The sequence below is a fragment of the Saimiri boliviensis genome, chromosome 11, assembly GCF_048565385.1.
Source record: "Saimiri boliviensis isolate mSaiBol1 chromosome 11, mSaiBol1.pri, whole genome shotgun sequence".
NCBI lineage: Eukaryota > Metazoa > Chordata > Mammalia > Primates > Cebidae > Saimiri > Saimiri boliviensis.
Window position 1 is genome coordinate 37,100,408 of NC_133459.1, and position 72,089 is coordinate 37,172,496.

General features: G+C 40.2%; 1 non-coding gene and 1 pseudogene across 1 annotated transcript; one reads left to right on the forward strand and one right to left on the reverse strand.

Annotated features, from left to right (window-relative positions):
• Positions 1 to 28,085: 28,085 nt before the first annotated feature.
• LOC141580393 (interferon-induced transmembrane protein 3 pseudogene) lies at positions 28,086 to 28,485 on the reverse strand (annotated as a pseudogene).
• A 14,989-nt stretch (positions 28,486 to 43,474) lies between these two features.
• LOC120366179 (U6 spliceosomal RNA) lies at positions 43,475 to 43,577 on the forward strand. Its single transcript, XR_005580924.1, has one exon. It is a non-coding gene; the product is annotated as a U6 spliceosomal RNA (small nuclear RNA).
• The last annotated feature ends 28,512 nt before the right edge of the window (positions 43,578 to 72,089 follow it).

Sequence of the window (72,089 nt, forward strand, 5' to 3'; positions counted from 1 at the left end):
GAGGCATGGCCCGACTGCACTCCAGATGCTCACGGTCCCCCTGGTCGTGCCCTCTATTAGAGCACCCCTTGGCCTTTCTCCTGGAATTGGAAGGGATCAGGATGAAGGCTGAAGCTTAGATTTTTGAGCAGAGGTAATTTCAGAAGGTGGAATCATAGCTTAAGAAACTCTCCGGGGATGTTTTCCTGATGCAAAGCTAACAAGACATTGTGATAATTTCTCTGGAGCTGGCCTCATTCCAAGTTGGATTTTAAACGCAGATTATAAAGCAAACACCATCCCCCACAAGTATTAAAGGAGGGCAAAATAACAGAACGGGGGCTGCAAAAAGGGTCTCTATTGTGGGACCAAAAGCCGTCAATCATGCAGGCTGACAGGCGTCAGAGATTGACAGACAGGCCCTCGCTCCTGACTTCAGTTATCAAGGGGAATGGGAAAAGTGTCTGCAAGAACATGTTAAATTGCCAAAGTCATTACCAGTCACCAATTACCAAAGAAAAGATAACAAGGTGTATTTTAGAAAAATCGATGCAACAACATGCATTTCAATACAGTGAGTTTTTTAGAACTTTCAAAAACAAAACGAACTATTTAGGGAATACACAATGGTTTTCAGTGAATACCAAACACTGGGCTTTGTAAAGTCATCAATATTCACTTTAGATTTGGCTCCGCTTTAGGAGAGCAGAGATCAAGCAGTAAACTAATATACTGGATTTTTTCCCCTGCAGTTATACACAAAGGACAAAATGATAGCGGGAGGGCCAGCTGGCTTTCCTGTAAACTTCTTCAAGGAAAGACCAGGCTGGTCACTGTGGGTACCTCCTGGGGCCCTGGGCATGGAAAGGGCACAGGTCAAAAAGGTGATGGTAGGCCAGGCACGGTGGCTTAACCCTGTAATCCCAGTACTTTGGGAGGCCGAGGCGGGTGGATCACGAGGTCAAGAGATCAAGACCATCCTGGCCAACATGGTGAAACCCCGTCTGTACTAAAAGTGCAAAAAATTAGCCGGGCGTGGTGGTGCGTGCCTGTTGTCCCAACTACTCGGGAGGCTGAGGCAGGAGAATTGCTTGAAATCAGAAAACAGAAGTTGCAGTGAGCCCGGATCGCACCACTGCACTCTAGCCTGGTGATAGAGCAAGACTCTGTCTGAAAAAAAAAACAACAAAAAACAAGGTGATGGTGTGATGAGAGGAGAGCATTTGTCCCAGGAGGTCCTTCCACACGACCAGCACAACTTCCTAATCACCTCCTCTGAGCCCTCCCCTGGGCTGGCCCCTGGGGATGGAGACATTGAAGGACACAGTGCCTGCCCTATTGGGTCTGAAGTCTGGGGTGGCAAAAGGAGGCATGTGAAGCCAATAGATTATAGGACAGTGTAGACTCATGAGAGTTATTAGACAAGAATGAATGATGTACAACTGGAAAGGGAGAGCCTGCTGCAGCCTGGAAGAGTCAGAGGAGGCCAGAGAGCAGGGAACATGGCAGCCCATGCTTCAGAAATGAGGACATCTTTCACTGGAGATGCAAACTCCTGTAAAGGAGGATGGTGCAGCTTCCAAGTGGGAGAGTGCAGGGAGATGACAGTGACAGGACAGGAGTGAGCTTTACTGTGGTCAGCCTTAAATGACAGACTGGGATGTTGGCCATCCTGTGGGCCATGGAAGACATTGAAAGTTCTTGAGCAGGATTGCGAAACAGCCAGAGTTAGGCAGTGGGAAGCCAGCTGTGGCAACCGTGCAGCCCATGGGCAGGAGGATGAGGCTTTGGAGGGCTGTCGGAGCACATCCTGTGGAAGGGGCTGAAGGCCTGCACTTGGTTGGGGCCTGGGGAAGTCCCACTGGGCTGCCATCATACTGCATGCACGAGGCTCTCCCTGGTCTTTGCCTTCTAACCTTCTGCTCACATATCATGTCTTCATGCTGCCCCTCCCATCCACTGTTAGAACGGCTCCCTCCTTCTCGGAGTCTCCAAGGCTCTCTATGGAACGACCCATGGGATATGAGCTACACACAGCTGCCCCAGTAGTCCAGGTTAGAAGTTCTGCAAGGACAGAAACCCTGCCACATGCCTCTCTGGGCTCCTTCAGCACATAGTGCAGCCCCCTCCCGACAGAGAGAAAAGGACTGACATGGTTTGGCTCTGTGTCCCCACCCAAATCTCATCTTGCAGCTCCCATAGTTCCCACATGTTGTGGGAAGGACCCAGTGAGAGATGACTGAATTATGCGGGCATATCTTCCTCATGCCATTCTTGTGATAGTGAATGTGTGACGGCGGGTCTTCCCCATGCCGTTCTCGTGATAGTGAATGGGTCTCACAAGATCTGACGGTTTTAAAAACAGGAGTCGCCCTGCACATGCTCTCTGCTTGCCTGCTGCCATCCACGAAAGATGGGGCTTCCTCCTCCTCGCCTTCTGCCATGATTGTGAGGCCTCCTCGGCCATGTGGAACTGTGAGTCCACTAAACCTCTTTCTTTTGTGAATTGCTCAGTCTCAGGTATGTCTTTATCAGCAATGTGAAAACGGATTAATACAAGGATAAACAGCAAAACCCTGAGTGGGACAAGCATTTTGTGGCAGTGCTCAAGAAACAGCAGAACTGCCATGCATTTCCCCAGTGGACCACTCGTTTTCAGCTTGGATCCAAGTTGCCAGAAGCATCTACTGTGATTGGATAAAAGAAGCCTTAGAAACCCTTCCCAGTCCTGCGCCATGAACAGGCTCTTGGAGGCTCAGAGTGCTTAGAAAGAGAGAGAGGGTTGCTGGGCCTCAAAAGGGAAAGTAATAGGCATGCGGTGAAGACATTTGTCAACAGCATTAGAGGAAAGCAAGCCCTTTTCCATATGATTGGTAGGTGGCACGACCAGATCATCAATTGTTCAAACAGGGACACGTTTGAGGGTGAAAGGGGCATCATCTATAGTTTCTACATGATGGCGGGCTTTAATTGGGATGGTCCCTGAGAAAGCGTAATGTGTGGTCACCGTAATAATAGGCACTACTGCTGACTCACCTCCCCGCTCCCCGCTCCCCGCCATGATTCCTTATCTTTTGTAGGTGGCGTGAATATCCACTCTTGACCTTTCCTGATCCCTCATATGCTCCTCCCTCTCCCCAGGACTTAACTGGCAGGCAAATTTGGAATGAGAATGGAGTATGGCTCGGCCTCTTTTATGTTCTCTCTGTCTTTTGGGGCAGCTGTCCTCAGCATCCAGGCATTCTCTCTTCCTCCACATAGTCTACTTCAGGGGAATGTCCGTCCTTGTGGAAAAGGCCAAGGTTGTCTAGTTGACTAGTGCTTGCGTGGAGGGAGAACTATTAGGGAGTCTGGCTTGATCACTGACCTAAACTTTAATCAGCTTCAGACGGACCTGACAGCTTCCGTTCTGTCCGATTCCAGTATCTCCTTCTCAGTTGATTCTGTAACTCAGAGCAGAGTGTGGCTATCATTCCCCCAAACCCAAAACCTGTTCTAAGCATAGGTTGGCAGTTTTCAGAGTTAAAAAGTCTATTTACAAGGGAGTGGTGCTCCAGCGTTCAGTCCTGGCCTTATGCTGGTCTGTGCTGGAACACAAGAAAAGAAAAAACTGGGCTGATTTGTCCATGTGTGCATTATCTGGATGTGAGTTTTCATCCGTTTGTTTGGGGAAGGATATGGAAATTAATGATCAGAACTCCACCATATGTATATATTTTAAAAATAAATTTCATTTCATTGAGGTAATAAATGACATGCAATAAAATGAACCAATCTGAGTTTTGATGGATGTATACACCTTTGTAACGACCACACCAATCAACATATAAGAGCATTTCCATCTCTCCAGAAAGTGTCCTGTGCCCCTTCTCAGTCAATCCTTCCCCCAGATTTCCCTCTCCAGGGAACCACTGATGTGATTTCCATCATTATTGATTAACTTAGTCTGTTCTAAAATTTCATGCACGTGGATTTACACAGTATGTTTTCTCTTGTGTCTGACTCATCTGTATTGTAGCATGTATTGGTGGTTCTTTTCTCGCTGCTGAATGGTGTTCCACTGCATGAGTATATCACAATTTATCCATTCACTGGTTGATGGACATTTGAGTGGTTTCCAGTTTTAAGCTATTTTGAACAAAGCTGCTATAAACATTTGTGTATAAGCCTTTCTGTAGCCATGTGATTTTCTTGGGTAAATACCTAGGCCTTGCTAGGTCATACAATAATTGTATGTTTTTGTGTGCATGGTGGTACATGCCTGTAATCCCAGCTATTTGGGAGGGTGCAGCAAGGAGGATTGCATGAGCCCAGGAATTTGAGGCTGCAGTGAGCTATGATCAAGCCATGGCATTCTAGCCCGGGCAACGGAGCAAGACCCTGTCACTAAAAATTTTTTAAAGCATATGTTTAAATTTATTTTTAAGTACTGCACAACTATTTTCTTTTTCTTTTTCTTTATTGAGATGGAGTCTTGCTCTGTCACCCAGGCTGGAGTGCAATGGCGCAATCTCAGCTCACTGCAACCTCCACCTCCTGTGTTCAAGCAATTCTCCTGCCTCAGCCTCCTGAGTAGCTGGGATTACAGGCACTCACCACCATACCTGGCTAATTTTTGTATTTTTAGTAAAGATGGGTTTCACCAACTTGGCCAGGCTAGTCTTACACTCCTGACCTCATCATCTACCTGCCTAGGCCTCCCAAAGTGCTTGGATTACAGGCATGAGCCACTGCCCTGGCCTGCAAAACTATTTTCTAAAGTGGGTGTATGGTATTGTACCCTCCACTAGAAATTGTGTGACAGCTCCAATTGCTCGATGTACTAACATCTGATATTGTCAATTTAAAAAAATGTAAGTCATTGTAGTGGGTATGAGCATTACCTCATTGAGGTTTTAATTAGCATTACCTCACTGAGGTTTTAATTTGCATTTCCTTGGTGACTAATGATGTTGAACATCTTTTTATGGTCTTATTGGCCATTTTATCTTCTTTTGTGAAATGTCTGATCAAACATTTCACCCATTTTTAAATTGGTTTGTTTGTCTTAGGTTGTAAAAGCTCTTTAAATATTCTGGATCCAAGTCCTTTGTACTTTCGTGTTTTGTTTTGTAGTTTATAGTTTTAGGTTATATGTTTAGGTCTGTGGCCCATTCAAGTTAACTTTCCATATGGTGTGAGGTAGGTATCAAGGTTTATATTTTTCCTGTAAGGATACCCAGTTGTTCCATCACCATTTGTTGAAAAGGCTATCCTTTTCCTACTGAATCATTCTGCACATTCATCAAATATCAACTGAACATATATATACAGGTCTATTTCTTGACTCTGTTCTGTTCCATTGACTTATTTGTATATCCTTACATGAATACCACATTGTCTGAATACCACCATTAGCTTTACAATAAATCCTAAAATCAGCTAGAGTAAGTCCTCCAACTTGAGAATACCATACTATATATCATTTGTGATTGTTGGAAACAAATGTGCTTGAATTAAATGTATAATAAATTGTATATATTATCCTTTCTTGGTGTGGGTTGTTCAATCACTCTCAATCAATACATTTGTGGTCTTCAGAGAATCCTGAGTTAAAGTACTCATTTGGGTTTTGCAATAAATAAAGATCTGGACTGGAGGAGTCCCTGCCATAGCGGTCATGATTCTGGTTACAAACCAGACAACTAACCTCCCTTACAGGACATTGCCCTTTAATAAAATGAGTTCCTGTCTGGGTTTGCTCCTCCTAACACCGCCACGTACAAGGCATCAACACATCTGCTGTCTGGTTTCTCCAGCTGTGGCGTGATGGAAAGAAATCTAGACTAGCTAGTTGCAGACTGCCCTTCTCTGGCCTTCACCGTAGAGCTTCTTGAGGGTTTTACAAATGGCTTGAAAAGACCTAAATTAAAGAGCCACGTTCAGGGCTCACAGGCCCAACTGCTGGGTGGGTCTAACCCTCAGTGCAGGTTCTCAGCTAAGGGCCCCTCTCAGGTAGGGTCTGCCACCCACCCAGAAATGGGACACATCCTAAATCCTCATCAGAGCCTCAGCCTGAGCCAGGCACTAGCTAGAAACCCAAACAATATCCTCCCATTCTAAGGGGACTCTTTTCCCAAACTGCAGTTTGACTTCAACCCTTCCGTAATTCTTGTTCCCCTGCAGCCAGTGTGTTTAGCTCAGCCTTCAACTTGGTCTGCAGTGTAGATTGGGAATCAAAAGATCTGGGTTCATGTTCTGGCTCTGACACCTACTAATAGAGTGACCTTGGGTGAAACAGTTTAAATTTCTGAGTCTAGTTTTTCCCCTATGGAATAAAGATTCTAACATCTTCCTTACAGAGCTACTGTATGTGTCTGGAAGTGTTTTATCAATATAAATCGCAGTGCAAGAATTCATATAAAGGATGATGGTTATTATTTTTCCTTTTAGACCAAATATAGCTAACAGAAAAGCATGAGGAACATCAGTGGTTCCTACAGGAGAAAAAGCGTGTGTTTTATTAGTTGGCTACGGCTGCTGTAACAAGCCACCACAAACTTGGCTTGTAACAATGAAAGTATATGCTCTCACAGTTCTGTAAGCAAGAAGTCTGAAATCAGTTTCACTGGGTGGAAGTCAAGGTCTGGGCAGGATCATGCTTCCTTCTGAGGTTCCAGGGTAGAATCTACTCCTGTTCTCTTCCAGGTGCTGGTGGCTGCCTGCCTTCCTTGAGTTTGTGGTCTTATCTCATCTCTGCCTCTATCCGCACGTCACCTTCCCTTCTTCTGTGTCTACTTTTCCTCTGCCTCTTTCCCAAAAGGACATTCGTGATAGCATGTAGAACCCATCTGGATAATCCATCATAATTGCTTCATCTCAAGATCCTTCACGTAATCACATCTGCAAAAACACACAGGTTTATCATAGAGGTGGCATTCGCAGGTTCTGGGATGAGGCTATTTTTGGAGGTCATCATTTAGCCTGCTGTTGTGTGTGTGCACACGCACACACACAGACTTGTTGGTGGGTGTGATAAAGAACGGGAAAGAAAAGCACATCCCCTGTCATTCAGTCTAAATGTGCCTCGTGAAGTTTGCCTCCGAAGTCTTCCCTACACTTCCTGTGGAAGAATAGCTCTTTTATAGATTCATAGAACGCCAGAATTGCCAGGGCTTTTACGATTCCCCTAACCCAGGGATTAGCTAACTAAAGTCCCACGGGCCAAATCTGGTTTCTGCCTGTTTTGTCAACTTGTACAGTTTTGACAGAGACCGTTCAACTAACAAAGCCTAAAATAGTTATGATCTGGCCTTTCAGAAAAAGTGTGCTGGCTGTAGGCCTAGACAATGCCTCTACCATACAGATGGGGAAACTGAGGCCGGGGGGGGGGGCAGGTGACCTGCTCAAGCTCTCACAGTGACTTGGGAATGGATTCTAGATCTGTGAGTCCAATGCTTTTGCCCAACACGGTCCTCTCCCAGGGTTCTCCTCTGCCAGAACTTGCCCATCTTTGGGAATGTGGATGGCTGGAGCCCAGTCCCTGCCAGATTCCAGCAGTCTCAGCCTTCTGTCTGGAAGACCTGTTAGCAGGGGCTGCAAGCAGACACTGGAGGTTCAAGCAGATGCTGGATCTCGTCTCAGTGAGTATCTGCTGTGCCCAACATGGTGCCTGCTGAGTAAGTGAATGGATAATAGGGCAAATAAATGATGTGGTCTAGACGGTTTGAGGGACCTGAGCTGACACGGGCTACCCAGCCTTTAGGGAACACAGGAAGTCTCAAGCTGGTGCTGTGGAAAGGATTGCAGAGACAGTCCCAGCATTCAAATCTCTGGGCCTGAGGCTATTATGGGGCATAATCCCTAACTCACCACCTCCCAGAAGGCCACAGGAAAACTTGGAGTTTGCAGAAGCAGCTGAGCTGGTGAAGTCCACTGGCAACTCTCAGAGTGGGGGGGAGGCACTGTGGGGCCTTTAATGATGACTAATCTGCAGCTTATTAATGCGGCGGTAATTAAGAATATTCATTTTATTAAAAGCCATTTATTGTAATAGTGCATGCAAATCTGGAGAGTGGCATTGTGCTCACGTACCAATCAACATCGGTCTATTGTGGCTCTGTGGATGGCAGGTCGCTGCGTCACTAATTGTTAAGAGTTTAGGGTCTAATTTTAAACCCTTTTAATTCCATTTGAAATAATTGCCCTAATGAAATTCAAAGTACTCAGAGGCAGCCATGGAAAAAGTGGATGGTGCCCCCGCCTCGAGCCCCCAGGGAGCTGGGCTTTGAGAGCTGTGGCGGGGGCTGAGCTTGTCCTGAGGCGATGCTGGCTGCTTTCTTCCCATAAGAGGAAGCCAGCCTCAGTGAAGGGTGGGAAGGCTCCTGGAGCGCCAGGTCCCCAACTGCAGTGCTAACAGCAACTGAGGCTGAGGAGGAGCCAGTCTGGGTGGAGCGGGCCCACAGGACGAAGATGCTAAGTCATTTCTGTAAGCCCCCCAGGAATAGGATCTGCAGACAGGAGAGGGGAGCCCTGTACAAAGACCAGCGTTTTTAGCTCCAATGGCATTGTGTACTCAACGGGCAGACCAGCTGAACTCAGGAATCATCAATATGTCAAAACTCTTTCTGATGGCTTCCTGCATGCCAGGTGCTCTCCAAGCACTTCATTTTACTTAATCCTCACAGCTACCTTATGGGGCGGATTGCATGATTTCTCCATTTTACCAACGAGGGAACTGAGGCTGAGAGAGAATCAGTATCTTTTCGAAAGTCAAATAGGTTAAGTGGCAGAGCCAGATGGAAGCCAAAGCTTTTCCGTCTGTATCTGAGAGGTTATCTGTCTGGTCTACAACATTCTGTAGAGATGGGTCTGAGGCTGGCATTGAGCAACTTGGGTGCAATGCTCATTCCTTGATGGCAGTGGTTCTGAGGCTGAGTGGGGACCACAGTCACCTGGGGATATTTCTCAGCACAGATTCCTGAGCCCCACTCCAGGTTCATGGAATCAGGATCTTTAGGAACTAGGGCCAGAAAAATCATTATCTATGACGTGCTGCCCATGTGATTCTGATGGGGCCAGTCCATGGATTGGCTGTGGAACACTTTCCATGGGCTGCTCTCTTCCTATTTTTTTGTCCCCAGTGCCATATTAGTTCATTCTCACCCTGCTAATAAAGACATACCTGAGACGAGGTAATTTATAAAGGAAGACTAGGTAATTTATAAAAGTCAATTAAACCTCTTTCCTTTACTCATCTGTCTATAATGAGTCAATTAAACCTCTTTCCTTTACTCATTATAGACAGATGAGTGAAGGAAAGAGGTTTAATTGACTCACAGTTCCACGTGGCTGGGGAAGCCTCACAATCATGGCAGAAAGTGAAGGAGGAGCAAAGGCACGTCTTACATGGAGGCAGGCAGAAGAGCATGGGCAGGGAAACTGCTCTTAATAAAACTATCAAACCTCCTGAGATTCATTCACTATCACAAGAAAAGCACAGGAAAAACCTGTCCCGATGATTCAATTACCTCCCACGGGGTCCCTCTCATGATGCTTGGAGATTATGAAAGCTACAACTCAGGAAGAGACTTGGATGGGGACAGAGCCAAAGCATATCATTAGTCCATGGCACAGAAAAGGTGCTAAGAGCCTGTTGAATGCAGCTCATCATCAGAGGTCAACATCTTCTGCTGAGTGCTAGTGTAGCTTAATGAACAAAGTGTTCTGGAAGCACAGCCATGAGAAACTATCTTGATTGAAAGCAGAGGTGAGTCCACTGAAGCCATCAGAGAAATCACTTTTGCTCAAAGCGTAAGTAGGATCTTGACAGGCGGGAGAGCAGGGAAGAGCATAGCAGAGAAAGGAAACAGTAGCATGAGCAAAGACTCAGAAGCTTGAAAGCCTGGCTTCTGGCTGACAGACCCTAAGATGATCCCTGTGATCCCTGCCTTCTAGTGTTCATACCTAAGTGTGCATGGGACCTGTGACTTGTTGCTGACCAATATATTATGGCAAAGATGATATATCACTTCAGTGATTATATTACTTTCCAAAGACTCCATCTTGCTAGCAGTCTTGCTCTCATTTGCTCCTGCTGGGTTTGAAAAAGCAAGCATCTGTGTTGTGCACTGTCTGTGAAGAGACCCACATGGCAAAGAACTGTAGGTGGTTTGTAGGAGTTGAGAGCCCCAGTCCTTCAGCTTTAAGGAACTGAAGTCTGCCAACAGACTGAGTAAGCCTTAGAGTGGACCCTTCCCCACTCAAATCTCAAGTTGAGAATGTGGCACAGCCAACACGTTGGTTGCAGCCTGGTGAGACCCTGAGGCAGACCCTGACCCAGCTAAGCCAGGCCTGGACTCTTGACCTACAGAAACTGAGATAATAAACATATGCTTTTTTTGTTTGTTTTCTGTTTTTGTAGAGACAGGGTCTCACTATGTTACCCCGGCTGATCTTAAACTCCTAGGCTCAAGCAACCCTCCTACCTCTGTCTCTCAAAGTGCTGGGATTACAGATGTGAGCCACTGTGCCCAGCTGTATGTGTTTTAAGTTGCTAAATTTGTGGCCATTTGTTACTCAGCAACAAAAAATGAATACAGGCCAGATGCAGTGGCTCACATCTGTAATTCCAGTACTTTGGGAGGCCAAGGCGGGTGGATCACCTGAGGTCCAGAGTTCGAGACCAGCCTGACCAAAATGAAGAAACCCTGCCTCTACTAAAAATGCAAAATTAGCTGGGCGTGGTGGTGCATGCCTGTAATCGCAGCTACTCAGGAGGCTGAGTCAGGAGAATCACTTGAACCTGGGAGGCAGAGGTTACGGTGAGCCAAGATCCCACCATTGCCCTCCAGCCTGGGCAACAAAGAGTGAATCTCCAGCTCAGAAAAAAAAAAAAAAAAAAAAAAAATGAATACAACATTTGGGCTCAGAAAATGACACCCCAGATGTGGTGCTTTGACATGCATGCTAAAAGGAAGTAGCAATCTCAAGGTTTCTCTTTGACCTTGCCCCACTTACCTGTCTCTCCGATTCTCTTTTTTCCCCCAGAGCACTAAGGGAGGGCTTTCTCTGGAAGTTCCCTTATCTAACTAAGAAAACTTCCTCCAAAATAAATGTAATTATCTTAAAACTCTCTTCCTAGGACTTTCATTAAATAACCAGGAAAGGTTAATCAACCCAGAAGAGAAGAGACTGGGAGTTGTCACCATGCTTTGGCAGGCTTTTCATTTATTCTTCTGAGGACAGCGCTGAGAGATTACCTGGGAGACTGTATCCGCATAATAAGACAACCTTTGTTCACAATGCAGTTCTTCCCTCACCTTTCTGTAACTAGTCCACAAGCTATTGTTTGTCCTTTGGTCTCATTCAGCTTTCAAAGAGAATCATTTCCAAACCATTGTCTGATTTTCGGTTTCATTCCTTCCATCTCCTTCCCCTCAATGAAGAGGGTATTTACACATCAACCATCTGGCCCTTTTCTAGAGTGTTCATATTTTGTATGACTTTTGTGCATATGTATGTATGTAATACATTTGTTATACCTTTCTCTTGTTAACTTGTCTTTTGTTATAGGGGTAAAAGTCATGATCCTTTACGATAAAAAGGCAAAAAATCACCCCCTTTCTGTCCCTACAAGCATCTACAAAGAATGGCAAGAAAAGTAGTGTAGCTAGGATGGTTTTCAATCTTTTTGTCCATCTAACACATCTCTCATCAGAAACTGTGGCTGTTGATAGCAATATAAAAAGTTAGGCTGCAAAGGAGATAGGGCCTTCAATTTGAGGGGTCTTATGGATCATAGAAACAAGCATGGGCTTTCTCCCACAAGATATAAGAGGGATGGATTTTTAGAATGAGGTGACATAGTTAGATCTGTATTAAAGAAAGATTACTTTGTTGCCCAGAGCCTAGGATGGGTTGGAGGCAGGGAGACCTGGTAGGCCTTTGTGATCGTTCAGGCAAGAGATAGTAAGAGCTTGAACCATGGGAGAAGCACTGAAGATAAAGAGAAAGGTAACTTGCATTTTGGAGGAAAAGGGGGACCGTTTAATAAGATCATGTTTCTTCCACTCTCAAAGATTTTCAGGAAAAAAAATATTCTTGCTCATGCCCTCCTGTGTCCAATACGCTAACAAGGCTGACTTCATTATCTTGGTTTCAAAGATCACCTTATTAGTGATATTGTTGTGAAGTTTTTTGGGGTTTCCTTCTTCCCCCAAGCACATTGCATGGTATTCCTGCTTTCTTAGAGGGCAGCTGTGACTGTTTTCATTTTGCAGAGCCTCAGACAATGAGGTAAAATCACTCCTATAACAACTTTGTGATCAAATGCCACTTCTTATATCACCTGCCACCTCCCAAAGGATTTAGCATTTCTCCTCTTCTGTGGAGAAGTTATTTAGACCTTAATAAGATCTTGGAGAATGAGTGGTGAATGCAGAGACGGAAGTCTTGACTCTTCACTATCCGTCCATTCTTTCAACATTTTTGACACTAAGTATAAGGAATACCAGAGTTAAGTAAGAAATACCCTTACCTTCAAGGGATTCACAATCTACTGAGAATGACAGATGAGTAAAGGAAATATTGCAGCAAAGATTCCTATACTAGAGGCTTACATTGAATGGCCTGAGATTCCCAAAGAAGGGATTGATATATTATGGCTCAAGTTGAGAGACTGTCCAAGCAGAGGGTTCAGCTAGTGCAAACGCACAGGGGCATGAAAAGGCACAACACCTCTGAAAATAAATAAATGTAGCGAAGGATTCAAAGGAGGGCGGGAAAGAGAGCAGTGGGCCTGAGATAGAAGTCAGCATGGTCCAGATCATAGAGGGTGTTGTGTGTCTAAGAAGCTTGCACCATATTTTGTAGGCAGGAAGACCCACTAAAGGAGAGTAAGCAGAGGAGAATATGGTTGGAGTTTCATCCCAGCAAGTTTACTTTTGTGTGTTGTGATCTTACCTTACAAACTGGATACTGCTTTGAATGTACTCGTCTCAGTGAATGAGGCCAAAACTCTGGGAGTAACCCAAAATATACTTCTTTCTCCAATCACCAATCCCTGTCTATGTCACCTCCTTAATCTCTCTTAACATCGTTCACTTCTCTTGGATTCCACTGCCACCACCATATTCCGATCAACATCTCATTTGGGCTAGTGAATAGCATCCTGACTGTTCTCCTAGAATCCACTCTAGGTGTTCTCAAATCTATTCTCCACTCTGCAACAGTCATCTTTTTTTTTTTTTTTTTTTTTTTTTTTAAGGTAAAATCTACTTATGATGGACTGCACAGATCCTAATTATATAATTTGATGAGGTTTGTCAAATGCGTATACTCATGTAACCACCACCCCAATTAAGACATTTTGGCCAGGTAGGGTGGCTCATGTCTGTAATCTCAGCACTTTGGGAGGCTGAGGTGAACAGATCACCTGAGCCCAGGAGTTCAAGACCAGCTTGGGCAACATGGGGAAACCCCGTCTCTACTAAAAACACAAAAAATTAGCCTGGTGTGGTGGTACACAACTGTAGCTCCAGCTATCTGGGATGATGAGATGGGAGGATCACCTGAGCCTGGGATATTGAGGCTGCAGTGAGCTGTAATTCCACCACTGCACTCTAGCCTGGATGACAGAGTGACACTCTGTCTCAAAAAAAAAAAAGACATTTTTATCCTTCTAAAAATTTCTTTTTCCTATCTAGTCAATCTCTACCCACCATAGGAAACCACTGTTCTGATTTCTATTACCAGAAATTAATTTTGCAGCAGAGTTCTTTTGCTCAATATGTTTTTGAGATTTATTCAAGCTGTAATACGCATCAGAAGTTCAATCTTGTTGATTGTTGGATAGTATCCCATTAATGGATATTGGGGTTGTTTCCAGTGTGGGACTGTTATAAATAATACTGCTAAGAACATTCATGTATGGGTCTTTTAGAATATACCTGTTTTCATTTCTCTTGGGTAACCACCTAGAAATGAAATATCTGGATTGTATGGTAAGTGTATACTAAACTACTACCGAACAGTTCACCGTTTTATGCTCCCACCAGCAATGTGGGGAATTTCAGTGTCTCCACATCCTTGTCAACACTTAGTAATTAATGTCTTTTTAATTTTAACCACTGAGTGAGTGTAAAGTGGCATCACGTGTGGCTTTAATGCATTTCCCTAATGGCAGATGATATCGATAAACTTTTTAAGTGCTTACACTCACTCATGCATATTCTTCTGTGAGGTGTCTGTTCATGTATTTTGCCCATTTGTTGGGATGGTTTATCTTTTTATTATTGATTTCCAGGATTTTATATATCTGCACAGACATATGTACTATGAATGTTTTCTCCCAGTCTGTGGCTTATTTTTTTTATTTTAGTAATGGCATAGCTGAAGTTTGAAATTCCAGTGAAGTCTAGTTTGTTAATTTTTTTTTTATGATTAGTGCTCCCCCACCCCACTTTATTGAGGTATAGTTGACAAGTAAAATGATTCGTGATTTTTTATATGCTAAAAATTATTTGCTTACTCCAATGTTACAAAGATTCTCTCCTGTTTTCTTCTAGATGCTTTAGAATTTTATCTATTACATTTAGATCTGTTGTTCATTCAAATTAATATTTGTGCATGGTGTTAGGTAGGAGTTGAAGTTCATCTTTTATCATGTTTATTCTAGCACCATTTGTTGAGAAGACTTTCATTTCCGTATTGAATTGCCTTGGTGCTTTTGTTAAAATTCAAATAACTGTATATGTATAGGTCTACCTTTGAACTCTATTCTGCTCCATTGACCTAATTGTCTATCCTTGTCTCCACCATACACTATCTTGATTACTCTAGTTTTACAAGCTTTTTATAAGTCTTAAGATAAGGTAATGTCCTCCAACTGTGTTCGTTATTTTGATATTATTTGGGTTATTCTAATAAATCCTTTGCAATGTCATACATATATATTAGAAACAACTTGTAAGTTTCATTTAAAAAATCAACCTATTTAACTTATTATTGTGATTGCATAATATCTATAGATATTTGGGGGAAAATGGATATTGGAACATTGTAACATTGAGACTTCTAATCCATAAACATGCATATTTTAAAATTTATTTAGGTCTTCTTTTGTTTCTTTAATATTTTGATTTTCAGTGTAAAGGTCTTGTACCTATTTTATTAAATTTATTCCTGAATATTTTATATTTTTATGCTATTATGAATGAAATTTTCTAATTGTTTGCCACAAGTACATACAAATAAAATTGCTTCATGTATATTGACCTCACATACTAGTGATCTTGCTAAATTAATGTATTAGTTTGCAACAGTCTTAAAATTTTATTTCTTAAAAGGTTTCTACATAGTCACACCGTTGCTGAATAAAGGCAGTTTTATTCTTTTCCAGCATTTATTTCTTTTTCTTTCTTATTGTACAGGCTACAGTCTCCAGTGCAGTGTTGCACAGAAGAGGTGAGAGCAGACATCTTTGTCTTATTCTCAGTATGAAGTGTAAAATGTTCAGTATTTCACCCACTACATAAGATGTTGACTGTAGGTTGAAGTGATTGCTGTTGTCATTACTGTTGTTGGTGTTGTTTATGCACCAACAGGACCAGTCTGCTCTTCATCAGTCTGAGCAAATTTTCTGTGAGCTGAATATATACTGAGTTTCTCAAACGATTTTTCTCCCTTACTTTTGCAATGTAGTAAATTACATTGATTTTCAAATGTTAAATCAACCTTGCATTCCTGGGATAAACCCCACTTGGTTATGATGCAGTATCTTTTTTATGTATTTCCAGATTTGATTTATTACTATTTCATTAAGTATTTTTGAACCCATGTCCAGGAATATATTAGTATATGACTGTTTTTCATTGTCTGGTTTAGGTATTGAGTTGTGCTGGCTTTATAAAAATTAGTTTTTTTTTTTTTTTTTTTTTTTTTTTTTTTAAATCTCTCACTATTTTCTGAAAGAATTTGTGTGGGATTGATGTTATTTAAGTGTTTAATAGCATTTACCAGTGAAAGTTTTTTATGGGAAAGTTTTTTTATTACAAATTCAAATTTGTAATCCAGTATTCTAATCCCATATTCTATATAATCTAGGCCTAATTTGATATTCTATTTTTTCTTGTGTTGATTTTGGAAAGTTGTGTTTGCATGCAGGTGTTTTTAAGGAATTTGTCAATTTCATCTGTGCTGTCAAATTTATTGGCAAAATATTGTCTTATTTTTATTTTAATATCTGTAATATCTGTGATTTCTCCTTTATCCTTAATAGTGTGTATTCTCTCCCTCTCTCATCAGTCTTGCCAGGGGTTTTTCAATATTTTCAAGGAATGAAGTTCAGCTTTGTTAATATTCTCTCGTCTTTTCTTTTTTCTTTCATTTATTTTTGTACTTATGTTTATTATTTCATTTCTTTTACTCAATTTGCTTTACTTTTCTCTTCTATTTCTAGCATATTAAAGCAGAACCTTAGATAATTTATTTAAAAATCTTTCTTCTTTTCCAACATGAACATTTAAACATACACACACATACACACATAAATTTTCCTCTCAACACTGCTTTGACTATATCCCACAGGTGTTTTATATGTTGTATATTTATTATCATACATTTCAAGATACTTTACATTTTTCTTTGTGATTTCTTCTTTGATGCATTGGTTATTTAGATGTGCATTCTTCCATTTCTAATTATGTGGAGTATTTCCAGATATTTTTGTGTTAATTGGTTTTTTAATTTAAATCCACTGTTGTCAGAGACATACTCTGTAAGTTTCCAATCTTTTGAAATATTCTGGAATTTAAGGTTCAAAATGTGGCCTGTCTTGGTGAACATTCCATATGCACTTGAAAAGAATGTATATCCTGCAGGCATTGAGGTATAGTGTTCTATAAATGTAAATTAGTAAAGCTGGCCTACAGTGTTGTTCAAATTTTCTATATCTTTACTGGTTCATTTTGCCTAGCTGTTCCATTAATTGCTGAGAGGGTGATGTTGAAATGTCCAACTATGATAGCCAATGTTGGTTTCATTTCTTTTGAGGATCCATTAATAGACATATACACATTATGACATGTCTTTCTGATGAATTAACCCTCTTATCATTATGAAATAACTCTATCTCTGATAAAATCTCTTATCTTGAAGTCTAATTTGTCTGACATTAATATAGGCACAACAGCTTTCATATGTTCACTGTTTGCATAAGAAAAAGCACGGTATATCTTTTCTCCTCAACATATCTGTGCCTTTACTTGTTCAGTGTATTTTTTGTGGACAGCAAATAGTTGCCTCTTGCACTTTTATCAAATCTGAGAATCACTGGACTTCAGTGTTTTCAAATTTGTACAGTGAGGGGCTTAGCCAGCTGAATGAAGAATTGCCTTCCAGCTCTGTCTTTATGACTCTGATCGATGGCAGAAGAGTCTCGGAGTCCCTTAGCAAAGGGACCTGCTTGTCACTTGGCATGCCATGACTTGGAGCCAGGACCCAGGGTAGAACCATCCAAGGAGAATGAACTGGGGCAGGAGGCAGCGTGGTGTTGTTTGGTGCCAGTGTGTAAAGAGTATCAATCTTCGACTATCTTCACCACATGTTTTATGGTCTTGCTTTCATAATCCTTCTTTTTATCATAGTGATATTCCCTCAATTCTATCTTTGGCAATACTTGCCCTTAATTATTATTTTCTTGTGGTTGAAAAGGTGCTACTTTGGAGAATACACTCAGGGAAATTTCTCCTGTCAGTTCCTCCTCCTTTGTCCTTCCAAAATGCAGAGTTGCTTTGAATAACTTGCTAGAGGATTTCTTTCAAGGAAAGAGAAAAAAAGCAGGAGGAAGAAACTAGAGCACATGGAAGGCCCAGCGTGCTTTAGATCTGTGTTATGAAACTCTCATACCCCCTTAGGAGGTGGTGCTTTTATTGTCCTTGTTATACAGACGAGGAAACAGAGCTTAATGGAAATAAGTAACTTGCCCAAGGTAGTTATTGCTACATGTCTAGCATGCAGCATGTCTGCACTGTGTACTGTACCTATTCTCTGCCTCCCGGATTCAAGCGATTCTCCTACCTTAGCCTCCTGAGTAGCTGGGATTTCAGGAGCCACCATCACACCCAGCTATCTTTTGTATTTTTAGGAGAGACAGGGTTTCACCATGTTGGCCAGGCTGGTCTCAAACTCCTGACCTCAGGTAATCCACCCACCTTGGCTTCCCAAAGTGCTGGGATTACAGGCATGAGCCACAGCACCCAGCCTTTACTTCTTCCTTTCTAATAGAATTCCTCCCCTACATGATTCACAGGGAAGCAGACCCCATCCCAGCTCTATGGATGTAGATTCTGATTAGTCTAACAATCCATGTGTGGCCTTCTCCTGGAATCAATCATTGCGCCAAGGGTGGACTGGGAAAATAATTGGCTCAGTCAGACTCAAGGGAAGAATTTGTATCCCACGTTAGTGGGAGATGCTCACTCCCTCTTCTGCTAGATGTGAACCAGGAAGATCCTATTCCTTTCTTGCCAGGGGAGGGGAGGGCCTACTTTAGGATAAAGCCAGTGTTGAGTGGCAGAGTGAAGAGAGAAAGTAGACCTATATCTTTGATGATATTAACCCATCCATTAATTGTACCACCCCTGCAGCCTGCACTAGCCCTAGTGTTCTCATGGGAAACAATACATTTTTGGATTGCTTAAGCCAGTGGAAATACCATTTCATGTTTCTTGAAATCAAAGGCACCCTAATTGGAAAAGTCAGAGAGCATGTCATCGATGGACTCCGGATCTGAAGGTAGAAACTTCCAGATCCTCAGCCAATGCTTTCAACTGCTCAGCCTCGTGCTCCCTCCCTTCCAGTTAGAGTTTGTGACCTCTCCCTTACAAAGGAGAAAGCTGAAGTTTAAAAGGGAGAAGTGATTTGTCCGGGGTCACAGAGCTAGCGAGTGGCTCACCCTGGCTCAGAATTCATGTTTATCCGACTGAAAAGCCCTCGTTCCGCACGCCTCTAGTGGCTTCCCACACTTGAGGCTGCCACCGTGCCTGTACCTTTGACTCCAAACAGAGGCCTCTCCGTCACCAAATAATGTGATCAAATCAAACCTTCTTTCCATACAATTAGAAAACATAACAGGTTACAGCAAAAAATGCAAAAACCTCCGAAGCCGAAGCCGCTCAAAGCTAATTAATTTCTATTACTAGTGAGAGAAGAACCACTTAACATGTCTTTTCTTATTCAAATTACCATTGACGGCACCTGCTTTTTTATTCTTGGGAAATCCTGCTACAATGCGGGTAAATTATGTAAGACTGTAGAATTTATGAAGATAAGGCAATTAGCATTACAAAACCGAGTCCGGGTTACAATTTCTGGGGAACAGAAAGAGTTATGATGCTCCCTTAAATGGCCCAGTGAAGTCTCACAGATTGAGTTACTCTCGTGGTAGTCAGGAAAATTGAAGGCAAAACGGCGCCATGATGGTGGATAATTAATTGTCTGGGCCCTTGGTGATGGGGCTGTCTGTGCTGTGGAGGAGGCGGCCAGGGCTCTGCCTGTTCCCTCAAGAAGGAAAAGAAACTGAAACTGAACAGGAGTTCTGGGTTTGAGAGGAAGAGAGGGGAAGAGGAAGTTCCTCCTGAAGTCCCTGGGCCATTCGGGTCAAGGAGGGTCCTGCTCTGGGGACTGCCCCCTTAGGTGGTTTTCAAAAATCTCCTTCATGCCCAGCAGCCCCAACTCAGCACAGCTGCCGCTGAGTAGGTGGTTCCCTGAAGTGTTTAGATGCTGCTTAGATTTTGCATCTGAGCTACGAGGACTTCTTTTCTTTTTTTTTCTTTCTTTCTTTTTTTTTTTTTTTTTTTTTTTTTTTTTTTTGAGACAGGGTCTTGCTCCGTTGCCAAGGCTGGAGTGCAGTGGCGTGATCATGGCTCACTGCAGGCTTGACTTCCTGCCCAAACAAGCCTCCCACTTCAGCCTCTGGGACCACAGGCGTGTGCCACCACACCCAGCTAAATTTTTTTCATTTTTGTAGAGACAGGATCTCCCTATTTTGCCCAAGGTGGTCTCAAACTCCTGGGCTCAAACAATCCTTTCACCTCAGCCTTCCAAAGTGCTGGGATTACAGGTGTGAGCCACCACATCCTCTTTAGGAGGACTCTTAATAGACACTCTGGGTTACCAGGTGTATTTGACTTAATAGCCACAGATAGAGGGTAGGTAAGTGAGTGGTATGGGTCCCTAGAATTGTGTGCATAATTTAGAATATGTATATGTTCTTTTCTGCAGGAGATTCTGCAGTTTTTATTAAATTCTGAGCAAGTTTTAGGCTGCTTCTATCCCTGGCCTAGTTGGAATTCATATTACATAGTTGGAAGGGCAGAGAGAGACAGGGGCTTTCCCACTACCCAGGTAGCTGCCTAGCATCTGCCTGATGCTGGTTTCCCATTGGTAGGCCCATCCAGTACCCACCGTTTCCAGGATCAGAACCAAGGCGGCAGCACCTGCCTTTGGTGCTCCTCACTTGAAAGTCAACTGCTTACCATCCAGCTAGCCCCTAGAGCCAGGTCAGCTTCCTGAGCAAGTTTGCTGGTGGCTCATACAGTACCTTTGTGTGAATTAGAAGATGGCACATTTCCTCTGGGAGGATGCAACCCTGCACAGTGCCCTTGGCAAGTGTGGCAAGCAGCGCTCCGGCTGGATTCCAGCCCCCCTTGGCCACCTTGACTTGTTCCCTCGTGTAGTGTACAACCTGCACAACCCTACATACCTTGTTCTCAAATTCCTTACTCCAGGGGGCCGAGTCACTGACTGTTACTGGTTATTTTTTCCTGGTAAGGAACTGGGCAAGCTCTAGGCAGGCCTGGCCAGCAGAATAACCGATTTACTTTCCAGGAGACCAGTTGGTGGAAAACATAAATTTCCTTATGGCAAAGCAGAAACACCAAGTATAACACTCATCTCTCGCTGACCTCAAAGTCAGTCAAGGCCCATCTAGAAATGGCCAGGCAGGAGGGAGAGCAAGTGCAGAAGCCCCACGATGAGAAACACCAGTGTATCTGAGGAATAGTGACCAGACTACAGCAGACCAGAGTAGAAGGAAAGCAGTGAAGGAGGGGAAAATCAGCCAGCAGGAGAGTGGGAGCCAGGTTGTGTGGGGCTCCGCAGGCCACTGCAAAGACTTTTTTGACTCTGAGTGAGATGGGAGTGGGAAGTTTTGGAGGATTCTGAGCAGAGAAGGGGTATAATTTGACTGGACTTTTAAAAAGAATACGATGGGTTCTGTATGGGGAGTCGATGTCAGGAGCTAGTGTAGAAGCAGGGATATAGGAGCTTGTGGATGAAAAGGCCAAACTCTAAAATCTTTGTAGAGATTTATTCTGAGCCAAATGTGAGGACCATGACCAACGACAGCCTCAGGAGGTCCTGAGAACATGTACCTAAGGTGATTGGGTCATAGCTTGGTTTTATACACTTAGGGAGTCATAAAACATCAATCGATATGTGTAAGGTATATGGTGGGCCGTTCCAGAAAAGTAGAGGGGAGGATTGTGGTCATAGGTAGATTCAAAGATTTTCTTATTGGCAATTGGTTGAAAGAGTTATTATCTAAAAATCTGTGGTCAATAGAAAGGAGTGTCTATTATTTTAAACACTCTATTATTAAAGATAAGGGGTTGTGGAGACCAAGGTTCCCTCGGGTGGCCATTCTTAGAGACAATGGATGGCAAATGATTCCTATTTTGAAAGGTGCTAGACTCCCAGTTAATCCCTTCAGGACTGGGAGGGGAAAGATCTCATTATGCTAGTAAAGATCCTTTACAGATACAGATTTTCCCCCACAAAAGATAACTTTGCAGGATCAGTTCAAAATACAGCAAAAAAATGTATTTTGGGGTAAAATATTTTGATTTCTTTCTTTATCTGTCATGTGAGGTTATGCCAGACTCAGGGTGGAAAGTAAGCCATGTTATGTAGAGTTAATAAAACCAATCTGATGAGATTTTACGGTTTGTAGGGCAAGACTCCCCAGGCCCTTTAGATATGAATTTGGGCAAGAGAGAAAAAAGATTTGGAGTTTAGTCCTCAAGCTGTTAAAACTATCTATGTAGACAAGAGGTCTAATAACTTTAATCAAGAAAGAAATTGTATAGACAGTGAGAAGTAACTGCATTCAGGATATATGTTTAAGATCCAGCCAATAGGATTTAATGATACATTAGATGTAGGATATGAGAGGAAAAAGGAGTCAACAATGCACCAAGGTTTTTGATCTTGTAATGTAAAATGGAAGAGAATAGAGGGTGTGTCTAGATGTTATCTGAGAGCTTGGCAACACAGACATACTCTGTCTCTGTTTTGTGGCTCTGATTCTAGGCCAAAATCTCTTCGCCTATTATCTTCCCCTCCAGGCTGGCACAAGGTGACCCAAATGGTCTGCTCACCCTTGTCCCATACTTGCTGCTCTTTACTTTCTTCAACAATGTCATTCTGACATTTTCTGCTACACTGTTGCCTTGTAACTGAATGTCAGATGTCATCCATCCAATCATCCATCTACCCACTCATGACTAAATGAGTCATTACTTTCAGTGGCAAAACCACAATTACTTTTGCACCAACCTAATACTTACCGAGGACCTACCATGGGCAAGACACTGATCTTGGCACAAGGAAGGCAACAATGACCAAGACAGTCATGGGCACTGTGTCTCAGAGTTTAAACTTCCTCTGGACACTTGTGCTGAGAAAGCACCCTATTTGCTTAGGTCCTACCATCTAGCCTGCCTATGTACCTGGTTCCACACTATTTATTTGTATTTTAACCTTGCTAACTATTCAGGGAGTCCCTTGGGCTCTATTTATCCTGTTCCCTGTAATTTCTTCAGCAACCAGATGCTCAGTTACTGCAGTAATAGGAATTTGAAGCCCTCTGAGACATGCATGTAAGGCACAGACGTTTTTTCAATCACTATTCTCAAGCCACACATTCCATGGGTTTCTAGAGAAGGCTTAGGAAGACATTTGAGGACAACAGTTCTTGGAACTCTTTCTACTTGCTCACCTGTGTTTTTTTTGGGACCCCAACTACCATGGCCCAGGCCAATGGGCTGACAAAGGGTGTTGGGACCTAGAACTTGACCCATCCCCAAGATAGGGGATGTGACTTACCCGGAAAGAACTGGTGTAGGTTCTGAAAGGAAGTCCAAGAGGGCAACATATCATAGCAGAGGTAAGAGGAGCTACATTCAGGTAGGGAGAGGGTGTCACACTTCTTTCTGTGTGGTGGGAAAGAAGAATCAATTCAAGCTTTTCTTTCCTGCCACACAGGAAAAAGCCAATAAATTGAAACAGCAGGTGTTGCAGCAGAGAAAGAGTTTAATAATCACAAAGTGGCTGAGCAAGAAGGATGTGAGCTATTTCTCAAATTCCCCTCCTGAGAATTTGGAGACTCGGGCTTTTAAGGATTGCTTGGTGGTCAGAGGGCTAGGGAATAGGTTCTACTGATTGGTTGGGCTGGGGATGGAATCGTAGGAGTATCAAAACTGTATTTGTGCACTGAGTCAGTTCCTGGGTGGGAGTCACTTGTCTGGATGGCATCAGTTGGTTCACTGGAATGCAAAGTCTGAAAGATATTTGAAGATCAGTCTGAGGTTTCACAGTGCTATTTATAGGGGCAGTTGGGGAAGTTACAAATCTTATGACCACTGGGCAGTGACTCCTGAGTAGTAAGCAATTACAGATAAGCAAGTTAGAAAACAATGACTAGTTATTATTTAACTAGGCCTACATAGTAGCAAAATTCAGGCCCCTATCATAATTCTAACCTTGTGGCTTTTCATTAGTTTTATAAAGGTGATTTTTGGTCCCTGAATAAAGAGGTAGTTATTTTTGGAAAGGAACTATTCATTCTTTCTTTAAAGTTAAATTACAAACTACATTTCTCCTATAGGTAGCCTGATCTATGTGCAGGGATGAGCAAAGGCAAGTTAGCTTGTAAGGTTAGAAGCAAAGCGGAGTCAGTTGTATTAGATTTCGCTCACTTTTATAATTTTGCAAAGATGGTTTGAAGGGCAGTGCCTGGGACCACCTGTATGGAAGGCTGAGGAATATCATCCTCGCCATCAGGATAGGATCGGATTGTCCAGTACCTCCATGAGGCACACACAGTTTGGGAGATACCCAAGGGCTGATGAGAACATGCACATCGGTCTTGGACTACTCACAGATTTGGGACATCAAAAGTTCCTTGGAACCATTAACCCATCACTTTATATACTGAGGTTTTGAGCACAATTATCCCTCATTTTATAGATAACAAAGCTGGCATTTTAGAGACAGAATCACTGAGTGGCACAGGGCTGAGCTGTAAGGATTTCTTGGTCTTCAGTTACATCACTAAAGTTGCTACTTCTGCCAAATGAAATCTTCTAGCCTTCACTGTCTTGCCATGGGCCCTAGATGGCCTTTGACCTATCAAACATAGAAAGTGAAAGAGAGCCTAAACACCATCCTCATGTACCAGGCTCTGGAGTGACTACAGCATCACTTTTAATCTTGTACAGCTGGTGTCATTGTGATCAGCTCCCATTTCATGCAGGAAATAGAGGCTTAGAGAGGTCACATCACAGAGTTGCATTCACTCCCTCCCTTAATCCATACACATGGATTAAAATCTTGGTCCTACCACTTATGGGGGAGCAAATTTGAGAAAGTTAGGAAAATTTTCTGGTGCTCAATTTCCTCATTTGTGAAATGGGCTAAGAATACATACTTCAGAGGGTGTGGTGAAGATTAAAATAAGTTAGAATATGTAAAGTACCCAGCCTGGCAAGTAGAAGGCCTCAATCTATATTTATGCCCCTCTAATCCCCACAAATTCTGGGGCCCCCAAAGCATGGGAAGTCCAGAGGAGAAAAGACATTCTTACCCAAGGGATCATTCACAACTGAAGGACAAGAGGCTGGCTCGTGGGAAAGGATTTAGCAAGTTAAAATGTAGAATGCACAGTGAAACTTTAATTTAACTTTCAGATAAATGACATGTAATTTTTTAGTTAAATGTGTCCCATCTGGCACACCTGGCAAAAAAAAAAAAAAATGTGGGCTTCAGATCAGCTTGGGACCCATTGCTGGTCCCTCTGGGAGCCCAGCAGCTTGGTTTCCAGTTCCTAATGTGAGATGCTGGAGGAGCTGGCCGGCAGAGTTGGGCCTGCAGGCACCACCCTCTCAAGGTGCTCTGCTGGGCCCAAAGGCTTCACAAAAGAATAATTGACTAGTAATTCATCAGTTAGAAGCTCTGAGCACAAGTCTTTTTAGCACAGATGTGGATCCTAGTTCTTAAAAGGATTTGCAGACTTGAACAAATGCCTTTCTTAATCAGTACAAATTGTTCCTTTAAATAGGCAAGAGCATGGGTCTACCTCTTTCAGTTAATGAGCAGTCAGCGTCATTCCTGGGAGTCTGGACTCTCATTTGTGCTTCTGAGGTGCAGGTGATGGCAGTGGAGGTGGGGCTGGCACTGCAGGTGGCATGAGGGTCTCCTGTAGTCCTGACTGGCCAGGAGGCGCAAGACTGGAGCCAGCTCACTTAAGTGAGAGGCCCAGCCTCTCATAAATGGTATCTCAAATGATGAGTCCTTAATCACTTTGGATGCAGTTTTCTCCCGTTACCGAAAATAACGATCAATTCTATCCTACTACATAGGACTGTCCTAGCTATCAAATAGGAGAATGTAAGTTTTTAGGCTTCCCTGTGGAGAGACCCCAGCCCTCTCTATAATTCTGCCCACCCCCCACCAGTATCTTCATTTCCAGAACCTGAAGCAGACCTGCATCCAAGCCAGCAAGAGATGGAAATAAATGCACATGCACACACACCCCAAAACCCAAACTCAGCTGATTCTGTATTGACATGGCTTCTCTCCCAAGTGTCCACGGCCCAGCTGTTTGTCCCTTAGGTCACCATCTCTGTTTAGGTGCAGAGGTAGATTTATCTGCTGATGCAGTGTTGGAGTTGTTCCAACTTTCTCCATTTTCCAGCCTTGTCACCGGAACCTTTCTCTGCTCCTGCCTACGGCTGAGCTCTGCCAGGTGCACTCCCAGCAGCCCCTCACCCCTTTCTAGCCCCAGCCATGCCTCTTTGGTCTGTGTCCCTTCACTTAGGCAAAAGGCAAAAGGGAAGAGAAGCTGAAATGTCCTTGCCCTGAACCAAGGGGACCCCTGCTGATCAGGCAAAGAAACTGGAATGCCCACAGCATCGACACCTCCTTTGTCAACTGGGCTGACCAGAGTTACAGATGGTGTCATTATCGCAACCCTGATGAGACTCCTGGATGGCCCAGAGTGCACACTGGTTTGTGGGCTCTGGGTCTGCAGAAAGGAGAAAATGGAAAGTCGATGGGGAAAGAGGGATTAGAATGGGTATCCATTGGGATGTCTTCTCTCACCCTCCAAAAAGAGAGGACATATGATGGAAGAATCAGACTGAAGTCATTTTAAATCTGATAAACTGTATATAGGTCAGGCGTGGTGGCTCACGCCTGTGATCCCAGCACTTTGGGAAGCCGAGGTGGATCATTTGAGGCCAGGAGTTCGAGACCAGCCTGGCCACCATGGTGAAACCCCATCTCTACTAAAAATACAAAATTAGCTGGCTGTGCTGGTGCATGCCTGTAATCTCAGCTACTTGGAAGGCTGAGGCATGAGAATCGCTTGAACCCGGGAGGCAGAGGTTGTGATGAGGTGAGATTACATCTCTGCACTCCAGCTCTGTCTGAAAAAAAAAAAAAAAAAGAGTATATAGTAGTCCCTTCTTACCTGTGGTTTCACTCTGTTATTTCAGTTACCTGTGGTCACAAGTCTGAAAATAGGTAAGTAGGGTACAATAAGATATTTTGAGAGAGAAGAGAGATATAACTTTTATTACAGTATATTTCTATAATCATTCTACTTTATTAGTAGAATGATTGTTATTGTTATTGTTGTTAATCTCTTACTGTGCCTGATTCATAAATTCAACTTTATCATAGGCATATGTGTATAGGAAAACACATAGTCTTGGAATGTGCCCCTGTGGATACGGGGGAACTACTGTAAATTGCAGAGCATCCAAAGAAAATTTATTTAAGTGAATATTTCATTCCAGTGTAGAACAAGACCAGGGTCAAGCTTAAAGTGTCGCCTGCTTCCTCCCTCAACTCTTAGTGTTGCCTCGAGACTTTTTCAAGGGTTTTAGAAGTTTGACCTCTCTGGATAGAGAGGGAGGCATTAGCAAAAGGAGCTTGTGAGGCTAACATTTCATCTGTGCAAAAAGCCCTCATGGTTACACACATTATTTTGTTTGAAACCCTCATAACTCTTGAGGTAAACCAGGGCCAGAATCATGATGATGATTCCGTTTTTCAGATTTGGAAACGGAGGCCAGGTTTCCTGAGATCATTAGTGATCAGGCTTAGTGATCAGTAGAGCTAGGACCAGAACTGAGTGCCTGCCCCCCTGCACCAAGACTGCCTGCCCAGGGTTTGTTAATATCTTCAGAATTTTCTTGATGGATGATCACTGGCCTAACCTCAATTTCAACAATGATCTTTTACTAAAAAAAAAAAGGCTTCCCCAGAGCATAAGCAGGCCCATGGGGTCATTCAGAGGAAGATTCTGCTGATAATGATCAAGCGCCCACAGAGGGTCAGCACCAGGCGGAGTTTGTTCACAGATATTTAACCCTCACCACTATTCTGTGAGGTGCTTGTTGTCACGCCGAATTTACAGATGGGGTTGGAGACGCTGGGGAACCTTACCCGAAGTTATGCAAAAGTGAAGAGGCCAAGCCAGGAGTCAGGGCCAGTTCACATTTTCCCTCACACCCATCCAAGTTTCTTTGCACTCTGGAAAGAAAGCTAGACATTCTCTTAAGGAATGTTTACTTACATATTAAAACAATAGATTTTGCACCTACAGTAAAATCTTTTTTTATTTTCAGGAACATGTGCACTTTATTGAATACCATTGTAGAAAGTGCGTGAGGATAAAGGGCTGATACAGGACTCAGCTGGGGGCAGGGTGAGGAATGGAGGGTGGAGTACGTGGGAAACAGTCACAGGCAGAGCCCCTGGCCTAGATGATTCCCCTTGATCTATCGATAGACTTGTAAGATCAATAGTGGGATGATGATGGGCAGAATGGTCATGACGATGCCCCAAATCAGGGCCCAGATGTTCAGGCACCTGGCGGTAGACGCATAGGCCTGGGCCCGGGTCAGGTCGCCAACCATCTTCCTGTCCCTAGACTTCAAGGAGTAGGCCAATGCTGAAGCCCAGGCAGCAGGAGTTCATGAAGAGGGTGTTGAACAGGGACCAGATGACATGGTTGGTCACGGAGGTCTCACTGCGGTTGCAGATCACAGTGGATGTCGGGGGAGCCAGATTGTGGGGTGCCCCCAGCACGTCCACCTCATGCTCCTCCTCCAGCATCTCGTAGGTGGGGGGAGGGTCGGTGTTGGAGAGGGTGAAGAAAGTTTGGACAGTGTGGTTCATGGTGTCCAGTGAAGACCCGCTGTTGTCGGGTTCCTGGGATGGTTCTCAGTGTGCCCTCCCTTTCCCCACTAGTTTCGATTTCGCCTGCGGTAAAATCTAAACCCTTTCCACGGCGCAGACAGGACCCCCTGCCTATCTTTCTAAGTGCGTCTTATATCCCTTTCTTCACACAGGACACTCTCGTGTCACAAAACTTCTTCCCTTAAGCACTGGGCATGGCTATACCCTCTTCCCGTGGGTTAGTCTGTTTATGTTGACATGAAGGAATACCTGAGGATGGGTCATTTTTAAAGAAAAGCTGTTTATTTGGCTCACGGTTCTGCAGGCTGCGTGAGAACCATGGCACCGCCATCCGCTTCTGGTGAGGGCCCAGGCTGCTTCCACTCATGGCGGTGGGTAGAGGGGAGTCGGTGTGTGCAGATCATGTGGCGAGAGAGGAAGCAAGAGAGAGGAGGAGGTGCCAGGCTCTTTTCAACAACCCGTTTCTCAGGAACTAATAGAGTAAGAGAGAACCCACTGACTTCCCCACCTCCCTGCAGGGAGGGCACTGAGCCATTCATGAGGGATTCTCCCGCATGACCCAAGTACCGCCTATTGGGCCCTACCGCCAACATTAGGGATCAAATGTCAACATAGGGTTTGCGGGGACAAACATCTAAACGACAGCATCCTGGAACTCCCTTTCCTTGACATATTCATATGGTGGGCTCCTTCTCATTCATTAGTTGTCAACTCACCTCTGGCCCTCTCAAAGCGTCCCCCCAACCCCATCTACACTGGTGCCCCCATCCCAACTAATCACCTAGCCTATTATCCAATCTTTTATTTTCTTATCATCTTCTTATCATTACCTGAAATTATCTAATTTTTTTGTTTGTTCCCTGGGTGTTTCCCTTACTGGATTGCAAATTTCTTCTCTATCTTGATACCTGCTATATTTAAGGGCCTAGGGTAGTACCTAACACACAGCAGGTACCCTGAAAAGATCTGTTGGATAAAACCTGAATGGATGAGATTTTATGCCTTGGGACGACATTACCCTGATCGCCATCTTGACCAGGGCTATTCTTTAGAAATAAGAGAATATTTTTTTCCTTTCTTAACAAAACTTATTAAAAGCAGTCTTGGCTTCAAAGCAGGTGTTGCTTTAAACGGGGTAGTTTAATCAAAGCAATGGTGTGAAGGTGCCTTACTCTGGTCTGGAAGGAGAGGGAGTCTGTAAATAGGTGTGTGGCCCTCAGAAAGATCTGTCCCACTTTCTGCAATAATGTAAAAAGAAAACTTTCAAATACCACAATTTGCAAATGAAGACCTTTAAAATAACGGGACGGCAGCTCTGGAATGGGATTATTAGGATAATGCGATGTTTAAGTGGACGCTTTTCCTCTAAAGGACCTGCCTGAATTCTGCTGAGCTCATTCCACGAGAGACCTCAGAGAGATCAGTTATGACTTTTATTAAAGTCAAACCAATACCTGTATTCGCAGCTGCCTGGAGGAAATTTCTTTCTGTAACTCTGATTGAAGTTTAATGGGAACTACACAAAGAAAATTTACTTAACCTCCTCACCCATCTCTTCCACGGTGGAAGTCTGTTCATCACGTGCTCTGCTCCCGGGAGACACTATCAAAGATAGCACTTCTCAATTTCATAATATTTTTCAGAGTAAAAGAGGGAAGACAGCTGCAGACCTCAACTACTCCAGAATGCCATGTAGTCAATGTCTGATTTCACTTACAGGAACAATGCACAGACATTTTTCTCAAGGGTGTGCACATTAGTATCTTGCAGATTACAAAATAAAAAGCCTATGAACTACTAAGCAATTATGTTACATGTGTGTGAAAGGACATGAATACAAAGCACTGGCTAATATGCTTCTGATTTGTTCATATTGCTGGTCAACCTCAGCTCCCAGCCATAGGGCAAGACAGACACCTGCTCTTACACAGAAAATAAAAACTGCGAGTGGCACCTTTCATTCCCGGGAGAACCAGACATTATACATTAACACCTGTCATGTGTAGCACTTTATAGATGGAAAGTCAGTTTTAAACAGAACCCCACATTTTTCTATAAAATTTACACACCTACAAAAAACTGGATTAAAAACCTAGGTGTATGATTTCTGTAAAATATAAAATAGTGAATATCTACATAACCATTACCTAAGTTGAGGAATAAGACATTGCCAGCACCCAAAGCCTTCTATGAAGCCATTCATGGTCACCATTGTTTCTCGCCTTCTGGCTTTCATTGTAACTCCTTGTTTGCTTTATTTGACAGTTTTTTCACCTAACATGCATTCCTAGACAATATTGTTTAGTTTTTACAAAATCAAGTGTCATAAAGAATGAACTCCTTTGGGTCTGGCTACTTTTGCTCAACATTTTAAGAGTCACGCAATGACTCTTAAAAGAATGTGTAATATGTACTATAAGAATCATTTGATTTGCCATTTGATATTCAGTGGATATATATACTGTGGTTTATTTATGGAGTGTCAACATAGGGTTGGTGGGGACAAACATCTAAATGACAGCATCCTGGAACTCCTTTTCCTTGAAATACTTGCATGGATGGCTCCTTCTCATCAATTAGTTGTCAAATTACCCATTACCCTCTCAAAGGGGCTCCTCCCAACTCCATCTACATTGGTGCCCCCATCCCAAATCATCACCTAGCCTATTATCCAATCTTTTATTATCATTTTCTTATCATTATCTGAAATTATCTTACTAATGTTTGTACATTTGCATTTAGGTTGTTTTTAGTTTGGGTCTTCTAGAAACGATCCTGCAGTAATATTCTTGTACCCATATTTCGGCATACATCAGCATGAGTTTCTCTAGAAGCAATTGACTAAATCTGGCCCACCACTTGTATTTGTAAGTAAACTTCATTAGAATATAGTCATTCAAATTTGTTTACATATTGTCTGTGGCTGTTTTTGCGCTATTTATGCAGAATTGAGTAGTTGCAATGGAAAAATTAGGACCTGCAAAGCTGGCAGTATTTACTCTCTGGCCCTTTTCAGAAGTTTGTCATCTCCTGCTCTAGGATTTATGCTTATGAGGAAATTGTCGGGTTACAGGGTTTGCCTGTGTTCAACCTTACTAGATACTGCCAAATTTATTTCAACAAACTTCTTTTTACATGTTTTAGCATTTTATTATGAAAAGATTGTTTCAATGTTTACTATTGCATATTCAAGACATGTTATTACTGTAAAACTTTAGAAATTCATCAGAAAGGATGGAAAACTACTGATTATTCTAACTACCCTTCATTTCAGACCGTGGCTGAACACATAGTGAAAAACAAGGCTTATGGCACATCATACAGTTTTCAACTGTAGTAGAAAATTCTCATCTTCTGATCTGTTTGGTGGGATTGCCAATCCCTTGCTATTTTAATGTACTTTATTCCAGATGGCTTCTGTTACAATTTTATCTTATCTCTGAGAGTCCTATATACCGTGTTGAGACCTGTGTGAGCCATTATACCCAGCAGCCATTAAGTGGGAGGATGGGCAAGTCTTTAGTCACAAAGGGTTAAACAAACATTATGGGGGCTGGGTGCCTTGGCTCACACCTGTAATCCCAGCACTTTGGGAGGCCAAGGCGGGCAGATCCCCTGAGGTCAGGAGTTCAAGTCCAGCCTGGACGACATGGTGAAACCCTGCCTCTACTAAAAATACAAAATTAGGTGTGGTGGCAGGCGCCTGTAATCCTAGCTACTCAGGAGACTGAGGCAGGAGAATCGCTTGAACCCAGGAGGCAGAAATTGCAATGACTCAAGATTGTGCCATTGCACTCCAGCCTGGGCAAAAAACTCTGTCTCAAAAAAAGAAAAAAAAAACAACAACAGGCATTATGGGTTTTTAGGATGTGAAGCAGAGAGGCTTCCTTGTCTCCTGAGGTTTTTCTCACCATCTTCTAAAGTTTCTCCTCCATGATTGATTGTAGCTTCTTCACATTGCTGGGATTCTAACATCAGGTCACTCATGCTACTTTCAGCTTCTGTGCATTTCACCTCCCCATCCCCTTTCCTGAAAACCAGTGAAAGAAGGCCTGCTGGCAACTCTGGCACAAAACTATTCTCAGATGCATTTAAAACACCTGTGCATAGTAGTGCTCTTATCAATAAGCACAAATACCACCTTGAGGCCCCCGGAAGAGGCACCTCATATAATCACCTGGAGTGCTGGAGGAGGGGCACCCGACAGGGCCACCTTGATACCCTTGATAACCACTCCACAAAATACTCTGCTCTGTTCTAAGTGGTCAGTATCTGCTCTTCCACCTTTTTTTGTGGACATGGGACCCTGGAAGGCACTGAGCACAGTGAGGGAGGGCTTGTGTCTTGGCTCATGGGCTGCAAATGCATGCTTAGCACGGAACATTTGCTGAATGTGTTCTGGCTCTGTGAGGGCACTGAACCACCAACTGCCTCTGGCTCTCGAGGAGGCAAAGTTGATGTGAGGAGTTTGTTTTCTCTCTCATTATAAGAAATTGGGAGGTTTATAGTCTTGGGTTTGTATGGTGGTTTGACTATCATCAGGAATTCAGACCACCTTCCATCTTTCTCCACTGCCATCCTTAACCAAGGAATCCACCTTTAAATTGGAGCTTTAGCCATTAACTCTGCCCTCCAGGTGGCAATTAGAGGGAGGGGAGAGAGGGTCCAAAAGTGTATTCAGCTTCCTTCCCCCTCTTTAAGAGCCTTCCAGGAAGTTCCACCCAACAACTTCCATTTACTTCTCTTTGGCCAGAACTTAGGCTGTGGCTCTTCCTAGCTATAAAGGAAGGAGGGAGATGTAGTCTTTTTGTTATGTATATTATCACATTGAGTAAAACCAAAAAAGGAAGAATGGGTATCGGATAGGAAAATCAGTCTCTACTACAAGGAGCAATGTCCTGGCATCCAGGGCAAGACAGCAGCTGGGCCTACAAATAGAGTCAGTGATGTTAGCAAGAGAGGCTGCTTCTCTCTCCCCATCTCCTTTATGGGGGACACATGGTCTTGGCTCATGGGCTGCAAACATATGCTTAGCACGGTCTCTTGCTTTGTGCTCCTCTCCTATAAACCTGCTTTTTCTGCAGCCTGCGGTTTCTGCTCCCTATAACTTCAGCATGAGTGATATATTGCACATAAAACCTACTCCATCCTTGACTGTACATTTCAACTCAAATTCCTATCATTGCCCAGAAGTGCTGACTCTAAATTCTGGAGTCAGGTGGTTTGATTGGTCCATGGCTGGCCTTTGAATAAGTGTCCAGATCTGGTCTAGACATATGTTGGGGAAAGGGAAAGCCAAGAACAAGCAGAATATAGAGTGGACTCTTCGAGTTTGGACAGGCTTTCCCAAAGGGACTGTGGGCAAAGCAAGTAATTACACATTCAAGTCGTATACCTTTTGGTGGCAATGATTGTTCAAGGTTTTATAGTATTCTTCTCAAACTCTGACATGGTGAAAGAGGCACAGTTATTTTAAGGTTGCCAGCCAAAAGTTTACCTGCAGATCATTCTGGATTTTAAAGCTGATGAAACTGAGAAACTTCCATTTAGAGAATAATGAAAAGTTTCTGCTTCTCTGGGGAAGTCGGAATTTGGGGTGGGGAGAAGATCTTTCATTTTCTGAGAAGGTCCATTAAGAGAGGCCTCTCAGTCTATGCTCTGAACCACAATACTGTATTGCAGATGTCAGGTCAGAATGTATGCCTCACTGTTCGTGGATAAACATTGAACCAGCAATATCATTCAAATATAGACTGAAATGTTGAGTGTTTTGAATAGTACTGTAGATCAGCCATATGATGAGCCAGTTCAGGCCCTTGTAGATTGCTTTTCTAAACATAGACTTTAAAAGGACAATCTATCAAAGTCTTCATTTCTTAGGATATGTCTGTGTATTTTTTTTTTTCAAGTATATGCTATGGAGATCATAAGCCTATATTTGACAGAAAGGAAAGTACATGCCTGATCTTTTTTTAATCTCACACTGGAAGTGAAATACTGTGAAAGAGAACTAGAGGAGATTTGATACAGTATTTGGGAAATATACTGTTGACCATGTGACTGCCAGCCAGGTCATAGGGCCCAGACTTACCCTGGGAATGAAGGTGGGATATTTACCTACTTTGTAGGAGATAGAGGATCTTACTCTCAATCTCTTGGGAAGAAAATGAGGTGAGCCTCAGATTGAGAGAAAGGAGAATCTCACAGTCTTTCCAGGGCCTGTAGTTTATGGAGAAGGACATGGTCAAAGGAACTTACCATCTGTGGAGGTGAGCTGGCCCAGAAATATGCTATTAGTTCTAGAGTTAGAAAGAAAAATGGCCAGGGATGACTTCTACGGAGGGCATGATTGGATGAACCCTATGAATAGGTGTATCTGAAATTCAGTTTTAACTTTTTCTTTTCTTTTGCTAGCCTCAGACTCGCACATTTGAACATGTTTCTACCCATTTCCCCTGTCCTCCAACACTCGTACTGTGCTGAGTATTCTTTGGGAGAATTCATGGAAGGTTCTGTATCCAGGCTTGGGGCAAAGCAGCAAAGAACAACTAGGAGCAGCATGAAGAAGCACTTACAGAATAATGAAAGATGACCTGAGAGAAGCCCCCAGTAAGAGGTGACAGTCAATGACCATTATCATTTAATATCTTTGAAATATAATTGCCTGTTTAAAACAAAGATAATAATAATGCATTGTGAAGTGTGATGTAGAAATCATGTATGACAAGAGTAGCATGAAAGCTGGGAGAGAAGAAATGGAATTATATTTGTAAGGTTTATATGTTATATATGTAGTATACCTTTGAAAGGTAGAATGTGGTAAGTTAAAAATGTATGCTGGAAACTCTAAAGCAAGTAGTAATATAACATAACAAAGAGTTACAGTTAACTAAGCCAACAAAGAAAAAATGAAATAATAAAAGCAAACTCAATTCATTCAAAAGAAGGAAGGCAAAAAAGAAAAAGAGAACAAAGATTATCTGGGATAAATAGAAAAGAAAATAGATGGCAGACTTAAACCCGGTCTATTAATCCATTTTCATGCTGCTGATAAAGACGTACCTGAGACTGGGGAATTTACAAAGGAAAGAGGTATAATGGAGAGCTCACAGTTCCATGTGGCTGGGGAAGCCTCACAATCATGGCAGAAGTCAAGGAGGAGCAAGCCACACCTTGCTAGGATGGTGGCAGGCAAAGAGAGCATGTACCAGGGCAACTCCCATTTTTAAAACCACCAGATATTCTGAGACTCAGTCACTATCATGAGAACAGCTCAAGAAAGACCCATCCCCATAATACAGTCTTCTCCCACCAGGTCTCTCCCACAACATGTGGGAATTATTGGAGCTACAGGATGAGATTTGGGTGGGGACACAGAGCCAAACTATATTACCTAGTAATGTAAATAAAAATACTACATTTATAAGTGGTTTAAACACCCCCAATTAAAAGGCAGAGATTATCTGATTCAATTAAAAAAAAAAAAAACAAGACTCAGCTATATGCTACCTATAAGAAACCCACTTTAGATATAAAGATGCAAATAGGTTAAAAATAAAAGGCTAGAAAAACACACATCATGCTAACCCACATAAAAAGAAAGTTCGAAAGCCTATGTTAATATCAAAGTAGATTTCAGAGCAGAAAAAATTATTAGGAATAAACAGCATTATTTCCTAATGTTAAAAGGTACAATTTATCAATAATATATAATAATTGTAAATGTTTATGCACCTAATAGAAGAACAACAAAACACACAAAGCAGCTAGTAGAACTTCAAGGAGAAATAGCCATATCTACAATAATAATCAAAAATTTCAATAATCCTCTCTCAAAAATTGTTAGAACAACAGAAAGGAACACATAAGGATATAGAAGATTTGAACAGCACTATCAACTACTGACATAGAGAGAACATTCCACCCAATAACAGAAAAATATACATTTTGTTAAGTCTACAAGGAACATTCACCATGATAAACCATATTATGAACCACAAAACAAATCTCATACAGTTAAAAGGAGTCAAGTCATCAAATTATGTTCTCATTTCACAATGAAGTGAAAGATCAATAAGTTGTTAAGAAATTAGTAACAGATATATGAAAAGTCCCCAAATATTTGTAAGTTAAATACATGCTTTTAAATAACCCATAGTTTAAAGAAGCAACAAAAAAGAAAATTAGGAAGAATTTGACCTTAATATAAACAAAAATGTACCATATCAAAATTGTGAGATTCAACTGAGGCAGTACATAAAGAGAAATTCATAACATTAAAATTCTATATTAAAAGAAAAGAATGGTCTCAATCAATGGCCTCAGCTTCCACTTTAAAAAACTAGAAAGCAAAGAGCAAATGAGACCCGAAGTAAGCAGAAGAAGATAAATAATAAAAATCAGCATGGAAATCAATGAAATAGAAAACAGAAAGCAATAAGAAAATCAATTAAATCAAGAGCTGGTTCTGAGACAATTATAAAATGGACAAATCTCTAGCAAGAGACTGCTCAAGAAAAAAAAGAAGATACAACTTTATTATTTATTTTAAAAATGCAATTTAAGTCACAATGAAAAACCTCTACACATCTAAAGTCTAAAATTAGAAAGACTAACCATACCAAGTACTGACAAAGACTTGGAACAACTGTTTTTATATACTGCTGATGGGGATACAAAATGTAAAACCACTTTAAAAAGAGTCAACAGTTCCTGAAAAGATTATTTACCTACCATATAACCTAGCCTCTACTTGTAGTTACTTTGGGAAAATAAAGGCATATATGTTCATGCAAAAACTTGTGCATAAATGTTCACAGTACTTTTATTTGTTATAGTAAAAAACTGGAAACATTTCAAATGTCTATAAAAAGGTGACAGAATAAACACATTTTTGCATATTAGGCCATTCTTATATCACTATAAAGATACACCTGAGACTGGGTAATTTATAAAGAACAGGGGCTTAATTTGCTCATGTTTCTGAAGCTGTACAAACATGGCACCAACACCTGCTCAGCTTCTGGTGAGGACCTCAGGAAGCTTACAATCATGGTAGAAGGCAAAGCAGGAGCAAGTGCCTTGCATGATGAGATCATGTGCAAGAGAGGGAGCAGAGAGGTGCCACACACTTTTAGACAACCAGATCTCACAAGAACGCACTCACTATCATGAGGACAATGTGTCTGCTCCCATGACCCAAACACCTCCCATCAGGCCCTACCTCAAATTGGGGATTATGAATCACCATGAGATATGAAGGTAACAAACATCCAAACTATATTTTTCCATTAATGGCTCCTCAAATATCATGTCCTTCTCACATTGCAAAATACAATTAAGAGGTGAGTGAATAAACACATTTTTGTATATTTATAGAACAGAATACAACTTAGCAATAAAAGGGATACAGGAATATAAATGAATCTCACAATAATTATGTTGAGTAAAAGAATCCAAACAACAACAAAAAGAGTACATATGATATGATTTCATATGCACTGCCAATAGTATTACTAGTATCCAAAAGTCTTAACTGGTCTCAACATTAAGTCAAAAGTCTCAGGAAGCTTACAATTATGGTGGAAGGCAAAGTAGGAGCAGGCACTTTACATGGTGAGAGCAGGGGAAAGATGTAGGGAAGATGCCACACACTTTTAAACAACCATGAGGACAGCACTGAGCCATTCATGACGGAGGGCACCACACCATGATCCAGATACCTCTTACCAGGCCCCACCTCCAACACTGAGGATTACATTTTATCATTAGACTTGGAGGGGCCAAACATATAAATTAAATCACCTGGGAATGGGAGGTAGACTAGAAAGGCAGAAAGGAAGGGTTACAAAAGGGAATTGGTGACCTTTTGGGCTGTTGGACACGTTCATTTTCTTGATGGTGGTGATGGTTTCACAAGTGTTATACGTAGGTCAAAATTTATAAAATCATACACTACAAAATGTCCCATTCATTGGCACATTATTGACGTAGTGAGGTATGTCAGCTGTACTTCACTGAAGCTGTTAAATGCACAAAAACAGCAGAAAAGAGCAAGCAGATTTTAAGAACCCAAGAGAATCATAAAAATAAAATATAAAAATTGAGACAGAAAACTCAATAGATAAGCATTGTGGTTGACTAGATATGCTTGAAAGGAGAATCTATGAACTGGAAGAGCAAACTCAGGATAGCATCTGGAATGCATCAGAAATGGTAGATGGAAGAATCAGACAAAGGAATAGGCAAAATTTAGATGAAATAAACATATTTTTAGAAAACATAACTTATCAAGAAAAAACAAGATACCCAAATCATTCTATAATTATTAAAATTTGAATTAAGAGTTAAAAGTCTTCCCATAAAGAAAAAAATCTCCAGGTCCAGAGGTTTGATCAGTGGGTTCTGCCAAATATTCAAGGGAACAAATAAATCTAATCTTAAATAAATATTCCAAAATGTCAAAAGAGAGAGAAGTCTCTATCTGCTTCATGAAGTTAGCATCATCATGATACCAAAGAATCACAAAACCATATGAGAAGGTGCAAAAACCTTAAAGCATTAGCAAGTGATATCCAGCAATGTATATAGATGATAATGCATTTTGACCAAAGTGGGTTAATTTCAGGAATTCAAGGTTGGCTTAACATAAGGAAAAATATTTTCATGTAATTCACAACATTAAGATAAAAAGGTCCCTAATAGCTAAGAAAACCTCTGGTCCTCCTGTTATTAATATTTCTTCTCCAGCTGTCAGATGAACATATAGCTGTAGCTTCAGCAGCTACCTGGAACCATGAGGTGACTTTGAGGATTGCAAAGCGGAAAGATAAGAGCCTGAATCTTCGATGACACCAAAGGGCTGCCCTAACAGCATTGGACTACTGACCTCCTGACTTCTATGTGAAAGACAAGTAGTATCTTGTCTAAGCCACTGTCATGCTTTTTAAAAATTAAATTAGCAGCACCAAATCCTAATTGACTCTGACACCTGGAGTAGATTAATGAAAGGGAGGGGGCATCAGGAAGAGCCTCATGGAGAACATGATATTTGAGTTGGAACTTGATGAATGAATACAGTCTTACCAGATAGCAAGGATTAGAAAGGAGGAAGCCACTCTAGAAAAGCAGTGTGGAAAACTGCAGGGCAGGAAAAAGCAGCTTTTTTAAAGAAAATAACAAGGTGAGTGTAACACGTATATTTCTTGAATATTGTTTTGAACTTAGCCATGGTCTAGGCTGAATTGAACTGGAAAGGAGGGTCACTTTGCAGCTCCATTACATGCAAACCAGCACCTCTGGGAGAAAGCAGTGACCTTTTGCGGGAGCTGTGTGAGTAAACAGATATTAGCCAGGCAGGACGCAACTCAATGAGGGGCAGTGAGTCCTTGACTTGCAGGAAGGTGATTTGAGCTTAAGTTTTTGCCTCATAGCTGAGAATGTGCTTCAGACAAAAGTGACCAGATCAGTCCTTTTCACTGGTGGCTCTGCACAGGTGATCCTAAGCCCTTTGCACTAGTGGAGTTCCCCAACAATGAAGTTCCTGAGAAAGAAAGATTCTATAGATGAATGGAAAAAAAGAGTCATTCATCTGTGTATCTGGTGATTTGGCTGCCAAACATTTTTCCTCAAGAATCAGGAACCTCTACAGGAAGTCAGGCCCTGAGGTACTCAATTGCACAATGGGCATACATTGCAATTTTTCTGAGGCAGTCAGTCACAGCATCATTATTAATAGTGCCCCCTTTCACTTTCAGAAGTATACAGCTTTGGATAATAAATGTTATGATCACCTTACTTACTTGTGTAAGGATTTTATAAAGGAATTCTTACATCTTTGCTAATGCTTTTTCTCATTTGGAGAATAAACAAATCATCACTACTCTCCCTTGCCCCTAAATAAATTTGGGGATCAAAGGAAAATTTTGAGAGGATATAATATTTGATTATAGTGTTTCAAACAGAGACAGTAGGATGGATAGGAAAATGCATATATAACATAATATGACCAACATTGATTTGCAAAGAATAGTGTCAAAGTTGTGATAATAGGAAGAATATGAATTTCTCATATGAGACTAGGTTGAGTGATTTTGGGAAGAAAAAGTGAAACCTAAAACAGAAAAATATGATTGCCCTTGGTAATTCAAGAGAAAATTAGCCACAGACCTCTCTTGTGGAGAGAGACTGAATTATAATAGCCCCTGTTCCTTCTTCTTCCCCCACCAAAATAACCAGAGAAGGGAACCCGAGTCCCTCCATCAGTGACGGCAGGAACCTAGGAGGTGGAGACCTCTCCTCAGACTCTCTCACCAACATTGGCTAAAGTTTTGAGGTGCCTGAGTTTTCAAGACACAGACTGAATAGGAATTATAATGGCATTTTTCAGATGGGGATATTGCAACTCAGAAGATGACTTGCTCCAATTATAGAGTTCATAAATAGCAGAACTGGGAGCTTGAGTTTAGGACATTCCTCCATGAAGAAATAGAATCATTACAGGGACTCCAAGTTCCCTAGAAAAAAACCTGTGGCCTGAGAAATGGCAGAAAGAACTGAGATTTTTAACCTGAAGATAAAGGAGAAACCCGAGCCACAGGATATGATCTCCGTCATCAAATCCCTGATGGTCTGACAGATGGGAAAGAAGTTAGACCTGTGTGTAGTGGACCCAGAGAACAAAGCAAGGACTAGTGAAGGGAAGCTAAAAGGAAACAGATGCCAATTCAACATACAGGAAAGGAAACTAACATTTCCTGAATATCTATCCATGCCAGGCATTTCACAGATATATTCCTATTTAATTCTCAGACAGAGGGGAAAAAAAACTGTGAAGTAGATATTATCCTCATTTTAAAAATGAGAAACCAGGAGATTTCCAACCTAGGATAATGGTGGAGTAGCTTGTATTACACTAACTCTCCTACTGATATAATTTATCAACTCTGTACAAAACAGAAAAAAAAATGGGTTTGAAATTACTGGGAAATTATCCAACTCAGACAGAAACTAGTGGAGATTTGTCCCCCTAAAAGAGGAGAACCACACTCAGTGAGATCTAATTTATCCAGCTTTCGTCTGAGGGCAGTCTCTAGTCTTTGTGGTATGGTGGGGCATTTCGGATAGAGCTGAAGCAAAAAGCTGCAGTAGTATTGGGGAGCAGATGATGCATACTGGGTCTTCCAGAGCAGTTAGACATTGAAGGGGGAAATCCCATAAAGAATTAAGCCATAGAGGGGAGCCCCCAGATCTATGTATAGATTCTACTGAAATCCTTGACTGACACCTAAAGTCTGAATGTGTAGACTGAGACTACAAGAAGCCTATGGGAAAAACAGGAGCTGGAATCCTAAGGAAAAACAAACAAACTGAAAAACAAAAAACAAACAAACAAAAAAACAGAACACACAACTGAGCAGAGAGCTCAGTAGCTGCCCACAATGGAGGCCGAGTTTAAAGCTTAAACACCAACAAATGAGAGAGCCTTAATAAGTCCCTCAGGCTTTGCACTGAAATTTCAGAAGGGCCACACCCTAGGATTAAGTACCATATTCCAAAATTAAGGTATTTACCCTATGACTAAGGGAAAAATTCAAAACAGACTTTCCCTAACAAAGCTTAAAATCAACTCCATAAAAGACCAAGGGGATTTGATGGTAAGTTACCTAACTACTAGAGCAAAATTCAAAATCTTCAAAGCAAGATAACGGAATGCAGAATCATCTATGTATAATGAAAAAATTAATTTCTAGATATATGAACAGACAGAAAAATGTAGCCCAGTGCGGGGGGAAAATCAGTTGATAAAAACAAAGTGACAAACAAACCTGTGATACTGAAATTAGCAGAGGGGAACTACTATGGTCTGAATGTTTTTGTTCTCCCAAAATTCACATGTTAACACCTAATTATTGATGAGATAGTATTAGGAGATGGGCCCTTGGGGGCAGAATAGATCATGAGGGTAGAACCCTCATAAATAGGATTAGTACCCTTATAAAAGACACTCTGTAGCACTAGTTAGCTTCTCCACCATGTATGAACATAGCAAGAAGGCACTGTTTATAAGAAAGCAGGTCCCTCACCAGACATTAAATCTGCTGATGCCTTGATCTTGGATTTCCCAGCCTCCATAACTGTGAGGAATAAATTTCTGTTATCTACAAACCACCTAACTCAAGGTATTTTTCTGAGAGCAATCCAAATGAACTAAGTCAAAAATTTAAAAATAACTATGATAAATATAATAAAAAATCTATAGGAAAAGATGTATTCATTTTTATGTGTGAAGAGATGAGGAATTTGAGAAGAAATATGAATACTATAAAAAGAACTAAAAGGAAATTTTAGAAACTGAAAAATACAGTATTTGAAATATAAAAAAATTAGAAAATATTATGGTAGTTTGGATAAAGAAGACAGGATCAGTGCATTGGATTATAGATCAATAGAAATTATCCAAGTAGAAGCATGGAAGGAGAGAAGGTTGGAAAACAATTAACAGACCCTCAACAACTTGTGGCACAGTATCAAGTGACTGAGAAAATGAGCAATTGGAGTTCCAGAAAAAGAGGAGCAAAAGAATTACATCACAGAAAAAATATTTGAAAAAACGTTGGTCAAATATTTTCCAAATTTGATCAAAAAGAAGAAACCCATAGATTCAGAAAACAAAGCACACCTCAAACAAGATAAATACAAAGAAAATAACATGCAACACATCAAAGTTAAACTCCTAAAAACACAAACAGAAAATACAAAAAGCACCCAGATATAGCTGATTTCTCATTAGAAACAATTGAGGCCAAAAGACATACTTAAAATGCTAAAAGAAAAAGAAAAAACTTGTCAACCTAAAATTCTGTATCAAGTAAAAATACCTTACAAAAATGAACATAAAATAGGTATTTTCAAATAAATGAAAGGCAAGATGATATGTTATCAGGTGACGCAATTACAAGAAGTGCTAGTGCTTACTTTGGCATCACATAGTACTAAAAATGATAAAGAGAAGAGAAGCATGGCCCTTGCACAAGAATGTCATGCAAATTTCTGAAGTATTTTATGTTTTAGTCCAGAAGAGAATGAGATGATATATTCAAAGTATGGGAAAAAAACAAACAAAAAAACTGGTAACCAAGAATACTGAACCTGGCAAAGCTGTCCCTCAGAAATGAAGGAGAGTTAAGGACTTTTCCAGACAAACAAAAGCTGAAGGATTTTATCACCGCTAGATCTACTTTATAATAAATGCTAAAGGGAGTTCTTCAAGCTGAAAACATAGCAACATGAAAACATTTGAAAGCATAAAACTAACTGATAAAAGTAAATACACAGTCAAATACTGTAATGGTGTTGTATAAATCACAAATATCCATAGTACGAAGGTTAAAGGACAAAATAAAAATAATAATGGCATAACTTGTTAAGGGATACACAATATAAAATGGTATAAGTTGTGACTAAAATACAATGTGAGTGGGAAGAAGCAAGTATAGAGTTTTTTAAATGCAGTCTAAGTTAGTTATCAGCTTCAAATAGGCTGTCATAACTATAAGTGGTTTTATGTAAGCTTCATGGTAGCCACAAAGCAAAAACCTACAGTAAGCATACCAGTACAGAAAATCATGTAATCCCAAAGGAAGACAGCAAGATAGGAAGAAGAACCAAAGGCTCTACCAAACAACCAGAAAGCAATTAATGAAATGGCAATAGTTAAGTCCTTGCCTTTCAATAATTACATTGAATATAACTGTATTAAATTCTCCAATCAAAAGATGTGTTATTGAATGATTAAAAGAAACCCCATGACTCAACTATAGGCTGCCTGCAAGAGACTTCACTCACCTGTATGGACTTAATTCACCTTTATAGATTGAAAGTGAGGGGATGAAATAAGATATTCCATGAAAATGAAAACCAAAATAGGAAAGAAGTAGCCATCTATCTATCTATCTATCTATCAGATAAAATATCAGATAAAAAAAGACAAAGTCATAAACTTTAAAAAGAGACAAAGATATATAATGATAAAAGGGTTGATTTATCAAGAGGTTATAACAATTATTAGTATATATGCACCCAATCAGAGCACCCAAAAATATAAAGAAAATATTCATATATCTGAAGAGAGAGAAAAAATGCAATACAATATTAGCAGAGGACTTCAATACCCCATTTTCAGCAATGAATGATCACCCAGATAGAAAATTAATAAGGAAACACTGGACTTGAACTATATTTTAGACCAAATGGACCTAATGGATGTGTATAGAACATTCCATTTAACAGCAGCAGAATATAGGTTCTTCTCAAATACACATAGAATACTCCTCCAGGATAGACCATAGGTTAGGCCACCAAACAAGTCTTAACAAATGTAAGAATATTGGAATTATATCAAGTAACTTTTTTGAACACAGTAGTATAAAACTGGAAATTAATAATGGGAGGAATTTCAGTAAATTGACATATATATGGAAATTGAGCAACGTATTTCTGAACAACCAATGGGTGAATGAAGAAGCTAAAGGAAAAATTTGGAATCTTAAAACAAATGAAAATGGAAATACAATATACTAAAACTTCTGGGATGAAGGAAAAGCAGCTCTAAGAGGGAAATTTATAGCAATAAGCACCTATATCAAAAAGGAAGAAAGATCTCAAATAACCTAACATTACATATCAAGGAACCAGAAAAAGAAGAATAAACTAAGCCTAAAATAAGAACAAACTAGGCTGAGCATAGTAGCTCACGACTTTAATCCCAGCACTTTGGGATGCAGAGATGGGCAGATCGCCTGAGATCAGGAGTTCGAGACCAGCCTGGCTAACATGGCAAAGCCCCATCTCTACTAAAAATACAAAAATTAACTGGGTGTGATGGCACATGCTTGTAATCCAGCTACTCAGGAGGCTGAGGCATGAGAATCGCCTGAATCTGTGATGTGGAGGTTGCAGTGAGCTGAGATTTTGCCATTGCACTCCAGCCTGGGTGACATTCTTGTCTCAAAAAAAAAAAAAAAAAAAAAAAAGGCATACAAATGACAACAGGTATATAAGAAAAATGCAGAACATCACTAATTATCAAGGAAATGCAAATTAACCACAATAAGATATCATCTCACACCTGTTACAATGGCTATTATCAAAAAGATGAAAGATAGCAAATGTTGGAAAAGATGTTGAGAAAAGGAAACCCTTGTATATTATTGGTAGAAATGTAATTCAGTACAGCCATTATGGAAAACAGTATGGAAATTCCTCAAAAAGTTAAAAATAGAGCTACTATATCATCCAGCAATCCTGCTATTGGGAATATAGCCAAAGCATATGAAATTGGTATGTCAAAGAAATATCTGCATTTCCATGTTTGTTGCGGCAGTATTTACAATAGCCAAGGCATGGAAAGACCAAAGTGCCCATCAATGATGAAAGGATTTTAAAAATGTGGTATATATACACAATGGAATATTCTTAAATTTTAAAAGACTTCTTAAAAAGAAGAAAATCTTGTTATTTATGACAACATGGATGAGCCTAGAGGATATTATGTTAAGTGAAATAATTCTACTTCAGCTTGGCAGCTTAACAAAAAAATAAAAATTTTAAAAAGTGAAATAAGCCATGCACAGAAAGACAAATACCACATAATCTCACTTATATGTGGAATCTAAAAAAGACAAACTTATCAAAGCAGAGATGAGAATGGTGGTTGCCAGGGCTTGGGCAGAGGAGGAGGGAGGAAGTGGGGAAATGTTGGTCAGAGGATACAAAATTTCAGGTAGGAGAAATAAGTTCAAAAGATCTATTGTACATCATGGTGACTCCATTTAATGGCAATTATTGTATAACTGAAAATTGCTAAAGCAGTAGATTTTCAGTGTTCTCACCACAAAAAATTGGTAAGTCTGAAAGTAAGACATGTTAATTAGCTTGGTTTAACCATTCAAGATTGTATACGTATTTCAAAACATCATGTTATACACCACAAATATTTATAATTTTAATTTGTCAATTAAAAAATAAATAGTTCTAAAAGAAGAAATGCTAAAGGAAATTCTCCATGCTGAAAAGAAATGAGACCATATGGAAATTCAGCGCTACAGAAAGGAATAAAGGGCACTAGAAATGATAACTTCGTAGGAAAATACAAAAGAAATGTTTTTCTTTTCTTAAATATTTAAACATGAATTGATGGGACTTCTAGCCAGTATGGAGTAGCAGGGGCTGATTTTAATCTCTCATCTGAAACAATTTCTTTTTAAACTGAACAAAATATATGAAACAATGGCTGTGAAAATATTAGGCAGTAGGCAATGAAGGACAGTGATCCCTAAATGATAGGAAACAAATATAGCCCTATTATTGACCTGGTTTACCTCCTGAAGGAAGTTTGCAGACCATGACAAGGAAGGCGGAACTGTGGCAGAGCCTGGCAATATCCTTGAGTTGAGACGGCAGAATTGGAGGTCAAGAAAAACAAAGAATCTAGAATTCCCAATGCAGTGTATTTAAAAGAAGAGCTGCACACAGCAGAAATCTACAGAAACTTCCCTTGAGTATTCAACAGAATAACCATCAGCACATGCATATGAACAACTGGACTAAAAAAATTACTCAAAAGATTAGAGGAAACAGTGCTACAACTCACAAGAATAGGAATAGAGTCTATGCCCAATACCCAGAGTAGAATACTTCTTAAGTGACAGAACATCAGTTAGAGTACTGAGTAGGGTCTTGCCTCAGTAGTGGGAAAAATTAACCCTAGACTAAATGCTGCTGGTCCCTGATAATTGAGCTTAAAGCAAGAACCAAAAGTATAAGCTGTTTCAAAGTAATTTGTATCTCCAAATAAAGCTCAAGAATACTTTTAGGAATAGAAAAATAATCAGCACTCAACAAGGTAAAATTCACAATATATGGCATCCAGTAAAAAAATTACCAGGCACTCAAAGAACTAGAAAAATAAAACCCATAATGAGGAGAAAAATCAATCAAAACTGACTTAGAAATGACACAAATGATAGAATTAATAGACAAGCATATTAAAACAGTCATTATAATTGTATTCTATATGTTCACCAAGCTAGAGAAAAGATTGAACATTAAGTAGAGACATGGAAGATATTAGAAAAACTAAAACTGAACTTCTGGAGAAGAAAACAACTGTGTCTGAGATTAAAATATATATATATATATATATATATATATATATATATATATATACACACACACACACACAAAAATGGGAAATAGCAGATTAGACATTTCAGAGGAAAGGCGTAGTAAACTTGAAGACATAGCAATGGGAACTACCCAAAATAAAGTACACAGAGGAAAAGACTTAACTCACAGAGCAACAATGACTTCATGTGGCCAAATATATGTGTGAGTGGGTTTCCCAAAAGAGAGGACAGAAAAGTATTTAAAGAAGTAGTGACCAAATGTTTCAAATTTGATAAAAATTATAAGTTCAGATTCAAGAAGGTCAGTGAACACCAAAACTAGGAAATTAAAAAAAAAAATACAAACACATATCAGAATCAAATAGCTTTAAATCAGTGACAAAGATAAAATTTGAAAAGTAGAGAAGATACTCTACATACAGGACAATGAAGATAAGAAGGATAGCAGATTTGTTTGCCAGAAACAATGCAGACTAGAAGACAGTGGCTCAAAATCTTTAAAATTCTGTAAGAAAAAAAATGTCAACCTGGCACTCTTTACTAAGCAAAAATTCTTTTAAAAGTTAAGGCAAAATAAACACTTCTTTAGATATACAGAAGCTGAAAGAGTTCATCACAAGCAGACTGGTGGAATAGAAAATATAAAGGGAAGTCCTTCAAATAGCTGGAAAAAAAGAGATAATACCAGATGGAAACCTGGATATATGAGGGGTCAGCAAATTACAGCCCATGAGCCAAATCTGATCTGCTGTCTTTTTTTGTGAATAAAGTTTTATTGGAACACAGCCATACCTATGCATTTATTCATTGCCCATGGCTGCTTTCATCTTACAATGACAGAATTAAGTAATTGTAACAGAAACCACATGGTCTAGAGTATTTATTACCTGGCCCCTTACAGAAAACATTTTCTGACCCTTGATTTACACAACGTATTGAGCAGCACAGGACATGGTATTACATAAGTAGATTTGTAATAATAATGATAATAATAATAATTTCACTTATTATTTAAATAGCTTTAAAAATAATCATCTATTTAAGGCATAATAGCAACATATTATGAGAGATATGAAATATGTAGAAGTAAAATATATGATAACAATGCCCAAAGACCAGCAAAGAAGAAACTAAAGTATACATGTAAGGTGCTTATACTATATATGAAGTAGTAAAATATCACTGAAAGTTAGACTCTGGTAAGTAAATGATGTTTATATACTATAAACCCAAAAGCAACCACTAAAATAATACAACAAAGATTGTGGCTAATAATCCAACAAAGGAGATGAAATGAGACCAATAGAAACCAGTCAAAACAAAAGAAGACAGAGAAGGAAGAAAAGAGGAGCAAAGAACAGCAAGGACAAATATAAAACATATAGGAAGGTTGTAAATTTAAACACAACCATACCAATAATTACATTAAATATAAATGGCCTAAATATTCCAATTAAAAGTCAGGCTGTGAGATTAGATTTAAAAAGCAATATTCAAATATATGCTAACTTCAAAATCCCACGTGTGTGTGTGTGTTTTTAAAAACACATAAATAGGTTAAAAATAAAAGGAAACTATGCTAGCACTAATCAAAAGAAAACCAAAGTGGCTACATTAATATCCAAGTAAAAAATTCAGCACATATACACAAAAAAATTATCAGGGATAAAGAGGATCATTTCATAATGATAAAGGAGTCAATTTATCAAGGGGACATAATGATCTGAAATGTTTATGTGCCTAAAAACAGATCTTCAAAACACAGGAAATAAAAGCTAATAGAACCACAGGAGAAATAAATAAATCCACAATTATAGCTGGTGCTCTCAATTATTCTCTTTCAATAATTCATAGAACATATCATGAACTTTTGTTCCAAGAACTGTTGCAGAAACATACCAGGAAACCCGAGAGAATCCACCGACCCTTTGAAGGAAGCAGATTCCTGCTGCAGGCTTCTGGAGACAGTTGAGAAACTGTGAGTGTCTAAAGTGTGAAAGTGTGAAAGGAGGATCATCTGCCTCTAAACACACATTTTCACTTGGGAACCTGAAGATCCAGATTATGAGAGAAAGAGATGACCTTACCTGGAGCTGAGACAAAACTAAAGTGAAATACTTTCATTTTGGACATCCTCAGTCCCTGGGGAAGCCACTTCTGACTTTGTTTCACAGGGGTCCTTGGGGAGGGCTGCCGGTTGAATGGGGGAAAGAAGACAGGGAGAAGGAAACTTCCAGTTGAACTTTGTAACAATTTCAACCTAACATGAAGTTTTCTGCACAGAATTTGGGGAAGAGGGTGAATCAGGGATGCAGACACAGAACAGGAGTTGCAGCAGGTGGAGAGGTGCAAAATCTGAAATCCCTGTTTGCTCTCCCAGTGGGGAGGCCTGGAGGCTGGGGCAAGTCCTCAGTCTTGCTCACGGACTGCCTGGAAATAAACTCAGTGCTGTTGGGGTGGGGGGGATCAGTGGGAGTGAGACTGGCCTTTTGGGCTGCATGGGAGCTGGGTGAAACCTGTAACTGCCAGCTTTCCCCCACTTCGCTGGTGACCTGCATGATGTAGCAGAGGCAGTCATAATCCTCCTGGCAACATAACCCCATTGGGCTATCACACCCCCATGCCCCACAGCAGCTGCAGCAAGCCCAAGGAAAGTCTGGTCTCAACCCTGCCCCCACCTGATGGTCTTTCTCTACTAGCCCTGGTAGCTGAAGTCAAAGGACATAATCTCTTCGGAGCTCTTTGACCCTGCCCACCACCTGAGAAACATCCAGGTGATGCTAGGGCAAGCTTGTATCCTCAGTATACTACCACAGCTGACATGCTCTTAAAAGCACCACCTCCTGGCTGGAGGCCAACCAACACAAAACTAGCACAATGAACAAAACTACAACCAAGGACCCTCACAGAGTCCACTTTACTCCCCTGTTACCTCCACAAAAGCAGATTCTTATATCTAGGGCTGAGATATTTAAAGACAAATCACATCACAGGACTCTGTAGACACTCCCTAGTACCAGCCTGGAGGCCGGTAGCTCTGCTGGGCAGCTAGATCCAGAAGAAAAATAACAATCACGGCAGTTTGCCTCTCAGGAAGTCACATCCCTCAGCACCAACATCCAGGGGACATCCTTTGGAATGAAAGAATCTGAATGGCAGCCCCTGAGTCCCAGATCTTCACCGGATAGTCTACCTAAATGAGAAGAAACCAGAAAAACAATTTTGGTAATATGACAAAATAAGGTTCTTTACCACCCCCAAAAGATAACACTAGCTCAGTCACAATGGATCCAAACCATAAAGAAATCTCTGAATTGCCAGAAAATGAATTAAGAATGTAGATTATTAAGCTACTCTAGGAGTCACCAGAGAAAGGTGAATACCAGCTCAGAGAAATTAGAAAAATGTTACAGGATATGGATGAAAAAATCTTCAGAGAAATAGATAGCATAAATAAACAACAACAACAACTTCTGGAAACTTTATTTACACTGTCTATTTCCAGAAAGTTGTGATTGTTTTTTATTTATGCTATCTATTCCTCTGGAGATTATTTTCTCTAAGAAGGACGTGCTTAGGAAAATACAAAATAGCCTGGAAAGTCTCAGCAATAGAATCGAACAAGTAGAAGAAAGAATTTCAGAGCTCAAAGACAAGGCTCTTGAATGAACCCAATTTAATAAAGATAAAGAAAAAACATTTTTTTAATGAGTAAAGCTTCCAAAAAGTTCGGGATTGTGTTAAACAACCGAACCTTAGAGTAATTGGTGTTCCTGAGGAAGAAGAGAAATCTAAAAGTTTGGAAAATATATTTGAGGGAATAATTGAGGAAAACTTCCCCAGACTTGGTAGAAATCTAGATATCCAAACACAAAAAGCTCAAAGAGCACACCAGAAATTCATTGGAGAAAGATCATTGCCTAGGCACACTGTCATCAGGTTATCTAAAGCGAAGACAAAGGAAAGAATCTTAAGAACTGTGAGGCAAAAGCATCAGGTAACCTATAAAGGAAAACCTGTTAGCTTAACAGCAGACTTCTCAGCAGAAACCCTACAAGTTAGAAGGAATTGGGCTTCTATCTTCAGCTTTCTTAAACAAAACAAATTACCAGCCAAGAATTTTTTAGCCTGTGAAACTAAGTTTTATAAATGAAGGAAAGATTAAGTCTTTTACAGACATACAAATACTGAGAATTCACCACTACCAAGACAGCACTATAAGAACTGCTAAAAGAAGCTCTACATCTTGAAACAAATTCCCATCTCTACTAAAACTAGAGATACATGAACAAACCAAATCCAAACCCAGCAGAAGAAAAGAAATAACCAAGTTCAGAGCAAAGCTAAATGAAATTAAAACCAAAAAGAAAAAAAGTAAAATGGAACAAAAAGCTTGTTCTTTGAAAAAAATAAATCAAATTGATAGATCGAGTGAGATTAACCAAGAATAGAAGAGAGAAGATCCAAATAAGCTCAGTTAGAAATAAAATGGGAGGTATTACAACGGATACCACAGAAATACCAAAGATCATTCAATACTATGAACATCTTTACACACATAAACTAGAAAACCTAGAGGAGATGGAGAAATTCCTGGAATTCTAAAGAGACCAATAGCAAGCGGTGAGATTGAAATAGCAATAAAAATATTGCTCACCAAAAGAAGTCCAGGACAATTCTATCAGACATTCAAACGAGAATTGATACCAATCCTATTGACACTATTCTACAAGATAGAGAAAGAGGCAATCCTCCCTAAATCATTCTATGAAGCCAGTATCACCCTAATACTAAAACCAGAAAAGAACATAACAAGAAAAGAAAACCACAGATCATTTTCCCTGATGAACATAGATTCGAAAATCCTTAACAAAATACTAGCTAACCGAATCCAACAGCATATCAAAAAGATAATCCACCATGACTAAGTGGGCTTCATACTAGGGATGCTGGGATGGTTTAACATATGAAAGTCAATAAATGTGATACACCACATAAATACAATTAAAAACAAAAATCACATGGCCATCTCAATAGACTCAGAAAAAGCATTTGACAAAATCCAGCATTGCTTTATGATTAAAACCTTCAGCAAAACTGCCATAGAAGGGACATACCTTAATGTAATAAAAGCTATCTATGACAAACATACAGTCAGTATTACACTAAATGGGGAAAAATTGAAAGCATTTTCCCTGAGAACTGGAACAAGACAAGGATGCCCACTTTCACCACTTCTGTTCAACATAGTACTGGAAGTCCTAGCCCAAGCAATTAGACAAGAGAAAGAGATAAAGGGAATCTAGATTATTAAAAAGGAAGCCAAAGTGTCACTGTTTGTTGATGATTTGATTGTATACTAGAAAACCCTAAAGACTCAACCAAAAAGCTCCTAGAACTGATAAATCCATTTAGCAACATTTCAGGATACAAAATTAATGCACATAAATCTGTAGCACTGCTATATGCAAACAATGACCAAGCTGAGAATCAAATCAAGAACTCAACCCCTTTTACAATAGCTGTAAAAAAAATAAAATACCTAGAAATATATCTAACCAAGGAGGTGAAAGACCTCTACAAAGATGACTATAAAACACTGCTGAAAGAAATTGTAGATGACACAAACAAACGGGAACACATCCAATGCTCATGTATGGGTAGAATCTACATTGTGAAAATGATCATACTTCCAAAAGCAATCTACACAGTCAAGGCAATTCCCATCAAAATAGCACCATCATTCTTCACAGAGCTAGAAAAAAAATCCTAAAATTTGTATGGAGCCAAAAACATCCTGCATAGCCAAAGCAAAACTAAGCAAAAAACAAATCTGGAGGCATCACATTACTGGACTTCAAATTATACTCGTAGGCCATAGTCACCAAAACAATATGGTACTGGTATAAAAATAGGCACATAGACCAATGGAACAGAATAGAGAACCCAGAAATAATGCCAAATACTTACAGCCAACTGATATTCAACAAACCAAACAAAAACATAAAGTGAGGAAAAGACACCCTATTCAAAAAATGGTGCTGAGATAACTGGCAAGCCACATGTAGAAGAATGAAACTGAAACCTCTTCTCTAACTTTATAAAAAAATAAACTCAAGATGGATCAAAGACTTAAATCTAAGACCTGAAACCATACAAATTCTAGAAGACAACATCAGAAAAACTTTTCTAGACATTGGTTTAGGACAAGACTTCATGACCAAGAATGCGAAAGCATATGCAACTAAATAGTTGGCACTAAATTAAACAAAGATAAATCGTTGGCACTTAATTAAACTAAAAAGCTTCTGCACAGCCAAGGAAACAATCAGCAGAGTAAACAGAAAACCTACAGGGAGGGAGAGAGAATCTTCATAACCATTACACCTGACAAAGGACTAATATGCAGAATCTACAAGAAACTCAAACAAATCAGCAAGAAAAAAACAATCCCATCAAAAAGTGGGCTAAGGACATGAATAGACAATTCTTTTTTTTTTTTTTTTTTTTTTTTTGAGGAATTAACAGTCTTTATTGGGCTCAGACCAGGAGTCCATGGGTCGTGAGGACCTCTGTGTATTTGTCAATTTTCTTCTCCACGTTCTTCTCGGCTTGTTTCCTTAGCCTCATGAGCTGTTTCTTCTTCCGGTAGTGGAAAAGAAGGTATACAAATGGTCGACAAACAAATGAAAAAATACTCAGCATCACTAATGATCAGAGAAATGCAAATCAAAACTAGAATGCAATGCCATCTTGCTCCTGCAAGAATAGCCAAAATTAAAAAACCAAAAAAATAATAGATGATGGCATAGATGTGGTGAAAAGGGAACATTTTTAAACTGCTGGTGGGAATGTACAACCACTATGGAAAACAGTGTGGATATTCCTTAAAGAACTAAAAATAGATCTACCATTCGATCCAGCAATCCCACTACCAGGTATCTACCCAAAGGAAAAGAAATCATTATTCGAAAAAGATACATGCACATGCATGTTTATAGCAGCACAATTTGCAATTGCAAAAATATGGAATCAGTGCAAATGCCTATCAGTCAATGAGTGGATAAAGAAAATGTGACTATATATACATGTATGTGTGTGTGTGTGTGTGTGTGTGTATCATGGAATACAACTCAGCTATAAAAAGGAACAAAATAATGCCATTTACAGCAACCTGGATGGAGTTGGAGACCATTATTCTAGGTGAAGTAACTCAGGAATGGAAAACCAAATATCATATGTTCTTACTCATAAGTGGAACCTAAGCTATAAGGATGCAAAGGCATAAAGATAATACAGTGGACTGTGGGGACTCAGGGGAAAGGGTGAGGGTGGGGGTGTGGGATAAAAGACTATACGTTAGGTACGGTGTACACTGCTCAGTTCATGGGTGCACCAAAATCTCAGACATCACCACTTAAGAATTTATTCATGTAACCAAACACCACCTGTTCTTCAAAAACCAATTGAAATTTAATAAAAATAAAAAATAAAAAAAAATCTGTAGAACAAATAAAAAATCAGTAAGGACATAGAAGAGTCATACAACTCTATTACCCAATTTGATCTATTTGACATTTATAGAACATTCCACCCAACAACAGCAATATACACATTTTCTCCCAAGTATACACAGAATATTTACTAAGATAGAACATAAAATATGTCTAGGCCATAAAATATGTCTCAATAAATGGAAAATAATTCAAACTATACAAAGTATATTGTGTCACTATGATGGAATTAGGTTAGAAATCAATAATAAAAAGATATCTAGAATATTCCCAAATATTCAGAAACTATATAACCTAGTTCTAAGTTCAGAAGGCAAATTAGAAAGCATTTGACTTGAATGAAAATAAAAACACAATATTTTAAAATATGGAAGTATAGCCAAAGCAGTATGATATGATTTGGCTCTGTGTCCCCACACAAATTTCATCTTGAATTGTATTCCCATAATGCCCATGTGTTGTGGGAGGGACTTAGTGGGAGATAATTGAATCATGGAGGTGGTTTCTCTCATGGTAGTAAATAGGTCTCACGAGATCTAATGGTTTGATAAGTGGAAACCCGTTTCACTTGTCTTTCATTCTCTCTCTTGCTGCTGCCATGTAAGAAGTCCATTCACCTTCCACCATGATTGTGAGGCCTCCCTAGCCATGTGAAACTGTAAGTCCATTAAACCTCTTTCTTTTGTAAATTGCCCAGTCTTGGGTATGTCTTTATTAGCAGGATGAAAGCATACTAATACATAGTACTTACAGGGAAAATTATATTAGAGAAAAGAAACATATCAAATCAATGACTTCAGCTTTCACTCTAAGGAACTAGAAAATGATTATCAAGACCCAAAGGAAGCAGAAAAATGAAATAATAAATACTAAAGCAGAAATTAGAAATAAAATTAAAACAAAAAACAATGCATCCAAGAGCAAGCTCTTTGAGAAGACACTAAAATTGTTAAACTTCTACACAGACTAATTGGGAAAGAGAGAGAGAATGAAAGAGAATACAAATTAGCAGTGGCAGGAATAGTAGTGATGATATCACTATGAAGTCTGCATATTTTAAAAGAGTAGTAAGGGAATATGATAAACAACTTTATGTCAATAAATTATAAAATGTAGATTAAGTGTACACATTTCTCAAAAGGCTCAACCAAACTTCACCCAAGAATAAACTGATAATAAAAATAGCTCTATATTTATTAAAGAAATTGAATTTGTAGCTGGAAACCTTTTTACAAAGAAGACTCCAGGTCCAGATGGCTTTAGTGGTAAATTATAGCAAATATTTCAGAAATAATACCAGTTCTACACAAACACTTCCAGAAATGTACAGAGTGGAAAGTACTTCCCAACTCATTCTATGAGACTAGTTTCATTCTGACATCAAAACCAGACAGACATTAAGGAAAGAATACTAAAGATCAATTTCTATAATAAGTATAGATGCAAAAAAACATGATCAAGTTTTAGCAAATCAAATGCTATGATATATAAAAATGATAATAAATCATGACCAAGTGAGATTTAATCCCTGAAATACAAAGTTTACTTTGACATTATCAAATTAATCAGTATAATTGACCATAACAGACTAAAAATAAAAAATCATATGATTTTTGCAATAGATACAGAAAAAAATTTCATAAAATTCAACTTCCATACCTAACAAAAACTCTCACAGACTAAGAATAGAAGTGAACTTTCTCAACCTGATAAAAGTATCTAAGAATATCCTACAGTTAACATATACTTAATGATGAAAGATAGAATACTTTCTCCCTAAGATCATGAACAATGATGTTCACTCTTATCACCTGTATTCAACATTATGGTGGAAGTACTAGCCAGTGCAATTTGGCAAGAAAAAGATTTAAAAAGCATCCAGAATGAAAGGAATAAGTAAAATTATCTTCATTTACAGATGACATGATTGTCTATGTACAAAAAGCATATGGAATGTTTTAAAATCCCTATCTAGAACTACTGTTTGTGGATTGAAAGACTCAATATTTTTGTCATCAGTTCTTTCCAAATTGATCTACACATTTAATGACATTCCATTCAAAATCAAAGCAGGCATTTTTGTAGAAATTGCCAAGCTGATTCTAAAATGCATATAGAAATTCAAAGGCCTAAAATATCCAAAACAATCTCAAAAAAAGAACAAAGTTAGAAAATTCATTCTACCTGATTTCAACACTTACTATAAAGCTGTAGTAATTCTGATACTGTTGTATTACCATGAAGACAAATCCATAGATCAGTAGATCAGAATAGTGAGTCCATAAAAAGGCCCACATAATATGCAGTCAACTAAAATCATCAAAAGTAATTTTATTTGCAAAAGATAACCCTTTCAACAAATGATGCTAAAACAATTGGCTATTCATGTGGAGAAAAAGAGCCTCAACCTCCATATCATACCACATACAAAAATTAATTTAAAGCCAGGCACACTAATGACTCACACCTGTAATCCCAGCACTTTGGGAGGTGGAGGAGGGTGGATCACTTGACCCCAGGAGTTTGAGACCAGGCTGGCCAACATGGTGAAACTCTGTCTCTACTAAAAATACAAAAAAATTAGCCAAGCGTGGTGATGGGTGCTGGTAATCCCAGCTACTCAGGAGGCAGGAGAATTGTTTGAACCTGAAAGACAGACTTGGCAGTGAGGCAAGATTGCACCACTGCACTCCAGCCTGGGTGACAGAGAGAGACCCTGTCTCAAAAAAATAATAAGAATAATTTGAGATGAAGCATACAACTAGATTAAAAAGCTAAAACTATATGGTTTCTTAGCCAAGCAAAATTTCTTAGCCAAGATGCTAAAGCATTAACCGTAAGAGAAAAAAAACGCGATATGCTGGACTTCATAAAATATAAAACTTCCGTTCTTCTAAAAATAACACTAATAAAATAAAAAGGCAAGCCACAGCCTGCTAAAGTATTTGCAAGACATACACCTGATAAAGAACTTTTATCCAAAATATATAATGAATTCCTGTAATTCAATAATGAAAAAACTAAACAATAAAAAATGAGCAAAAGCTTTACACAGACTTACCATAAAAAAAGATACATGAATGGCCACTAAGCACATGGAAAGATGCTCAATGTCCCTGGTTATCCAGGTAACACAGATCAAAACCTCAATGAGATGACCAACAATGACTGACAATACCAAGTTTTGGTGAGGGTGTAGAGCAACTCTGACTCTCACATACTGTAAGAGTGAGAATGTAAACATTACGGCCACCTTGGAAAAGAGTTAGGGTGTTTCCTACAAAATTAAACATATATATTCTCTATGATCCAGCAATACTACTACTAAGTATTTGAACATATGTTCACAAAAAGATTTGTGTGAGAATATTCATAACAGCTTTGTTCAGAACAGCCCCAAACTGGAAAAACCAAATCGTCCACCAATAGGGGAATAGATAAACAGACTGTAGTATATTAATTAAAATACTACTCAGCAATAAATAGAAGAACCTACTAGTATGTGAGACAATATGAATCAATCCAAAAAACTTTACTTTGGGTGAAAGGAGATTGACAAAAATAATTATGTCCTGTTTTATTATGTTAATAAGATGTTCTAGAATAGGCAAACTAAATGATAACAATGGAAAGCAGAATAGTGGTTGCCTTCAGGAGAGACACTGACTGGGACAAAGCATGAGGGGGAGTTTTCTGGAGTGATGTAAATGTTCCAATATCTTTTTTGGGGTGATGGTTACATATGCTATATTAGTTTTCCAGAGTTGCTGTGACAAAGTGCTACTAACTGAGTGGCTTAAAACAACAGTCATTTGCTATCTCATATTTCTGGAAATCAGAAGTCCAGAATCAAGGTATCAGCAGGGTTGACTCCTTCTAATGGCTCTGAAGGAGAATCTGTTATGTGCCTCTCACTCAGCGTCTGGTGAAGGACGGCCATCCTTGGTGTTCCTTGGCTTGTAGACGCGGCACTCCAATCGCTGCCTCCACGTTTACATGGTGTTCTCCCTCTGTCTCAGTGTTTAAGTTTCCCTCTCCTTATAAAGACCTACCCCAGTAACCTCACCTTAATTTGATTGCATCTGCAAAGACACTATTGCCAAATAAGGCTGTAGTCAGAGGTGCCATGGGCTAAGACTTCAACTTGTCTGTTTGAATGGCACAGTGAAAGTCATAGAGCATGAGTATGTATTTGTCAAAACTGATTAGTGTGAGGAAAATTCATGACCTTGGTTTGGTGATGAGTTTTTAGATATAACACCAAAAACATAAGGCATGTAATAAAAAATTGAGAATTGAGTTTTATTAAAATTAAAAACTTCTGCTCTGTGAAAGATACTGTTAAGAGACTGAAAAGGCAAACCACAGACTGGGAGAAAATATTGGAAGAACACATATCTGGTATCTGGTAAAGGACTAGTATCCAAAATAACAGAGAACTCTTAAAATACAACCATGTGAAAACAAACAACTCAATTAAAAATAGGCACAAGATCTGAACAGACACCTCACTAAAGAAGATATACAGATGGCAAATAAGCATATGAAAAGATGTTCAACATCCTATGCCATTAGAGAATTGCAAATTAAAATAACAATGAGATATAATTGCACACTTAATAGAATGGCAAAAATCCAAAAAACTGACAATACCTATTGCTGGTGAAGATGTAGAGCAACAGAAAGTCTCATTTTTTGGCAGTGGAAATGCAAAATGGAACAGCCACTTCAGGAGACTTACAAAGCTAAATATAGTCTTAACATACCATGTAGCAGTTATGCTCCCTATGACTTGAAAATATGTCCACACTAAAACTTGCATGCAAATGTTTATAGCAGTTTTATTCATAATCACCAAAACCTGGAAGCAACTGAGATGTCCTTTAGTAGATGAATAAATAAAAAATGGTGGTACATCTTTACAATGGAGTATTATTTGTCGATAAATAATTTGAGCTATCAAGCTGTGAAAAGTTATGAGTAAATCTTAATGTATATTGCTAAGTAAAAGAAAACATTCTGAAAAGGCTACCTACTGTAGGATTCCAATTATGTGACATTCTGGCAAAAACAAAATTATGTAAGAGTAAGAAGATAAGTGGTTTCCAGGTGCAGGAAGGGAGGGTTACATAGGGGAAGCACAGGGGAGGTTTTAGGGCTGCAGAACTATTCTTTACAATATTGTAATGGTAGACATATGACAGGATGCATTTATCAAAACCTGTACAACTTTACAGTACAAAGAGTAAACCTTAATAGATGAAAATTTTTAAAAATATTTTAGGTGATTGAAGGTCCAGGACAGAATGTGATGAAGCAATCTACCTGTATACAAATGTATGAAACAACCTCATGGAAGAAGGTGGGGGGAAAGGTCCTGCCTGAGTAACTTTGGAAATGAGTGGAGTTAATAGAACTAAAGGTAAAAAGCTATAAATAAATACTGTACTCTAGTTAATAAAGTTCTTTCCCGTGGGGTGCGGGCGACTAAGCATATATACTGGAAGTGAGCAATTAAGTAAATGAATGGTAGATGATGGGCGTCAGTTTTCTGTTGGAATGGGAGGTTACAATAAAAAGGGAAGGAGCTAGAATGGTCCATGTGATAATGGATTAGAGTTGGAGACATCAGCAGGAACTAGTGTTTAGGTTAATGTAGATACAGATGGTGGCATATAGCAATATGTACAGTTCTGTGTATAAACATGGATTCATTTTAACACACATATATATTTTTTTCTGTCAGCTGAGAGGGCCTAGAAACAAGGACACACAATCGCAATGACCATACATGCCAGATCTTGGTTTATAATACCATTCTCTAATGAAAGGAACCAGGCTTCCTGGAGAAATTGTTGAGACTAGGAGTAGGGTAGAAAACATATGGTATGATACTGGAGTACCATGTAGTGCCGGAAAGTAAGAAAGTGCTTATAAAACCAAAACAAACAAAAAGACACAGTAATAGTATTAGGTCAAAGTGACCTAGGAGCCAATCAAAGGAACTCAAGAAAGAAAGTAGTATTGGATTATAACCCAAAATATAAAATCAATATCTATGAACCCTTACTGATAGAAATAAATGATTAAATAAATTAATAAATGGGGGGAAAAAGGCAAATCCCCCATGAAAAATAATTCCAAATAATTTGCGTAGATGGTCTGTCCTCAAGGAGCTGGAATATAACTTCCTTCTCTCCACAAATAGGCCCTGGGAAATTGTTGAAAAAGTTTTGGCTTTAACATCAAATAATCGTGAGTGGAAGACACATATCAGACTCTTGTTAGCTGTGTGATTCCAGGTAAGTTACCCTCTTTAGACCTCAGATTTCTTATCTGCAAAATGAAGATAATAATATCACTTAACTACCCATTGTGGTTACTGTAGATCAGATGTCTATAAAGCTCTTCGAAGGATGCTTAGGACATTAGGACAGAGCACTTGATAACTTGTAGTGTTTCTTTTCTTTTTCTTTGCTTTTTTTTTTTTTTTTTTTGGAGACAGAATCTCAATCTGTTGCCCAGGCTGGAGTCCAGTGGCATGGTCTCAGCTCACTGCAACCTCTGCTTCCTGGGTTCAAGCAATTCTCCTACCTCAGCCTCCTGAGTAGCTGGGATTACAGGTGTATGCCACCATGCTCAGCTAATTTTTTGTATTTTTAGTAGAGACAGATTTCACCATGTTGGCCAGGCTGATCTCAAACTCCTGACCTCAAGTGATCTGCCTGCCCTGGCCTCCTAAAATGGTGGGATTACAGGCATAAGCCATGTGCCCAGCCTACTGTTTATTTTCTAAGGTAATGTATTTCTAACGTAGTCTGCTTTGGCTGCTGTAACAAAATGCCACACAGTGGCTTAAACCACAGAAATTTACTTTCTCACAGTTCTAGAGGCTGGGAAGTCCAAGATCCAGGACTGGCAGTGTTTGGTGTCTGGTGAGGGCTCTCTTTCTGGTTTGTGGATGGTTGCTTTGTCCTTACATGGCCTTTCTGCAGTGCATGTGTGTGGGTGGGAGGGTGGGTGCAGGATGGGGACCCTCTATCTCTTTCTTTTTTTCTCTCTTCCTCTTCTTATAAGGTTAACAATCCCATTGGAGTAGCATCCCACCCTTATGACGTCATTTACCTTTAATTACTTTCTAAAGCCGTATCTCCAAATATAGTCACATTGAGGGGTGAGGGCTTCAGTGTAAGAATTTTGGAGGCAGGAACACAATTTAGTCCATAGCAGGTAGTCTGAGATACAGAATAAGATGACTTGAGTTCTCATTCTAACTTCACCACGTACTAGCTATGTTGGGGAAATCTCTCAAGTTCCTTAATTTTTTTTTTTCATTTTTAAAAATTGAGGTATTATTTTTATCCAGTAAAATTCACACATTTTAAAATATTGTTAAGTGATCTTTTTTTAAAAAAATAATCCTTTTATTTTAGAACAGTTTTAGATTTACTGAAAACTTTCAAAAATAGTACGGAGAGTTCCTATATACCCTGCAATCAGTTTCCCCTGTTATTAACATCTTAAATTCATATGGTACATTTGATGAACTAATATTGACATATTATTATTTACTAAAGCCCTACTTTATGCAAATGTCCTTAGTTTTTACCTAATGTTCTTTTTTCTGTTCTGGGATCCCATCCAACGTACCACCTTACATTTAGTCATCATGTCTCCTTAGGCTCCTCTTGTCTGTGAAAGTTTCTCAGACTTTTCTTGTTTTTGATGACCTTGACAGTTTTGAGGAGTATTAGTTAGGTATTTTGTAGAATAATCCTACCTGGAAATTCTGGTGGTGTTCTTTCTTTTCTTTTCTTTTTCTTTCTTTCTTTTTTTTTTTTTTTTTTTTTAAATGGAGTCTTGCTCCGTTGCCCAGGCTTGAGTACAATGATGTGATCTTGGCTCACTGCAACCTCTGCCTCCCGGAGTTCAAGTGATTCTCTTCCCTCAGCCTCCCAAATAGCTGGAATTACATGTATACACCATGATGCTCAGCTAATTTTTGTATTTTTAGTAGAGACTGGGTTTAACCATGTTGACCAGGCTGGTCTTGAACTCCTGACCTCAAATGATCTGTCCGCCTTGGCCTCTCAAAGTGCTGGGATTACAGGCATGAGACACTGTGCCTGGCCGGATGTTTTCTTATAATTAGGCTGGGGTTATGGGTTTTGGGGGAAGAAGATGACAGGGATAAAGTACCATGTACATCTCATCCTGTCCAGGGTACGCAATACACGTGAGTTATCACTGCTGATGTTTTCCTCATGACCTGGATGAGGTTGTGTTTAGTAGGTTTCTCCACTTAACGTCACTCTCCTCCCCTGCAGCCCCTTCCCATTCTGTACTCTTTGGAATGCAGTCACTGGGCAGAGTTCATGCTTAAGGAGTAGGGAGCTATGCTCCACTTCCTTGAGGAAGAAAGATCTACATAATTTATTTGAAATATTTCTGTGTGGGATATTTGTCTGTTCTCCCTTGTTTCTTTATTTAATAGTTACTTGTATAAGTATGGACTAACAGAAATTTATTTTCTTTGGAGGTTATAATAGAACATTATTGTCACTTTGGCTCCTGTGTCCTTTCGACATATTCCCATCAGTTTTCTTATTCTCTCTATGTCTCGCTCTCTCTCTCTTGCATTTCTTCACTTTCTATCCCTATAAAGTGCCCCAGAATCCTCTTGCCTCTTCTTACCCCAGCTCTTGAATCAGCCATTTCACCAAAGAGCCCTAGCTCTTAACAGAGAATGGTATTTATGAATAGATCTGGGCACCAGGTGTGTTTTTTTCTGCTGAAGCACTGCTGCTTTGAGGTCCTCTCAGGGAACAGAGCTATGAAAATATGTGGGCGTCCACTAACCTATGTATACTCACACATCTCTATTTTTTTTTCTTTTCATCTACACAAACAAGCAAATTCGAGTTTATACGGAGAGCTCTGAACACAACCCAGCACCACAGGGTTCCCTGCAGCCTTCCCTGCTTGCTTCCTGGGCCTTCCTTCTCTAGCAGGGAGAAACCTGGCTCTCATTAGCAGTTCTTCTTTTATTGCTTTTATAAATTAGCCTTTTGTGTTAAGATTTCATTTGAAAACCAAAACAACAAAAACAACTTCCACAGCTAAATAACAAATTGAAAACCCATTGGACTAGACTATGCATAGCTAAAAGCCCTTTTATCTCCAAGGATCTCTGATGCTGCATGGCTGGGAGGGAAGTGGAGCGGAACTTTGTTTTATTATCTTTGGCCAACAGAGTGGAGTGGATTGGATTGGAATTTATCCAGCATTCAACAAGTATTATTGAGCCCCTCTTAGAGGCCGGGAACGACTCCAAATACTGGGTGCAGGGTGAGCGAGGCAGCAAGTCCCCTGGTGGGGCTGACCTCACAGTGGGGGACAGATAATGTTGCATGTAAACAAATACAGAAGGTTCAGATAGAGGCAGAAGGCAAAAATACAATGCCATGCCATAAGGAAATAGAATGTGATGTGGAGGAAGATAAGAGGTGAAGTGGGGGTGGTGAGAAAAGGTGGCTAACTTTGAGCTGGGGCCTGGGGAGGGTGAAGAGCCAGGCATTTTGGATCTAGAAGAGGAGAGTTCTAGTCAGAGGAATTGTTAGGAGAAGGGGTATGAAGCAAGTAGATGCAGGGCTCATTAGAGGGAGGCTGGAGCAGAGTAACAAGGGAGAATGGCAGCTGGTAAGGTTGGAGGCCCCAGAGAACAATAGGGCATGTAGATCACAGAGGACATGTCGATTTTATTTATAAGGAAATGGAAAGCCATAGATGTCTACTAATACATAGAGATCAAGTTGATACCAATTAATAGAGGATGTTAAAGCTTAGGCCCAACTAACCAGCTGGAGGAGTCCAGGTGAGAAACGAAGGTGATCCTATACAAGGCCCAGAGTGTGTGACCAGCAGAGGCTTTACCTTGCTTTGGCTGAAACCAGCAGATGAGTGGATTCGTGGACGTGGCTTCAAGGTGGGCCCTGGCATGCACTAACTTGTAAATTAATGCAGTGCCTTGCTCTAAAAGCTAGGAATACAACAAACCCAAATCTCCTATTGACATGTGGGACCTGGAGTCCCCAGGGAACTCCTCTGATATCTTTGGTCACCAAATATACAAGCCACTCCTGATGCTGCTGCCCAAATTCTGAATGATATGGCTTGGTATCTAGCGTCTTCACTGGGTGTGATGCCTCAGCCTACCAGCATTGTTCAACTCCGCTCCAGCAAAACCAAAGTGCTGCTGGCCTAGAGTATCTCACCCCATGGGCGTCACTGCCCTCCATCTCCTTCTGCTCAGCCCCTCCACATCCATAGGTCCGTTACATCGTCCAGGACCTGACTTTAAACTCATCTTTAGGAAAATTTGCCTAATCGGCCAAGCTCATTCTTCTGTCCACATCCAGTCCAAGTCTCTGCTCCACAGTGGGAACTTGGGACATCCCTCTCACATTAAATATAAAAGATATGCCTGTTTCAGATGTGATTTTAATGGTAATCGCTCCCTCCCCACCCCCCACACAAGCGGGCAGACTCAAGGAAGTTACAAAGAGGCAATCAAGACTGATAATCGGTTGATTAGGTTGATACTAGTTGATATAGGATAATAGAGATTGGATCCAACTGACAACCTGAGGAGTCAAAACTCTTGTTCCAGAAAATAGCTTTTATCTCAGGAAAAAAAAAAATTGTTTTGTTTTTATGGCACAGTGGAATATTTTGAAGTGCAGCTTGCGTTTCTTCATATGGTTCCTTGTACCGATTACTGCTTCCCCCACTATTAGTGCAGCTGCCCTGCGAGGGCAGAGTTTGGAACAAGGAGTCCATTTCTCAACTTGTGAGCTTCTAAGTAGATATAAGTACAACGGCAGTGAAAGCATTAAATGCTGAAGTTTCCGATCTGAAAGCTGTGCTTTGAAGAGAGAAAAATGATTATAGGGGTTTTTTTTTTTTTTGGTTTTTATTCTAGAAGTTGAGTTTTGAATATCAGAAAACAGATTTCAACTATATAGTAGGGAAGAATACATAATAATGTAAGTATATTTTCCTTTCCCCAAATAGATGGATCAGGTGGGGAGATGGAGAGTAGGAGAGGTTGTGACTGGAGCTTAGATGCTGGTCCCTAAGAAGGGGCTGAGCCCTTCTATCTATTTAGGTTGAATTCTTGGTAGGGTACTGCTGGAATGACAGGAACCTGATAGAGAAATTAGATTAGTTGTGGGGAGATGGTAGGGTGGAGACTCAGAGAGCAGGGTGACGGCATCCGAGGTCTAGGCTGGGAAACAGCAAGGCTCTTAGGGAGCTCTGCACTCAGCACTGTCTGAGAGGTGGAATAGCCGAGGCGGACTGAGCTGCCTGGGCATTCAGGTTCCCAGCCTGCATCGGAGTCTTGCGCTTCCCAGCAGAGTGAGAGGAAATCAAACAAAAGCTTCTGTGGCCCCAGAGGAGAGGACAGAGCAGCAGTGGGAGGGATGTGGGTAACCCTGGTGTCCTGAAGACATCATCGGCGGCAGGGTGGAATGGGGTGTGTTTTGGGTTAACAGCTGATATCAGAGAGCAGGTGAGAAGAAGAGAGGAACACCCTCCCTGGAGGGGGTCAGCAAGTCAGGGACCAGACTCACTGCAACACCTCCCAACCAAGATCAATGGGCAAAGGGAAAGTGGGAGGGAATCTTACAGCCATTATGTTTAAATCTGGAAGTGACAGGGTTTACCTTAAACTGGGAAGAAGGCTTTCTACTACTCAGAGGAATGAATGGATATAAGCTAAGCGCCCAGTTGTAATAACATTAGTGACAATAATAATCACACATATGGCACCTGCTACCACGTAGCAAGCACTGTCCTAGAAACCTAGCATGTGTTGACTCATCTGATCCTAGTAACACTGTATGAGATGGGCACATTTGAGCACACTTGAGGGCCATGACTATTATTTGAAGCACTTAAAACTTTATTAATCACTTTTCCCTATATTATTTCATTTTATGACTCTCTGTAGACATGAAGTAAGGGTTTTGCTCAAGAGACTTGCCCTAAACCATATAATTGGTAAATAAAATATCTGGGCTTGAGCCCAAAATTCCCATACTTGGTCTGAGTTCTTTCCACTGTGCCACAGGTGTTCAATCAATAGATATTTTCAAAAACAACTGAATGTATTATCTTACCATGAAGAAGGAGACTCAAGACTGAAACTTGGTGTGCGTAAACATTTTCAGATTGATGAAAGAAGGGTACGAGCAGAGGAGATTGTGAAGGCATGTTGAATGCAGTCAGGAAGAAAACTGGGGAATGTCACGTCAGAGCCCTCTAGAAAGAAAGTGTTCTTAAATGGTGACAGTGACCCTGGTAACAATGAGTACAGCTAGTGTCCAGATCTTGGTTTCTAAATATCAGGCCCCACTAAATTAAGGAATGTAGGCTTTTTTTTTTTTTTTTTTTTTTTTTTTTTTTGAGACGGAGTTTCGCTCTTGTTACCCAGGCTGGAGTGCAATGGCACGATCTCGGCTCACCGCAACCTCCGCCTCCTGGGTTCAGGCGATTCTCCTGCCTCAGCTTCCTGAGTAGCTGGGATTACAGGCACGTGCCACCATGCCCAGCTAATTTTTTGTATTTTTAGTAGAGACGGGGTTTCACCATGTTGACCAGGTTGGTCTCGATCTCTCGACCTCGTGATCCACCCGCCTCGGCCTCCCAAAGTGCTGGGATTACAGGCTTGAGCCACCGCGCCCGGCGGAATGTAGGCTTTTTAGAGAAAAGGCTGATTCCAGGGCTGAGGCAGGGAGAGTAAATGGTGAGCTGGGAACTTCTGGTGCCAGAGGAAGGAGTTGCTCAATAGACAAAATGATGGGGTTACTGTGGAAATCAACAACAACCACCTAAATGAGAACAAGCAAAGGCTACTTATTCTGAGCTTAGTAGGGCACAGGAGTCAACCACTGTCACTTGTATTTTGGCAGAGGCTTGAACGCAGTCTGAGGAGTTGGCAAGCCTGCACATGTACAGTGAGAGAAATGGGAGACCTCAGATATACCCTGACTGGGGGCTCTGAGATAGGGAAGCTATTGGGGAACTAACTAGAAGTGTAGTGTCCTATGTGATTGCTTAGAGAAGCATATTTGGCTTTCTCTGGTCCTATATTGGAATCAGAGATAAAAATTAAGGACATTATCAGTTATTGATCTAGTCCTGGCCATGTCTGGCTGATTATTAGAGAATTTATTGATGGCTTCTTGTATTGTTTGCTAGAGACAGTGGCCCAGCTTCCTACAAGTCTGACCTACAGATAGCAAGCTGACTTCCTGGGCTGGTTACTGTGGATAATGGGTTGGCTTGCTGGGCTGGTGGCTACAGATTGTGGGTCAAAGTTCTAGTTTTACATGTGGTTTGGCCATTGTTCATTTGTATATTCCACATCTTAGTACATCAAAAGGGACACAGAAGCCAAGCTAAAATAATCTGCTGAATGGGAATAATTTAAACATTAAAATGAGTAATAATTGTCAGGATTATAACTTACTGAGTTAAAAAATAACCCATGAGTTCATTCTGATACAAAACAAGTAAACAAAGTGAGGGAGAGGGGAGAAGTCTTCCTTATAGCAGAATGCCAACTAAAAAGTATAGAAGAAATAATAGAGTAAGAGGGTCAATATTTTGCAATAATTGATTCAGATAAAAACCACTAATGAATCTAACAATCTCTAGGTAATATTTCATTGGTGATTCAGAGCAGAGTATCTCCCACAGATCACTTAGGAAGTACAAAGGGGAAAAATCTCTTTATAGTGGGGAAACGTGATCTATCCCACCTTAGTGAGGTGATCAAAGTGAACATCACCCAGCATGGGACAAAGCAACATCAGGGCCTTGCGATGTCATGCACTAAGAAGAATATGACATAATTTATGCAGTGTTTCTGCCCCACATGGATAATCTGAATCTAATCATGACAAAAGATCGGACATTCTACTAAACAACCGCTATCCACTTCAAAAATGTCAACGTGGTAAAAGGCAAAGAAAGGCTGAGGGACAGTTCCAGATTAAAGGAAACCAAATTAACATGACAGCTAAATGCAATGCATGGCCATGTACTGGATCCTGGATTGGAAATTTGTTGTTGCTGTTGTAAAGATCAATTATTGAGACAATTGGGAGAAATTAGAATATGGAATCTTTTTTAGACAATGGTATTGCATCAATGATACATTTCTTTGTTCTTAGGAGACATACGTATAAGCCTTTAGGGGTGAAGAGTCATCATGCCTGTGATTTATCATTAAATGATTCAGCAAAAACAGCAACTAATAATAGGTCCTTTTTTTTTAAATAGAGACAGGGTCTTATTGTGTTACCCAGCCTGGAGTGCAGTGGCATGATCATGGCTCATTGTAACCTTGAACTCTTGGGCTCAAGTGATCCTCCTACCTTTGCTACCCAAAGTGTTGGGATTATGAGCATGAGCCACCACACCAGCCAATAGGTCTGTTTTTATGAAAAGAAAGGGTTAACACAATTATGGTAAAATGTTAATTTATGGTAAAAACACAATTATGGTAAAACAAGTAGATCCAGAGGAAGGATATACTGGTGTTCACTGTAATATTCCTGCAAATTTTCTGTAGGTTTGAACATTTTCAAAATAAAAAGTAAGAGAAAAAAATGCAAAAAGCGAGGTGGTGCTCAACTATGCTAAACAGTGCTAACGAGTCAAATAAGATGACTCGGAAAGTGGCCACTGGATTAGCAACATGGCAGTCACTAGTGACCTTTCCAAGCAGCTTTGGAGAGATGGGACAGAGGCTTAATTGGCAAGGATTAAGAAGAGAATATAGATTGAGGGAATGGAAATAGCAATTTGAAACATGTCTCTTTAAAAAAAAATTAGCTTATATAGGATAGGATGGAATAGAATTAGTTGCTAGCTTCCATTCTGTTCTTTTGTTACTAGTTATTAACTAGTTTCTATGACTATTTAAGCCAATCTGGCCTGGATTTATTCCCAGAACTGAGTAAAGTGCTTTGCATTGATCCAAATACTTAATTCACGCCCTGGACTTGGGATTCAGCCTTCCTTTGGGATCAAAGCTTTTACAGTCTCCTGCCCTGTGGCTGAGAACTCCTCTTAGGAGCGCCCTCTAAGGCCTCCTAGCTGTCTCTTGACACCCACTTCCCAGCCTCTTCCTCCTTCAGTTCACAAATGGAGCTCCCCAGAGGAAAGCAGCAGGGCCTCCCCTCCAGCGTCTGATATCTGCTCCATCCTTGGAAGAAGAACCTGATAAAGCACCTTGGAGCCACCACAGCTCTAGGCCAAAGCCCCATTCTCTCCAGTCCTACAAATTTCTCTCTGGTTAATCACTTCTTCACCTTTTCTACTGTCCTCTTCCTTGGCATGAATTAATTCAAATTTTTGTCTTTTTTATGCATTGCTGTAGTTTGCTTCCTCTACCACATAATTGGATACTTACTTCCTTTTGATACAGAGCCTTAACGTTTCCAAAGTTTAACTTCATATTAAGCTATTGCCTCTAAGAAACACGAGAGTTCTTCCACACAGATCACTTCAAACATACCTGTTAACCAAAACTTTAACCATGACAGGGTGTTGCAGCCATTTCCTCACATGTGAGTTCCAAACAAGTTTCCCTTTAAGAATTCCAGTAATCAATGAAGGTTCTTCCGGTAGGATTTATTGCTGAGAATCATGAGCTTCCTATGCATGAGACTTCCATGCAGTCTCCAGAGTTTAATGGTTTTGCAAAGTGTGATCAGAAAATGCCAAGAAAGACCCTAGAGGCACTGACTTTTCAACTCTCAAGTAACCCTACCAGCTTCAAAGGTCATGAGCTACAAATGTCAACTGATTTATTCCTCACAATAGACCTGCCAGGTTATTTCATTGCCCCCATTTTACAGATGAGAAAACAGAGGCTCAGAGAGGCTAAACTTTCCCATACACAGAGGGTTGAGAAACCAGGATTGAAAAATCTGTGCATTTTCTACTATGTCAGTCTGCCTTCAAAGAATGATTTAATGTCCTCCTGATGCCCAAAGGAACAAAGACTGGGTTAGCCTTGCAAACATATTTTTCAGAAGACTCAGATATGAAGAAACCGTACCTAAGAAGGATGTTATGGAGAGGCTGCACACGAAGGTAATCTTTGTAAATTGAATCACATTGCAAATGCATTGGCTTTTTAGATAATTCCTGAAGCAAATCATTTTAGCATTTGTGAATCTGGATGTTCACATATGTATCCTGTTTGCCTGCTGCAGAAATGACCTGTTCTCAACTGTCACAAAATAGATGCCCAAAATTAATAAGTCAAAGACCAACCCTCAGAAGCAAGGAATAGAATACTAGTTCAAGGAAGGGTCGCTGACCTGCAGAAACCATTCAAGATAACAGATAAATGAAACCCCACTCACAACTAGCTCTAGTTGAGTGTGGTTGTGTATATGATCTATTCTTTTTGAATGGAGCATAGACAGGGAGGCAGTGCACAGAGGCAGCGTTGGAGTCAGAAAGAACAGGAGGAAGGGAGAGAACCACAAAAAAAAAAAAAAAAAAAAAAAAAAAAAACAGAAAGAAAGAGAGTGAGATGGAAGAACTAGGAAACAAGGAAAAGGAAGCCAGCTGAAAGGCAGAGATGGAAAAGAGAGGGATGGGACATCAGCCAAAAACTGATTAGAGAGAGAAAAGGAAGGAGAAAAGAAGGACATGAAGAAAGGAAACAGTGAGGATCTAGGGAAGATAGAAGGTGGAAGGGAAGAAAAGCGCTCAGTAAACACAGCTGCCGGGGCCCGTTCCCTGCAGTCCCCGCAAGGCACTCTGCTCCGCAGCCTATGCCCTCCGACCCACCTCA